General features: G+C 34.9%; 2 protein-coding genes and 1 long non-coding RNA gene across 6 annotated transcripts; 1 reads left to right on the forward strand and 2 right to left on the reverse strand.

Moving 5' to 3' along the window:
• Positions 1-5,429: 5,429 nt before the first annotated feature.
• LOC126969602 (actinia tenebrosa protease inhibitors-like) lies at positions 5,430-11,817 on the forward strand. The gene is made up of 5 exons (XM_050815146.1): positions 5,430-5,736; positions 6,227-6,311; positions 8,412-8,521; positions 10,220-10,310; positions 11,663-11,817. Exons 1-5 carry the CDS (start codon positions 5,466-5,468, stop codon positions 11,784-11,786), a joined length of 681 nt encoding a protein of 226 aa, XP_050671103.1. The 5' UTR covers positions 5,430-5,465; the 3' UTR covers positions 11,787-11,817.
• Positions 11,818-21,716: 9,899 nt separating this feature from the next.
• On the reverse strand, positions 21,717-35,710 carry LOC126969549 (ubiquitin carboxyl-terminal hydrolase 7-like). 4 transcript variants are annotated; one of them, XM_050815056.1, is made up of 12 exons: positions 35,607-35,710; positions 35,433-35,515; positions 34,158-34,477; positions 33,578-33,741; positions 32,234-32,493; positions 28,966-29,140; positions 26,969-27,161; positions 26,082-26,235; positions 25,057-25,190; positions 22,134-22,230; positions 22,033-22,048; positions 21,717-21,941 (listed from the first exon to the last, which is right to left on the reverse strand). In XM_050815056.1, exons 2-11 carry the CDS (start codon positions 35,487-35,489, stop codon positions 22,034-22,036), a joined length of 1,569 nt encoding a protein of 522 aa, XP_050671013.1. In that variant the 5' UTR covers positions 35,490-35,515; positions 35,607-35,710; the 3' UTR covers positions 21,717-21,941; position 22,033. The 4 variants fall into 4 exon arrangements, with proteins under 4 accessions (XP_050671013.1, XP_050671010.1, XP_050671011.1 ...); XM_050815053.1 differs by having other exon boundaries at positions 22,124-22,230; XM_050815054.1 differs by lacking the exon at positions 22,033-22,048.
• Positions 35,711-49,113: 13,403 nt separating this feature from the next.
• On the reverse strand, positions 49,114-57,221 carry LOC126969615 (uncharacterized). The gene is made up of 4 exons (XR_007730428.1): positions 57,038-57,221; positions 53,960-54,034; positions 52,230-52,386; positions 49,114-49,253 (listed from the first exon to the last, which is right to left on the reverse strand). It is a non-coding gene; the product is annotated as an uncharacterized LOC126969615 (long non-coding RNA).
• Between the last annotated feature and the right edge of the window lie 14,868 nt (positions 57,222-72,089).

Raw genomic sequence — 72,089 nt, forward strand, 5'->3', positions numbered from 1 at the left:
CTCATGGGTTTAATAGGTGTAAGATACGAATGAGAGTATATTTGAGTTGATTTTTATATAAATGTCGTATGAAATTGATAATAACAGAGATTTGGTCAAATCCCTAAGTGATTTGATCCAATGACGTTAGCATTAAAGACGGAACCAATCCTGGCATTTGATCAAATGACAGGGTTGGTTCCGTGAAATGACAATGAGTAACGGGACTAGAAGAACTTAGGTTGTAAAAGCGAGCGAAGCGAGCTTCAGACTTGAGTCATACCCCGACCCGGACAGGTTAGGTGGAATGGGATTTTTTAAAAATAATATGGGGGGTGAAGCGGGGCTTCCACTTGACCTTTAGCTAAAGTTTTATCTGTTTTGAGGTTAGGTTACATTAATTTGATTTCCAAGAGAATGGTGGTTTCCTTTTCATGGGAGTGGGGAAGAGAGCCAAGGCACAGAGGACATCTCCCTCCCTCCCCCTTCCCCTCTCACCCCCCTCCACCTGCGACACGTTACTAAATTCTTACCAAATTATGTCCAAGTCTGACCAAATAAATCTTTTAAATACCAAAGAAAAAACTTTTTGTTATTTTATGGAACGAACTCTGGCATTTGATCAAATCACTAGAATTGTTTCGAGAAATGATAAATCGTGTTGTTATTTTAACATCCTCCGAGATTTGACCAAATCACTGTTTTCTCATATCCCTGCGACACATACAAAGTAACATAGACCATACATCATCACATAGAACATAACCAGAACAGTCTGGTGCAGAAGGCAAACCACTGCAACTTATCTTTATCAAGAAAAAAATACGGGTTGCACTCCGGGAGTGCCAGCAGAAGTGAAAACTTGATCATTGCGTTGTGCATTTTTGAATATTTTGGAATGGTTAGGGTATAATTTTGAAGGAAATTCTTTACTTACCAGTTTAAGAGAACTAGCATTTATGTGGATAAATACAATACTCTTTTATTGCGCTATCGTTACACAAAAATGTCAATTTATATCACATAAAACTTTTAACACTTCAGACACAGTAGGAATATGTACATATACTTATTAAACATTTCTACTGTGCTTCAGATATATTACAATTCTTTTACATTAAAAAGTTTATCTCTCAGAAAACTTTTATCTATTATTTCAACGACTGTCTTACGAATTTTCGATCAGTCGCGAGTTTAATAATTTATAACCATCCCAAGAAAAGTGTTCAACGCCGCTACAGAAGTTTTCAGTTCAAAAATTAAATGCAAGCTATCACAGTGAAATGAAACTTCATAATACCACGACAATTTCTAGAGCGTATTGTTTTTTCTCAAACGCGAGTAATTAAGGTCTTTGTGAAAAGCGACTTAATATATAATTTACAACAAATCCTATTAAGAGTCCAGTTAGTCTCTCAAAAGTAGTTATCTTTCTTATTGGATTTTCATTTTAATGAAGAGAGCGGAGACTTAAAGCGACGAGATAATTTGTCCGGAGCCGCAGAGAAGATTAATTATTAACCGTCGCCGGTCTTGTCTTTTATTTGGTTTCAGTTTTATTTAATACATCTTTCATTCTGAATATTTTAGGGTTCCTTAATACTGAAACTAAGAGACGCTTGGAAGTATCAAGTTGACATTTACATCAAATATCATCCTCCCTGGAGGTCTATTACCAAAATAGAAAGCCGAAGTTTCGGATCGAAACGAAATAACGACGAACTTTGAATTAAATCCTATTACCAAAGTATCGGATCCGAATAGTGCGGACGGATTTCATTTCGGAACCATAGACAACCATAAAAAGTGAAGTTTAGTTACGATCATAATAATATCAAGCAACGAAAAAGTAAATGTCAAGTGAATTTGGGAACAATGTAAACGAAAGACAAAATGTCTAATCGCGAACTTTGTATCGATATATCGCTGATATATCAAGTTTTTTTTTTATAAACGCAATCAGAGTAATGCAATAAGAAAAAACAAAAAACAACAGACGATCAATTATACATCTCCTGCCAATTTGACATTAATTACACGGAGTTTTTCCAAATAGATACGTCTTAGGGACCTTCAAGCTTAAAGCATACTTCCTTCCTTAAAGGCCTCTTGAGCTCTGATGTCACAGATCCATGAGCGGTTACCTCACCCCATCTTATCTTAAAGAAAGGAAGAGATACAAGTAAAGATTTTTTATTTAAAGTTTCAAATTATACCGAATTTTGCGCTTAATCACAGGTATGCATTTTTTCCTAAATTTACTGTAAAAGTAAAGGAAGGCCTTATGAGGAAATTCATTGTCGCTCAGAGGACAATGGAGAGGGCTATTGCTCGGAGTTTCACTGTGAGATCGAATCAGAAATAAGGAGGTCCGTAGGAGACTGAAGTGGCAGTGGGCAGGGCATATAGTTTGACGGACAGATGGCCGGTGGGGCCAAAAAGTCCTCAAATGTCGACCACGTACTGGAAGACGCAGTGTTTGTAGTTGGACGAGGGCAGCGCAGGACTGCTCATCGTGGTGATCTTTGGGGGAGGCCTTTGTCCAGCAGTGAACGTCTTTCGGCTGATGATAACCGTAAAAGTGGTGGAAAAGACGTGTTTATAATTTTGTCTAAATCTTGTGATACTTTTCCCAATATAAAGTCAAGCATTTGTTCAAGAAGCCTAGGCTCAACACGCATTCGATATATATATAAATAAACTCAACTACGAGTCGTAGCGAGAGTTCGTTTAAAGCTTTGTTACGTTTGTCGGGAATGTGCCCCAGAGCCCCACTGCACTAGAATCTACGTTGAATGGCGCGTCGTTAGCTATAATCGGATTCGGGCATCGGGGCGTTCGTCTATCGCTGTATTCGGACTATTCTGCCGATGCATTTATCCGGTTAGGGCTGTCAATGAATGAATAATCCATAGTACCGTGAACTAACTCATATGTGATAATAATAATAATGCTTTAATTATTCCCAAGTGTGTTAGAATAAATAAGGTTTTAAGGACAAAAAAAAAGAATGCTGGGAGAGTTTCTTGTGCCGTATCGTCTCTATCAGAGCGTCATTTATTTTCGAAGCGGTAGTGTATTAGAAATGACATCAAAAAGAATCTAAAGGAATCAATTTTGAGAAAATAAATACCTTTAATGAAATTAAAGGTGCTAATAACTAATTTAAGTATAGTTAATTCTTATGGATTAAATACAGTAACCTTTCGAGTAAAAATCCGCTCAATCTTTCTCTAGGCTGGCCTGCTTGCAACGGAGTATTCCTGCTATCGCTAAAGTGCTAATTAGGAATATAATATAAATTTTTGACATAACTAAAAGTGATAATACGTATTCTGAAAATAATCACTTAAATGGCGCCCCCATTTCTTTTATCTGCAGCCTAAATGAGAATAAATCTTCTTAGAATTACACATAAGCATATTGCATGTGTACATACTCAATACCTCAATTAATACCGTTTGGCGACGATGCAGCTCCATGTGTACAAGAAGCTGAAGGACGAAATATCTATTTCTGATGATGTTTCTTATGAGAAGAATATACTAGAAAGACGTAAGTAAGGTAAGTGATACACCTCGCCCATTAAATGCAGTGCCGCTCAAGATTTTTTTAATACCCTAGAGGCGTCGTAATTTTGCTCATTACACATGCGGAAGGAACACTTCATATCGTCTTGTATTTCAGTGTAACTAAGTACGGAAACTCTTTCACAATCTATTACAACTCTACCAACCAAAATATTACAACTACTTAGTAACACTCCTTTTTACACGCTTTTTATTAGCTTCACCTGTATGTATATTTGTTTGTAACCGACTCATTTGGGCGCGATTTTGACCCACTTTAAACGGCCAGATTTCGTTCAAACTTCGTAGATTTATCGAGGACTGATGATAATACATTAATTTGATAAAATTATTCCATTTATCAATTTGCAAAATAAGATTTTTGTTAATTTATTTAAAGGCAGGAATTGATGTTAATTTTAAATTTCAACCATTACCTTTAACTGATTTATCTATAGGATATTTTCTAATACCAAAGTGATTTTTTTTCTCTTTAGCGTGTTTTTTAGTTGTTTCAAACTATTATATAATATTATTATTACTAAATTATATACGGCAATAATTTTTCACTATTACATGTTTAATTTAATCGTATTGCCGTCATTTTGCCGCACCAGAAACTTAATATCCGAAACGTTGCAAGCTTCCTGCGAGACATTATCATTTTAAACCTTTTTTTTCTTATTATATTTCTGTGGTGAAGCCCTATTTGTGTCCGACAGTACACCGCGGAATGCAAGCTCAGGAATTTGAATACAAATTGAAAATGCCATTAGACCAGCAAACATCTGCTCTCCGATCAAACGCGGCTATTCTAATCTCTTCATTGGGAAATTATTGGCAACATTAGCGAAGCACAATATAGTAATAATAGTTTCGATATAAACAGGTTGCACTTAAGGTTCAATTGTCCCGGTGTTATTGTTGTTATCAAACATCTCCTAAACGGCTAAGCCAATTTGTTTGAACCCATCATCTATTTTTCATACCCTTAAGTGATATGGGTCACCCTTAAATATTTTTTTTTATTTTTTTTACATTTTATTTCGCGCTTTTACGATCTACAACTATCTTTGTATCGCGATTTTTATATTATTCTGTTCCATCCACAAATCAATATATATACAATAATAATTGTAGTACGATATATTTGATAGGTCTGACAATCGGTTTCATCTGCTTGTTATACCCCAATGTTGGTCATAATTTTGGAATCAATTAAGAATTCTAAGCTACACTGCATTCTGATGGGCAGGGCGTATCAATTACCAAATGACGAACGTCTAGTAATTTTTTCTCTTAAATATTGTATCACGCTCAAAACTCTGCCGACGCGTCTATTAGGCAGAGTCTTCGTTCAGTTGTGTTTCGACCGCGCTTTGAATACAACGCCACGCAATGACAAAGTATTCATTGAAAAACTATCCAAATAACAGCATATCCAAACTCAAAAAGGATGGAGTGTCGTATTGCAGGTAAGTTCCCCTTTAAATTAACAATATCGTGTAAGTAATTTGAGGTTTTTAATGATTTTGCTAAAAAAATTAAAAATGTTCTTGCCTCGTGTTCGCGTCCAAGCTTCTCATGGGCGTACCCATACAATAAGAGTTTGAACATTACTGCGACGAAATAAGGTGTTAATTTGAATGAATGTTTTAATGTTAACGTATGCGTATATACAACGCCGCTCGGATATTTTTTGACGATCTTTTAATTGGCAATTGGGAATATAATTGTTTATTGTACGTCAATAATTCTAGTAAAACAACTTATTATAACAAAGTTGAAATCAAAATGCTTATAAATCATATAGCATGGCCTTAAGTATTTCAGCAATTCCGAACTTCTATACTTTATGATGTCATAAATATTTTATAGCGCACACCAGTCACACTTTCGCAATTTCTTAATACCGAGATGGAAATTCGAATTTATGTTAATGTACTTGAATTATTTATATTCTTTGTAACAAATGGATATTGTGTGTATCAAAGTGATGTACGCAGTACATCGACGGTTTCTGTTCGGTTGGTTACATTGACAACTGCTTCTATTCGGCAGAGTACATCTCCGAAGCCATCTACTATTTTCAGACGGATCAATATCGATCGTAGTATTTATTATAATCGGTCAACAGATATGGAATTGCTTCAGTTAGGAGATACTAGACGCCGCAACTCGAGAAGGCGTGAGTTATATATATATTTTATTTATAACCTCATTTCATATTAGGACCCCTTATTTCGTATACTTTGTGTTTAACATTGTTGATTTAAATTTTCAATTGATAAAATTAATTGACATACACAAAAATATAATTAAAAAGAAAAATAACAAGAAACATTACTTAACACTAAAAATATATAGTTTTCAGTTATGGAATTTTATAACGGTGACTTTTATTTGTTTTAAATCCAAGAAAATATAGTATATAATAGTAAACATTGTTTAGAAACGATTTTTTTGTTAAAATACCTATGTTATGTTTCAAATCAATTGTATAAAGAGGTTTCTTTGAATATTTAAGTATAAAATATGTTTCTATTTAAAGCAATCGAATAATAAATGATTTCTCCAATAATTTGAGTAAATTAGAGTCTTTATTTGCTTGTAACAGTTTAATAAAGGGGTTTCTAAAAAAATTTAGTTAATCAAAGTATGTTTATATTTGAAGATAGGATCACAAAATTCAGAAATTTGGAACTGGGAAAAATGGTGCCTCTTGCAGAAGCAGAAAGGCAAATGTGACGAGAAGCTGAAGAGGTAAGTGAACTTAATTTATTTAAATCAATTTATGAGCCACGGATACGGATGGACAGGTCGAGAATCATTGGAGAGCTTGCACGACTAGACTCCACTATCTAGTAGTGCCTGTACGTCACTACTTAATAAAGTAACGAAGAAAATGCGATCCTTTTATAATCAAAACAGCCTTGATTTTTTTATGAAAATAAGTGACGAGACGATCAGGATGTAAAGTTGTCGCTCAGGATTCTTGAAAAATCAATAAAATTTGAGTGGCACTACAATTGCGCTCGTCTCCTTCAGACATAAGATGTTAAGTCTCATTTGCCCAGTAATTTGACTATCTACGGCGCCCTACAGGCCGAAATACAATAATGCTTACACATTACTGCTTCACGGCTAAAATAGGTGCCAGAGCCTCCCATTGGTTAAATTGAAATACTAGAACCAAGTGTGTATTTTCAGGAGAGAATGAGTTGAATGAATGAGCCGGAAGACGTCCACTGCTGGACAAAGGCCTCCCCCAAAGATCTCCACTACGATCGGTCCTGCGCTCCCCTCATCCAACGTATTCCGGCGATCTTGACCAGATCGTCGGTCCATCTTGTGGGGGGCCTACCAACACTGCGTCTTTCGTTCGCCATTCGAGGCCCTTACTGCCCCAACGGTCATCTGTCCGTCGAACTATGTGCCCTGCCCACTGCCACTTCAGTTTCGCAACCAGCTGCATTATGTCGGTTACTTTGGTTCTCCTACGGATCTCCTCATTTCTGATTCGATCTCGAGAATCTGAAAAATAAAAGTATTTGTTTGTTGGTGATTATAACAGGAACCTTTATTTTTTACTTAGAAATACCTATTTTTCGCAATATAATTTTCAGTATAATTCAGTCAATGACATTTTTACAATATACTAGCTGACCCGGCAGACGTTCTTATAGTTTCGGAAAAAAGTGGCTGTGGCATACGGACGGACAGACAGACAGACATGACGAATCTATAAGAATTATTTTGGTTTTTTGCCATTTGGCTACGGAACCCTTAAAATAATGCTGGTGGAATTTCGTAAAATCCGTTCTTAATTGACCTTTATCCGGCGAAAGGATTCCTACCAAATTTCAAGTCTCTACGCAAGAGATATCGCGATGAGTCAAAATATAGGTGGAAATCTCTTATAAGTATATAGATTTAGATGATTCATATAATCAGCGAGCGCGGATACTTAATTTAAATGGCAAAACAACGTTTGCCGGATCAGCTTTTGTGTCGCCGATAGCGTGGATGATCAAATATTTTTGATACTTTAAATTGTCAGCATGGGAGTTATTTAATTGTAGGTGATCACTCACAACAATGAGACAAACAAAAGTAGGAACCCAGTTCAATGCTGGACGAATATTATGTAATAGCCGCTTAAATTTAATTTTACCTTATTTAATTTTGCCGATATATAAATTCTAACGGTCTTATTCATAAAGACTTTTCGGAGGTTTAAAACATTGCTTATAGACGCTAGTTAAAAAATGATATTCTTAATCGCATATTAGAGCTAAAACACTCATTACCCCTTCGATAAAGCTGACGTGACGTGGCTAGGACCCTTCTATAAACCTATTTTAAGCCCTCTTTAGCAAAAAACATGGCCGAATTCGATGAGCTGTCTCGTATTTGACGTTTGTTTTTCGATGTCAGTCAGTTCACAGCTGTTTTTTATTTAATTTATTAAGTGGCACGGGTTCATAGCTGTAATTAGTTATCACTACCAACCTACAACGCTACTCAAAACATAGATTTTTGAAGTTTGAACTTATTTCAACATCGATTTTTGACAACTGACAAGCCTTGACAAGCTGTTGACAACTGTTTCTATAGACAGTCCATCGTTACATCAGTTAAAATAAAGTTTTTTGTACGAAATGGCCACATTGCGTACTATAGAGACGTATTTGTTATCGGAGGTTTACCATACGATTATGAATAAGGAATTTTATCGAACGTTCGATAGTCTTAAAATACGTTCTAACTAATATACACCTTCGATAAGCGTTTTATTATGAATAAGGAGGTAAGTCTTTAATTACTCTCAATTCCAAAAATAATAGAGTTTATATTTTCCAGGTATTACTATGATGTGCGTCTAGGTGTATGTTTATCTTTTGACTACAGTGGTTGCAATCAAAACAAAAACAATTTCGAATCTAAACAAAAATGTGAACGCTTCTGTAAAGGTATGTGTACACTTACTAAACAATGTCAATGAATAGGATTGGTGAATATTATTGCTAACTTCGAGTCCGGAGTCAGTCAAGTGACATCACGTAAGCCAATACAGATCAGAACTCGGGCGGAACCTTTTGGGCTTACAAAAGTGGAGAGTAGGTACAGGAGGTTTTATTTTCCACTGTTTATTTGGTTGGACTTTTTCCGGGGCTAGTGACAGCCGAGGTCACAAGAGCTTAGTTGTCTTAAAAAGCGAAGAGAAGTTTGACTTGAGACATTGTTCATGCATTTCTCAACCTACTTTTCTCGAGTGGATCAGTGCCTTAGTACGCACGCAAATTCGTTACCTGAAAAATATAAGGCAATCCCTGTTTTCTGAAGCACAAGTGGCGCAATCTTCCATTAGGTGCTTAGATGTTACAGCGCGTTATGCCTGGAGGACACTTTCTGTTTTGTTTTAAGACAGTTTTCATCCACGTAAAACTGATCCAAGATTTAAGGGCCTCGGTTGGAATTTCCTTTACAACTTCCCCTAAAGAGGCATGGGTCAACCCATACCGAGGGCAAGGTCAATCGTTAGTTAATATTTAAAAAAAGATTTGCTCAAGTATGCTGCCTTGCGGAATTTTGTTCTTTGTGTCTATTTCGTAACCCCACAATTGTCGGTTGCTAAGTGAAAAGTAAAATAAGAAGTATTACTTCGAAAGTCTTGTACATCAATATCTCCTCATATTTCTTATCCTTAAACAATATTATGAGTAATAGATGGTAGAGAAGTAAAAAAAGCAACGACGATTCAAGGATTAGTTCATTTGTTCCATAAAAAGCAATAGATATGTGAACTGTTTCTTTTGATGTTTGGTGCAGTGCAACTAAAGAGGAAATCATTTTTGATTTCATAAATTCAGGGAAGCATCTTTACGCAGGATGCCAGCTTTTTGGGTTCCATAGCCTTTTTCTGCCAGAGCCTGTGTAATTACGGGGCTAATGAGACTTAGCATTTTATATCTCAAAAATATTATGAAGAGCGAAATTGTGATGTTGCTTAGAATTAAGTCATTTCAAGAATACTGAGCGACACCGCATTTTAACGGGCGGAGCGTATTGCCTGCTACCAGTTGAACATCTGTAATTTTGGGTTTAACTAAGAACCCTGATCGGCATTGCAAGGGAAATAGGCAGAGCAAATCATAAAAATAAAAGGCATAGAAAGGCAATTATTTTCTCAAAATTTATTCCTTTACAATTCTTTTTGATGTCATTTCTAGTATACTAGATACTACTACCGCGCTCTGAGAGAGAAGAAGCGGCGCAAGAAACTCTGCCAGCATTCTTTTTTGCGCACTTTTTAATAAAATATACAATTTTGTACGGTATAAAATAATCATAATCTAATCCCAGGCTGTCCGATCACTTAGATTCAGCTGTGGAGGAGTAGGATTTACAACAGAGCCATTTTTTAATAAAACATTTAAATTTATTTATAATGCTTAAATAGTGGCTGGGACTTTATTATAAAAGTGTATATTTACCTTTAAAGCTATTATGTATCTTATGAAGCCTACTAGAATTAGTTACAAGCAATCCCTTATTTCTATTGTTATAATAATGAAAATCACTATTAAGAGCAAAAAGGTGACGATATTTGTGAACGTATTAAAATACATATTAAAATTTATTAAAAATAATACTCGAGACATTTACAGGTATTAGGCATTCGACTAATCTAGAAATGGATCGAGAACTAAAGTGCACTTTGCAGCCAGATATTGGAAAATGTTTAGGTTTTCAAGAGAGGTGAGTTAATTGGCATTATTATAAAACCTTTAATTACATTGAATATAAATAAATTCAAGAATCAATTACATATTTACTAAGTACCCTGGTATGTGTTTAAAATAAAAAAATCAGTGGGAGGTGCCTTTGCACAGGATTCCGGCTAGATTATGTGTACTATTTCTGCCGTGAAGCAGTAATGTGTAAGTCTGAAGGGCGCCGTAGCTAGTGAAATTACTGGGCAAATGATACTTATCATCTTATGTCTCAAGGTGACGATTGCGATTGTACTTCCGCTCAGAATTTTTGGGTTTTTCAAGAAACCTGAGCGACACTGCATTGTAATGGGCGTATGGTGTATCAATTACCATCAGCTGAACGTCCTACTCATCTCGTCCCTTATTGTCATAGAAAAATTTTTGACTTTTCTAATCTATTGTTACAGACAGCTACAAAAGCATGAACCTTTGAACATTTTGATGCTGTTGTTTCGGCTAATTAAAGCTCTGTTCAAACTAAGGCGAATAACGCTCGCGCCGATTGTGTCAGCTAACTTGTATGGACGTGTTCAAATTGACGCGAGTAGTCGCTCAAGTTGAAGCGAAACAAGAGCGGGACGCCCGGCAGGATTGTTTAATCTCACAATGCATGATGTTTTTCCACTGAAGAACACCAAAATGACACGCGGGAATTCGCGTCAGTTTGAGAGGCTAAGCGAGCGAGTGAATTACGCTTAAGGCGACACTAAACGCCGGCGACCTTGAGCGATATGAGTTCACGGCTCCTATGTAACAAAACCAATATTTTCAAAATTCTTGCGTCGAAAATTTCACATTTTCACAGGCGCAAACAGTTTAATTGCTTACAATCCTCATTATTGATTACTAATCTTAATAAATGTACCAACACAAAAAAGTAAAAGATATAAGAACAACTTTTATGTGAGCAGTATACTAAACAAATGCATCATGCCGAGAAAAAACTTGTTTAACTGCTAACTAAACTGGTAATTCATAATGGCTCTGAAGTGTTAAGTTTAACTAACAGCAAGCATTAGCAACCTACAAGTAAGACTTAAGGGTATGTGTAACAGGATAAAGTAGTGTTTATAGCTCCAAATGCAATATTTTCACCACAAAACTTGTCTAAAAACACCTTGTTTGCAGCACGTTATTCTCCTCAGTTTGAACAGAGCTTGATTTGAGTAAATCTCAAATTAATAGTAATTTTGTATGTAAACGTTTGCCGATTTTCAGATATCTACTTTTACTATTACATATTTTTCGGATACAAATTAAAATGTTGGACTTACATAAAAATTTGTATAGTATTTATTATCTATTGTTTTTTTTATAATATGCATATTTTTGTAGGTATTACTATGATTTAAATAAAGATTACTGTCGAAAATTCATCTACGGTGGCTGTGGTACTGGAATCAACAGTTTCAAAACAAAATACAACTGTATGAAGACCTGTTCAAATGAGAGAGTGTAGTAAAGGGCTGCAATTATAAAATAATATAGAGCGTTATATTTTATTCTTTCAAATATTTTTAGTTTTGTATTGAGTGATTTCCAGTGGGAGGCTCCTTTGCACAGGAAGCCGGCTAGATTATGGGTACCACAACGGCGCCTATTTCTGCCATGAAGCAGTAATTTGTAAACATTACTGTGTTTCGGTCTGAAGGGCGCCATAGATAGTGAAATTACTGGGCAAAAGAGACGTAATATCTTATGTCTCAAGATGACGAGCGCAATTGTAGTGCCGCTCAGAATTTTTGGTTTTTTCAAGAATACTGAATGGCACTGCATTGTAATGGGTAGGGCGTATCAATTACCATCAGCTGAATGTCTCGTCCCATGTTTTCATTAAAAAAATATTTTGTTACTCAAGTGATTTCTGAGCATGAGAATTAAATATAAAAAATAATAGTACGTAAAAAATGCACATTGAATAATTTTCAAAAAAATACATGCTGTGCGTTCTACAAGTCTAGCAAAACTCTCTTAGAAAAAAGCGATTGTATGAAACGTGCAGTCATTGCTAGATTGACAGATGACGGCTATAATCTTGTGAAAAACACAGATAGCCCAAATCCACTTCGTTTTAAGCAACTGTTCGCTTCAAAACTTAGCCGGATTATACTTCGTCACCATAATATTGTAATTATTAATTCATGTCAAATCACTGCACGTTTCATACTAAATTTCAATTTTTACTTAGGCAGTCCCGCCTCTTATTACGTAGTGTTTACGTCCTCTTTGTGTATAATATATAATAATAAATAAAAAAAACACTATTCAAGGTCAAGAAAATGACATTAATGAATGTCAAAAGTTTTCTTTTCTTTTTATATCCACCGCCACTTTGGAAAAGGCTGAGCTATAATGAGAAGAAGTGGCAAGAGACCATAGCCACATCTTTTTACAAATCATTTCAATTGATAAAGTGTTGCCACAAATACACTCAAACGTCAAATACTTAATGCCTTTCCCGTGTAAGTTAAAAAAAGTAAATGTTAACTAATACGTAACAATTACGTTATAATTTCTTTTTCCGTTTTTCTGTATGTATATGTCCGCTGGCATGGTATTTTCGTTGCTTTATAGCGTCCACGCAAACGGCGTCACAGGCAGTACCTAGTACTACAATACCTATGCTTATGGATCTGGTCTGGTGAAAATGCCTAGTGGACATAATTCTTACAATTCTGTCCACATTTACCTTCTATATTTTGTGGAGTCAGCTTATTTCATCCATCCTTTATATACATCAATTATATATCTCGTGCATAAAAATAAGTTAGACCTACTAACATAGAATATAAACAAAATTTCACTCTCGCACAGACACAAAACACACGCGCAGGTCCGGCCACATATGGAGTATTGCTGTCATCTCTGGCCTGGTGCACCCCAGTATCAGCTCGATCCATTTGACCGCGGGAGATGCAAAGCAGCTCGAATTATCGGGGATCCAGTGCTCTGTGAACGGCTGGATCACTTGGCGTGACGTAGAGACGTCGCTTCGTTGTGCGTCTTCTACCGCATTTACCGCGGGGAGTGTTCAGAAGAGCTGTTACACCTGATTCCTGCCGCCGACTTCCACCTTCGCACGGAACGCCACAAACTAGGATATCATCCCCACCATCTGGATGCGTGGCGGTCCTCCACTATGCGTTTTTCAAGGAGCTTTCTTCCACGTTCCATTCTATTAAATTCCATTTCATTCATTCCACTACAAAGCTGTGGAATGAACTTCGTTGTGCCGTGTTTTTGGGACGAAACTACATCGGTACCAGATCGTCGGTCCATCTTGTGGGGGGCCTACCAACACTGCGCCTTCCGGTACGTGGTCGCTATGCAAGGACGTTTCTGCCCCACCGGCCATCTGTCCGTTGAACTACGTGCCTTGCGAATTGTCACTTCAGTTTCGCAATCATTGGGTTATGTCGGCCACTTTGGTTCTCAAGCGGATCTCCTAATTTCTGATTCAATCTCACAGGAAAACTCCGAGCATAGCTCTCTCCATTACCCTCTGAGCGACAAAGAGCTTCCTCATAAGGTCCATAGCGACCACGTCTGGTCACACTGGTTGAAAACCGTTGTCTTCAGACACTGCGGTATTTGGTACGAAAAGATTTTCCGAAGCTTCCCGAACGCTGCCATTCCGAGTTGGATTCGACGATTGACCTCTTTCGCGAAATTGGCCCTGCCTAACTGGATTGTTTGTACAAGGTAGACGTACTCGTCGACAATTTCGAGAGTACAGTTCCCAATTGTTACGGCAGCAGGTGCGACATGGACATTTGACATGATCCCCCTATCAATACAATAGGGTTACTATTTCTATCGTAAGGTATTGCGTTAGGAAGCGCAGAGTCTATCATGTTATCTATGAGATAATATAGTAACAAAAAGCAATTCAATCCATTGGTAATAATATAGCAGGCAACATTGAGTAATTAAAAGTATTTGATACTAATACATAATAATACAACAATCTATTGCTTAACAGCGTTGCAGTGTCCAGATTGCCAGCATACAGGAATCTGCCGGAAAAAAAGGGTGCTGTCTTATTTGGATTTTTTTTAAAGATTGCATCTTTAAGTTTCAGGGTGACGCGGACGGTCGCGTAACACGATTTGATCGGTTTTATATCTGGGTACAATACGCGGGTTGTTTTGAGTTTCGTGAAATTCAGATCATTTTGTCATTGCAATGCGAAGGTGTGTGAAATAACATAGTATAGGATTACTATCAAATACATCAAAAATTCAAGAAATGACTAACACAATCCAAACTCCTATTCAAGCTGGGAATTCAAAGATAAGAAAGATATTAGAATATGTAGACTAACTATATATAAAGGGAAATACATTTCATTTAGCAAATCCAAAAACAAAGGTGAAATTGACAGAATAAATCGTATCGATTCACATAATGTATCATATTACAATTTTTTTCTCCAAATCACCGTCAAAGTACTTAATAAGTTACTTCATTTTTAAACATTTAATATTCTTAAAGTGACACAATAGATATAAAAAGTAAAGCGATACGGTTATTACGAGGAGCTTGATATTTAAATCTTCGCAATTACTGGCAGCCTTCTAACTTTAAGAAAGTTGGTTAATTATGGATTCCTCAAACTAATTAGAGGGATATTCAGACAGCGATATCTTTTTGTACTGTCTAGGAATACGATATTTTGAATAGGTGCTTAGCTTTGTGTGCCTCTAAGAGTCTCCATTGCCTAGCCCTTGAGAGTATTTAATTGAATTCCAAGAAATGAAAGAAGCACTTGTAATATTAACTGCACCATCTCTTACCTAGTCTCATAAGGTTAAGAGGATAATTAGTTCATGCTTAAGAACATTTTTATATCCTTATTGTATTTTATACTTTATTCAACTAATTGAATAAGGCTACTGGAAACCCAAGCGCTGGCAGCTATCTCGGTCAACGGATCAGCCTAGCTATCCAACGCGGAAATGCTACCAGTATTCTTGGTACGAGTCCACGTAATGATAGTTTTAATTTTATGTAGTCACAGTATTGTAAATATAGTTATAAGATTTGTTTTGTTTGAATAAACGTATATTCAACTATAATGATTTAATATTTATTTATAAAACGAAATAAAAAACTTTCTAACTGCAAATAAACAAAGTAACCCCTCGTTTACACAATATAAAACTTATTAACACAATTGTCAAATCTGTATTAAAATTATTTTATACTAGCAATGCCCCGCGGTTTCACTCGCTTAAATACAGATCTCGTGGTAGTGGAAAGTCTACTAACGGCCGTTCCCAATATTCAGTCTATCTCCGGTTGTGGCCTACTCGAGATAAAAATCATAACTATCGTTGAATTTTCTGTCTCAATAAACTTATCGACGGTAACTCACCTTATCCGTACACGCTGTTTGTCAATGTGAGGACGTATAACTTACCAGCGATAGAAGTTTATATGAAAATTGCAATTCTCGCGTCCCAATATAAGGTGATAATAATGACTTATATACCCCATATTGGAACAGCTTCAGATTATTGACAGCTAATTACTGACAGTAGAAGGTAATAATTTATCTCTATCTGTAGATAGTATATTGGGAACGGCCGTAAGTCAGACTATAGATTTAGTTTTGTAAAAGTATTTTACCGGTATCAAAACGGCCTCTAATAAAATATCATTTAATAAGATAAGGATTAATAGAGAGGTATGAATAATATGGTTTTAGTAGTTGACCCAGCAAACGTTGTATTGCCGATATTAAAATCGCGATTCAAAAGTAACTGTTGATCGTAGATGGGTGAAAATTTGAAGTTGTATGTATTTTTTAATGCTGACTCATAATAAAACAAATTTAAAAAAAAATGTCAAAAAAAATTAAAAAAAAAATCGTGTGGAAACCACTCTTAAACATTTAGGGGTATGAAAATAGATGTTGGCCGATTCTCAGACCTACTAAATATGCTCACAAAATTTAATGAGAATCGGTCAAGCCGTTTCGGAGGAGTACGGGAACGAACATTGTGACACGAGAACTTTATATATAAGATTATTGTCGGCACTTATGAATTTCTGAAATGTAAAAAACTACTTATAGTGGCATAACTACAGTTGGACATATGGGACTTTTTTGTAGATATTTATATATATTTTTTGTTCTACCATCAATAGTTTCCTCAGCGCACGCGATGACAGATTATTTATGACATATTTTTTCACACCATATTGAATTTTTAATAGGGATTCTTATTTTTTTTTGAAAATGTTCTATGTCACTCAGAAAAGATGCAGCTTCTAATGGTGAAAGAATTTTTGAAATTGGTCCAGTAGTTTTACTTTGAAAACATTACAAACAAACATACAAAAACACAAATGTTTCCTCTTTATTTTATTAGTTTTGATTAGACCATTTCAGAAACTGCATTATTTTTTGTCGGTACGTTATATACGGCCTGAAAATCTAGTTCTAATAGGTTTTACAATTACATTACAATCACGCTACCATAATTATGTTCTCCTGGTGTCTATGTAGTAATACGTCGTGCGCATGACATCAGAATATATTAAGGTACTCTCGCGTCATACATAAGATAATCTCTTCTTCAACTGTGATCGCCTGGTACCAAAACTTTGTATTATTGCATCCTATCTCAAACTCTCCACGTTAAATCTTATGAAATTATGTGTCTGTCTCATTCTCTCGCCGGCTGAATTCTATACATTTACCTGTTTTTGTCCCTATCGTCTCGCTTTTTCGTTTCATTGAAAAACCGTAACATATTCATTTTCACTATTTCAAAATTGGTCTTAGCTATAAGAGTTCAAATAACATTTATAGATTAAGGATCTTCTTAAACAACTGTCTCCCGCTTTTTGAATGTGTAATTGAAGCATGGTCGTTTAACTTTCAAAGATGAAAATCCTCGTCCTCCATTGGCTGCTAGCATTACAAAAATTTTGAAAAATAAATCAGGCGGATTACATTCAGATAGATCAGATCAAAACAGCATCATTGCTGAATGATATGCTACAAGATGGCTTCCGTTTTCCCGAAGTTTCTACTACAATAAGCAACAAGTGAACAATATACGTGTAAGTGCAAGAAACGAGGGACTTCGTGGACACCACAATGGTCTAAGTCTTTGGTTACCCTCCCCAGTCCTGATTAGACAGCAAGTGACCTTTTATATTCTAATAAAAATCATTTAAGACTTACAGTTTTCATCGCCGCCCGTAAGATGCTCTAATAGCATTTAATAAAACGGTAGAAATGGCGGACTGAAAAAAGTGCTTCAAAAATTGGTTAAATTTTTTTTATAGACATCATATTTTATTGTGGCCAGTAGTAGTGTAGCAAGCGATTTAATAACAATATATTACATTATTAGTAGTTTAACAGTTATAAGAACATTGAGTTTGTCACGTAAAAGAAGTAGTCTAATAATATATTATATATATACTATATAAAATTCTTGTGTCACGGTGTACGTAATTGAACTCCTCCAAAACGGCTCGACCGATTTTCGTAAATCTTGTCGTGCATATCGGCTAGGGTATGGGACAGCATCTATTTTTCATCCCCCTAAATGTTAAGGATGGCCTCAAAAAAAATTTTTTTTTGACATTTTTTTTTAATTTGTTTAATTATGATTCAGCATTATAAAATACATACAACTTCAAATTTTCACCAATCTACGATCAACATTTACTTTTTAATCGCGATTTTAATATTATTCTAATCCATCCACAGATAAGCACTAGAGTTGCAATATGTGCAATCGAATATAATGATTATTGTAGTACGATAAATTTTATGTATGATATATTTGGTAGGTCTGAGAATCGGCCGTCATCAAAAAATTTTTATTATTGAATTTTTTTATTACTTTAATATGTCAATACAATATTTGCTGGGTCAGCTAGTATAAATATATATATCAGAACTCAAAATTAGCTGCCGGTTGGTCATTGAAATAAAAGCGCCTATAGATTTCTCACGTAAGTACAATTTTTCATTATTTGTCTCTTTTGCATTGATTACAATTTGTGAAATTGTATTACCAACAAAAAGCTTCAATATTAGCTCGGAAAAAGCAAAAGCTTTTAGCTAAGTTAAAAATGGGTTATATCCTCAACAATAAATCTATCCACCGCTAGCGATAAATAATTCTCCAATTACTGACGTTGCAAAATGTTCCACAGCTGCGAGAAAACTAACTCCGGGAGAGTCAAACCAGATTTACGGATAAATAGTAGAGCTTTACTCCGAAACGTTCAATATCTAGTATTCTGTTAAATAACTAGATTCTTTTGAAACTAAATAATTAATTTAGACTGATGTCACGGTAATTATATATACATTTTGTAACTTCAGTTCGAGCATAGAGCTCATAATGGAAGTTTAAATTTAAACAAAATGGTCAAATTGCAAGTAAAGGTATTTTAGTGAGTATCGTTATAATATTATGCAGATGAAAATTATCTTTTGTAATTTGGTAGAGCTTGACAGGCATCGTCATGCTCGCTTAATGCCACTGCTTGTGGCGGCGACGTGGTAGGGGTCGTTCCCTTCCCTAAAATATGGTCGAGGGAGGCGAAGGCCGGTCCATGCGTCATGCTTGTGAACGGGCGCTGCATGTGGTGGCTGTATGATCCTCTCCCCGGGAAATCTAATTTGTTTTTTCTTTTATTTTATTATTTTTTTTAATTTAAGTTATTATATATATTTTTTATATTATAGCTGATAAAATGCTCGCATAATGCCTTTGTTTTATTTACGGTATGTGTGGATTGATACATCTACTGTATTGTACTATATGTATGTAATCAATAGCTGTAACTATGGTTTTACTTATACATTTACATTTTTTTGACTTGCTCGTGTAAGGCAGTTAGTAATGGACGTTTGTGTATTTTGTTGCATCACTTTGCATATTATATTGTAATTGAAATTATTTGTAAAATTGAATTGAAAATAAGAACCTGTAATACCATTCTATTTTGAATACCAATCTTAAGAATTTCTTGCTCGTTCTACTCTAAGTAAATCTGCTGTATGAAAAATTTACATATTTCAAGTGTAGTGCAATTTACTTACAAAATAAAATATTTTTGTTTGTTTGTTTGAAGGAGACCATCCCCGACCGTGTAGCATTATATAAACTACTAGAGCGCTATTAATTTATATTTTCATATTTAATTTTCACTGATCGAATATTTACTAGATTAAGGCTTTAAAAACGGTAAAAGAAATAAACACATGGCCCTATTTATATTTTTAGTTTAAGGCTGGGGACCGAGTCAACGGCCTTGGGAAATCGAGCGGAGCTACTCTCGCACAAAATCGCCATTGTTATAATTCATAATTAGAAGCATTTTTAATTTATTACAAACATAATACAATTTTCATTAAATAAATAACTATGTCATCTTACATAGTATTGGTAAACAGTAATTTTTTTTTATACAATTTTTATCTAGATTGTATGATTAACATTGCTCCAACTGTAAAAGTAAGGGATACTTTCGTAATTTTTTCGCAATGACTATTAAAGATAGAAATGTAATGAAACAATGAATATTCTTCTAATATTCTGAAGACATATAATCTAATATATAAAATTCTCGTGTCATGGTGTTAAACTTTGAACTCCTCCGAAACGGCTTGACGGATTCTCATGAAATTTTGAGTGCATATTGGGTAGGTCTGAGAATCGGACAACATCTATTTTTCATCCCCCTAAATGTCAAGGGTGGTCCACACAAAATTATTTTTTTATTTTTTTTATTTGTTTGATTATGAGTCAGCATTAAAAATACATACAACTTCAAATTTTCACCCATCTACGATCAACAGTTACTTTTGTATCGCAATTTTAATATAGGCAATACAACGTTTGCTGGGTCAGCTAGTTATTTTATATAATTATATGAACTGTTAGGAAACGGTTTCAATTATGCGCTGTTTTGGCGATTTCATGGTATAACGGCCTTAATCACACCCAACGTGCAAATGTGCTAGCGTCCCATGATATATTTGAATTGGAATGAGTTTTTCAAAGGTCCTTAATATGTTATAATAATAATACGGCTGGATCACTTGGCGTTGCGTACAGACGTAGCTTCATTGTGTGTCTTCTACCGCATTTATCACGGGAAGTGTTCCTAAGAGCTGTTTAACCTGATTCCTGCCGCCGAATTCCACCTTCGCACGACACGCCACAAGTTACAATCACATCTCGACCATCTGGATGTGTGACTGACTCCTGCGGACCACTGGTTAGGACCTAACTGATTATTCTGACGAATATGGTCCGCGAACCGCGAACCAATTTTAAACGCGGGCGCTACTATCGTCCACGCTGCACGTTGTGAGTGGCGAGAGTGCGAATGACGCTAGGCGCTGGGGCCGCTGGAGGAAGGGAATAAAGCAGTAATGGCATTTTGTTTTCGTATTTTCACTTGCTAGTCGCTTGAGCCGGTCAGGACGTTGCTATACTACTCTGATATTTTTTAAGTTTGACAGTATCAGTGATTCTATTTAGTTAGCTGTACGTACAAAGAAGTGCATCAGTACCTACTATTACACTAAAATAAGTACCCTTAGTACCGATCTACGCATACTACTTACTATGCTATGATACACTCTTTCGGTATTACAATAAGAAATATAGGCACAAGTACGTACATAATATGTTGACTACGTTAGCATATTATATGGTTTGTAATAGTCATAGAATTTCAAAATGATAGGAACTGTAAGGATGCATTTGAAAGTAATTCACTTGAGAAGTTTTGGTGTAAAAATGCATTTTCTTACACCAAAATTCGTGAAATCGTAAAAACAAATTTCTTTCTTTCTTGGCTTTCAGTAATGATATTAGTCCTAGGATTACTGACCTGGTGCAGAAGATGCAATGTCAAATCTCATATTGATTTTAAAATTGATTTGATTTTGCACAAAATTATTCAACTATTATACGACTATTATTATAAACATTTTATTCTATTTTAAAATTCTAATTTTTGATTTAAGTTTATTTTCGGATTGATTCAGTTTATTTTTCTTGTATTGTTGTCCCTGCTAACAATAAAGAAATCGAAATGGTCCCTGGCTAGAAAAAGGTTGGGAACACCGAGTTAAGATATCATCCCCACCATCTGGATGTATGGCTGTCCACCACAGTGCGGTTTTCAAGGAGCTTTCTTCCACGTACTACAAAGCTGTGGAATGAGCTTACTTGTGCGGTGTTTCCGGGACGATACGAAATGGGTACATAAATTAATTTAGTACCAACGAAATTTTTTACATAAAATAAGATTTCTTAATAGATTGCAATATATATTATTTTGCTATTTCTTCTGCTATATTTACAGGGTTCGTTGAAAAGATATATTAAAACATATGTTATTTTAAAACAATTTTATTGATAGAGGTATATATAAATAATTACAACAAAAAATAATGTACACAATATCAATCAGAGTTTGAATAAGTCACAATAAAAATTTATTACCGTCGTGGCGAGCCATTGCACCGCAGCATTTATACAAAACAAGTAAATTTTTCAAAATATATGAACGCACCGTGTATGTCACACTATCTTCCTTTATATTTAGAGCCTGCAATCGCCTGCAACGTGAAGAACTGTTTTAGAGCACTGAATATCTTCGTATAATACTTCGCTGAACAAATTGACGTGTCAGATCTAAAGTTTCTGCACCTTATTTTTCTGCCGCCTGCAAATACCATACTATTCATATACGATACAAAAATAATGAATAAATAGCGCGCTGTGATTGGTGGATATTTACTTGTCCTTACCATCTCGTATCGCATCTCTTCGTTGATTCGCTCGCAGAGGTCCGTCGGCATGTCGCTCTCCGTTACGTCTTGTAGGACGTATTTCAGTTGGGACGTCCTGTGATTTAAGATTTAATTCAATTTCTTTAGGATTAAAAATTTCATTGCAGGAATTGGTCATTATTATAAATTTTTCGTCATTGCCTGACACTCGAAAACATTTTAAACTTATTGCAATGGGTGATAATAGAACTGAATCCTAAATTCCCTTTAGGGTCCTTATCTCGGGTAGGTGTGCTTTCATTTTCATTACGTCTTTTACGTAGTTAACAATAAAATCTCTACAAGGAACTTCATTTCTTAGTTTTAGTCTCATCATATTATTATTATTAGTGCCTTTCCCTATCAAAAATCTTAAACTACTACTCATATTGTGCATTATAATAGTCAGACATACACATTCTTGAACCGATACACGGGGAGTACTAATATCTTGAACACAGGGAAACTTAGGAGTTATAGCTCAGCCATGTACTAGTAGATTGTTGTCATAATGTAAACAACATACCTACTCTCCGACAAAATAGCTATTTTGTGGAATAAGGCACCAGCTTTTATGTCTGTTTCACATAAACCTACTGTCTGTATGTGCCTCATTTATTTAAGAAGTCCTAGCAATAACAACTTCATACCTACTTGTCTAGATGTATTAACCAAACTTATTTATGTAGACTTCTTCTAAAGTTTGTACCTAATGGTTGTGATGTATAATGTTGTGTAGTAGGTGTTATGAGTATGTAGTAACATGTACATGGTTTTTTGTACAATGCGTTTTCTTTTGAGACAAATAAAATATTTGTACTTGTGTTAATACTACTTTTGTTTATACCGACGATGTTATACTATACATTAATGTTATTTATTAAAGAGTTTTTAAGAATTCCACCATTATAGGAATTTGGCCATTCATAATAAGTGGAAGGCTACTTAGCACAGACTAGGCCTGAAATCAAGCAGTTGTGTGCAAGCACTGTTTCTATTGAAGGACTACATAAAGAAATAACAGGGCTACTGAGACTTTATATATTCTTTCTCAATGTGACAAGCACATTCCACCTTCGCACGACACGCCACAAGTTAGGATATCATCCCCACCTTCATTTCAAGGAGCTTTCTTCCACGTACTACAAAGTTGTGGAATGAGCTTCCTTGTGCGGTGTTTCCGGGACGATACGACATGGGTACCTTCAAGAAAAGCGCGTACACCTTCCTTAAAGGCCGGCAACGCTCTTGTGATTACTCTGGTGTTGCAAGAGAATGTGGTTGAAGAAGTGATCACCGCCGTGATCACTGAACACCACGTGACCCGTACGCTCGTTTGTCCTCCTATTCCATAAAAAAAATCCTGATGCCTCTCAGAATTTATAGGCGTTTCAAGAATCCTGACCAGCACTGCATTGTTACGGGGAACTTAAGGTGGAGGTTTCAGTTCTCTATCATCAAAAATACTAATTATAATAATAATAATCATATTATTGACCCACTTTTACACAAATTATCTTACCCCAAACTAGGCATAGCCTGTACAACGGATACAAGAAAACGATATATTTAACACAATATACTTACTTAAACATACATATGTTATCCATGACTCGGAAAAAAACATCGATATTCATCATACAAATAATTGTAGCTACCGGGATTCGAACCCGGGACCTCTAGCTTAGTAGTCAGGGTCAATAACAATTCGGCTATATGGGTCGTCAATTAAGCTTGGTGAATGATTACCATTTACGTTTTTTTTCTCCTCGTGAATAAAAACGTTGCCACAGTCACGTTTCGTAAACAGTAATATGCAGATAGCGCTGATAAAATAAAACCTCAACAAAGTTCTGGAAACAAGGCAGGCAAGGCATAAATCGCAGCTGCGAACAAATGCCCGCAACGATATTTTGTTCGGCCAAAATGAATGACCGGCAATTACCGTGTATGAGCCACGCTTTATATGAACTCTCTGCCCGCTGCCCACTGCACTGCAGAGATTGTCGAGTAATAACTTTGATAAACATTCCAAATTCATAACATTTGTCGGTGTTGGTGTTACAGTTATAATGTTTGTACTGAAAGAGAACAATTTATGCGTTCCCACGAACAATACTAGGACTCAGTGGGGAAACTATGAAAATTATTAAAATATAATTTGAAAGCGAATGCGCTGTGCTAAAGAAACATTTAACAAACTGAGTGATTAACTTATAGGTAATTAAATTTTCGAATTGATTTATAAATGGATTTGTGATGAGAATATTTAAGTAAACTAATCAACTAAATTAAAATTTAAATTGATTCCCTATATCTCTCATGCTATATTACCAAAGAAGAACAATGTGTAATTATCCTCTATATAATCTGCAATGCTATAGCAAGCCTTCTTTGTCATAGAAGCTTTAAAATATTTATTGAATTTGTGCTCAGTGAGGATACTACAATACTATATTTTTATAGGAGTATTGTAGATGCTATATATTCCACTGGCGCATTCCCTATTTGGGGTTGGCCCTCCTGATGCTAGATCGTCACTGTTTGCATCATCTTGGGTCATTGCTGGCGTTAGGCCTTTGCCATCGTCATGTCTTTGTTAACGGCTCTAGTCCAGTTAGTTGGTGGGCGGCCTCTGCCTCTCTTGGCCTCATCGATACCCATGATCGTCTGATGTGGTGTTCGTCCCTACGCATTACATGTCCATACCAGCCTAATAAGCATTCCTGAATTTCATGATGTATAGCTGTAAATATTGTAAATACTACACTTCAAAAATAAAATTGAATTTGTAATTCTAAATATGTATTAGTACCTTTATTTAGAATGTGTATGTTTTGTTTTGCAAAGGATGCATGATTTGTTTTCTAAATAGATACGAGGTTGTTGAAGATAAACTCACTGTATATAGATTAGCATGTAGGCACTAGTGGCCCTCCGGGCGAGATATGGGGCGTCCTCCTTACCGCCGAAGTTGTACTCAATGGCCTCTTGTTTACTGCACCGTGATACTACATCGTCGTCTAATTTGCACCACTGAAAAGAAACCAAATTAACATCATATAAAATTACTTATATTATATTATGCATGCATTTGTGATTTCCACGCAGATGCGCAAAAAAGCGATCTTCATGCTGCATCGTCTACATCTCAGCAGTAATAGCATCCTTAAGATGTTAACCCTGTCTACTGAGCTAGAGGTCCCGGGTTCGAATCCCGGTAGGTGCAATCATTTATATGATGAATTTGAATGTTTGTTTCCGAGTCATAGATGTTTATTTGTATTTATGTAGGTTTAAGTAAGTATATTGTATTAAATATATCGTTGTCTTGTACCCATAGTACAGGCTATACCTATTTTGGGGCAAGATTATTTGTGTAAAAGTGTGTCAATATTTTTATTACTTTTTATTAATACGGCTTTACCCACGTTTTATCGGTGTGGGTACCGACTACTTTCGGACCATTCGGAGGTCCGAAAGCCGCGTTAGTTAAAAGCATTTTAATGTCTCACGGAAATTTTAATAATTTAACCCTTAAGATGAGTAGCTGGAATCCAGACTTTCAAGCAACTATTTAAATCAAATTAACGTCACTTTATTCATTGAGGACAAAGAAATTACACTTATAAATGTAAAGTTATACTTTGAACCATTTCCTTAGCTAATTAATTACTTAACCAGACAAACCCTTTAGCGTTATTGTGGTATTTAAATATATGCTTTGTTTTGAACAATAAATGAAAAAAATAATGTAATTTAATGAGAACTTTGTAAGTGCTTTGAGTTTGTAAGTGCGTTGAGCTTTAATGAGTAAAAAGGGCAAGAACCTCATTATCGTTATCTTTTAAATCAAAATTTATTTATCATTTATTTGTGCCAGTTAAATCAGATAATCTTTCATTTCGCTACGATTAGCAGAATTACCTTTCCATCTCCCCTGGGGTTGATGAAGACAACGTAATGTCCGCCATGGTTGTCGCCAGAGTGGACGAGCACAGCATGCAGTGTGTAGTGAGCTGGTGTTGAGGGGATCTCTTGTAGGTACGCATCGAGGTTAACTGTTTCGTAAAACTCAAACCTGTGATAAAACGGTTCAATATTTTAATTTGACTCACACAATCAGATTACAACGAATAATTGAAATTATAATATCATCATCATCATCACCATCAGCCGTAAGATGTCCACTGCTGGACAAAGGCCTCCCCCAAAGATCTCCACGACTATCGGTCCTGCGCTGCCCTCATCCAACGTGTTCCTGTGATTTTGACCAGATCGTCGGTCCATCTTGTAGGGGGACCTACCAACACCACGTCTTCCGGTACGTGGTCGCCCTTCAAGGACTTTACTGCCCCAACGGCCGGTTGTCCGTCGAGCTATGTGCCCTGCCCATTGCCACTTCAGTTTCGCAACTATCTGGGAATTAAAATTAACTGAATAGGTGCTCCTGCGCTTTCGTCTAGCTACTGAAGTCTATTTATTACCTTTCAATATTGAAAGGGATACTTAAGCTTATTAAATACTTACCCAGATAAACCCTTTTGGGGTTACCGTGCTATTTAAATGTATGACTATTATTGTATGCTTTGTTTTGAACAATAAATAATAAAAATCATCGAATAAAGCTAGAATGAGAGCTAGAAGGCCTAAATCTAAAAAACTTTCAATAATAAAGTTTAAAAAAGAAAAAATCCACCAACGGACAAGTCATTTTGCATATTCTTGGTTTATTCTCAGTTATAACTTTATACCAAGTTTATTTGAAAGGCCGTTAAGCTTTAATTTGTATTCTGTTCTGGCATTTCACAAACCTGTCATTGAACTTAACAGAGGCGTCACTCTGCGGGTCGTACTGGAACCTCATGAGGTGTAGGTGCAGGACGGGAGGGAACACGTCAAACATCACGCCCTTCTCAGCCTCCTGGAGGCCGTGCTCCCCCGCATCATACTTGTTGTCGCCGTCAAGTAATTCTGTACTTATGTAGTCCTTGAAGGATTCGTATACTGTAATTACATCACAACTTATTTTATAATTAGATAATTTATAGTCAAGACAGAGTCTCTTCTAGACAACCGATGAGGTACTTTTGTTCTACATTAGTTTTTTTTTATGAAAATAAGGTACAAGACATGACAAGAAACCAAAACCGGATTAAATTACAAATGTTATATTTTCAGATTTTTCCCCATACTTGCAGTATAAGACGGTTTTATTTGCCAAATTTGATAGTTACCAGTGGGAGGCTCCTTTGCACAGGACGCCGGCTAGATTATGGGTACTACAACGGCGCCTATCTCTTCCGTGAAGCAAGAAATATATATAGTGTTTCGGTTTGAAGGGCGCCGTAGCTTACCGTAAATTACTGGGCAAATGAGACTTAATATCTTATGTCTCAAGGTGACGAGCGCAGTTGTAATGTAGCTCAGAGTTTTTGGGGTTTTTCAAGAATCCTGAGCGGCACTGAATTGTAATGGGCAATGCGTATCAATTACAGTTAGCTGAACGTCCTGCTAGTCTCGTCCCTTATTTTCATAAAAATCGGAAAATATTCTATTTTGATTCCCTTGCGAGTATCAAGGTTCATTTTCCATATTCCGAGACCGTCTCAAGTATACAGCATCTCCAGTACTGACATCCGCATACCAATGCAACGAAACAATGAAACAGTGTACCAGATAGCACACATCCTTGGGGAACTTTATACGCTTCGGTTTCGAGCAATTATAACCCTCGGTGTATGCAGCGCCCAGTGAGAAAGCTGATGAACTACTTGCATATCATAAGAAGCGATCGAAGGCCTTCGCTATAGCCATAACTAACTGCTAAGCCTTGCTTTCGATAGCCGCTGATCTATATGTTAGGTATACCAGAAAAACTGCCGTCGACCGACAAAGGCGAAAGCCGTACGGTTTATTATTGATCAACTAGGTAATAATATTATACAAAAATTAATATAAAATTGGGATTAAGCTTTTACTAGAGTAAGAGAAAACTCGCAAATAATTAACATAGTGATTATATATTCCTAATCAGTTTTAGGCGGACATCCTTGGGACAGAGTGAGACCTTGCGTGTCATTTCTAGGTGACTCCTGGCCAACACAATAAAGTGGAATAGACTATCTATCACTCCAAAAACGTAGAGTACATTCTGGTTACTCTGTACTGCGTCATTGAAGCCAGTTCGAACTTTATACATTGAACTATACTCAAATATTATCAAAGGTTATCAAAGATTTTTTTAGTTACAATTAGAAAGTCTTTTCTTTGATTATCGCGATTGTTACACATTTAAATAAAATACTCTTAAAACCAGTAATCTGCTTATAATTGTAATTGTATTTATTTATTTATTTATTTATTATTATTAGTATTCTAACAAAAGGGTTTTTTTTACGACAAAAAGGGACGAGACGAATAGGAAGTTCAGCTGATGGATATTGAAACTCCCTGCCCATTACAATGCAGTGCCGCTCAGGATTCTTGAAAAACACAAAAATTCTGAGCGGCACTACAATTGCGCTCGTCTCCTTGAGACATAAGATGTTAAGTCTCATTTTCACAGTAATTTCACTAGCAACGGCGGACTTCAGACCGAAACACAGTAATGTTTACACATTACTGTTTCACGACAGAAATAGGCGCCGTTGTGGTACCCATAATCTAGCCGGCATCCTGTGCAAAGGTGCCTCCCACTGGTAAACTTTAACTGTAACTTTCACACAAAACAGCCACACGCGTTACAGTTACACGTGATTTTATTCTTTTAAAAGTATTTAATTATCATTTAGATTTATAAAAAACTTACTGTCATTTTTTCCCTTAACGCTAAGTTGTATATCGTAAAACGTTTCGACGCGAGTGCTTGTACAATTAACATTCTTGCACTTGATAAACGACGTCATTTTGCCCTCGAATAATTTAGGAATGGTGCCTTCCACTGCGGTACCTTTCATTTTATTCTCTAATTTGTCCAGCAGTACCTGAATTAATATAAATTTGTATTACAGTCTGTATACAGCGAATTGTGTTGTGAAATGTTTATGTTATATTATCGAGGAACAAACAAACATGTCATGCCTACTACTCGGCTATGTCGAGTTAGAAATCTTTTGTGGGGCGATGTATATGCTTTTACAACAAGATCCCAGAAAATGTTCAAAACAAAAGTATTGCGATATTCAAAAGAATTGTTAAAAAACGTTTGTGTGATAGAGGTTACTATAACATAAATGATTTTCTTAATGTTCTGACCGCCCTCAGGCTATTAAATAATAAGTGTAATTGTACAATATTACGTTGTTAACATATTTTTTGATGAAAAAAAAGCCCGCTGAGTTTGTTCCGCCCATTCTTCTCAGGTCTGAGATATTCTTTTTGGAATGGGTGGTAGTTTTTGACCTCCAATATTCATAATAATGAATAAAAATATTTGAATTTGAAAAATAAAGGAGTCCGTTTACAATTACTTACGGCCGTTTCCAATATACTATCTACAGATAGAGATAAATTACTACCATCTACTGTCAGTGATTAGCTGTTAACAATCTGAAGCTGTCACAATATACCCGATAAGTCATTCTAATCGCCTTATATTGGGACGCGTGAATTCCAATTTCCATACAAACTTCTATCGCTGGTAAGCTATACGTCGTTCCATTCACAGCTAGTGAGTTACCGTCGATAAGTTTATTGTGACACAAAAGTCAACGATAGTTACGATTTTAATCTCAAGTAAGAGATAGGCTGAATATTGGGAACGGCCGTTAGTGAGTACATTTATCTTAGGTAATTTGTACGTCATTGAGCATCTCGCTGCAAGGCAACGAAAAAACAAAAAAGTGTACGATTTGGTGACAATTTATATAGACAGAAACCTTAGTAAGGTACAACAAGTAACATTATAATAGATAGCAAATAATTAATTAAATTAAAACTTTTTAACAAAGTCTAAATACGAGCCAATACATCAGATAAATGACAATTGAAAACAAATTTCAGTAATAATCATAGACTAACATTATAATAGCGTAAAGATAAACAAACCGTGCGGGAGAAAATAACCTCTGATATGGAGATACAACAAAATAGAAAACGAAAGTTAATCTATTTTTCTGTTAACGTTCGTTTAATTGACAAGTCGTAAACAGTCAACAACGCTTGGATTTACCTCCTTAGTATTTTGAATATTAAGCTAGCTACCTCCTAGCTTAAGCTTCTTCTTTGCCTGGTCCTTTCCTATTTTATTTGGGGTCGGCCCTCCGTATCATGTTTATCCAGGTTGCTCGTTCCTGAGTCGTCTGTATGTTTATTTGGGCTTCTTTAAGGTTCCTATTTACTTTAGACATCCATGTGATTCAGGGTCTTCCTCGTCCTCGGGGGTTTGGTTTCTATATCTAGCTCTTTTATGCTCAGGTGGTTGTATAGTCGCCTCAAAACCACCGCAGACGTCTCTCCTGCAGTTTATCTGGGGTAGGTCTCACTTTGAAGGTGCCTCCTATGTGTGTGTTTCTGACCTGATCCAGCATTGTTACACCACCTGCCCACCTGAGCATCTCCATCTCTGCGCAGTGTAATTGATTGTTGTGCTGCTTTTTGAGTGGCCAGCATCCGGCTCCGAATGTCGTGGCCGGTCGGATGGCTGTTCTGTATACAGAACTCCTTTATGCGCATGAGCATAATCACTAGCTAACGCACACATTTTTAAATTATAATTCACACACATTATTATTACACCAACTAGTGTAAAGACCACTTTTGCAATGCGACAGTTTATGAAACAATCTCTGATTGTTTCATAAACTGTCGCATTGTCGCATTGTCGAATACATGTTCTGTCATGTTTATAATCTTATTAATGAAAAACTCAAGATCTATACGCGTAACAAAATGGAATGTAGACGAAGTTTAACTACTTGGTTGAAATCCATGAATTATGAGGAAATGGAAGAGCTATTTAACTACACGGAGTAAATTTTAGTTATACCTTCTTGATAGTACAATAAGTCGTGTTTTACGAAAAGTAACAATGAAATACACCACACACATGCACACATGCTCGTACACACACATACACATACACACACACACACACACTCAGACATCCTGTTTGTATAATATTTTTTTTATATTTTTAGACCTAATTTGTGATCCCTAGTTTTTGGTACTGTTAATTTTAATTGATATGGAAGAGCGTGGCCTTCTGGTACAGGTGTTTCTCACTTAATAGAAGGTCAACAGTGCACATCCACTATTATGTTTGTACCATTTTTGTTACAGAAATAAATATTTTTTCATTTTTCATTTTTCATTTCATTATTACTGTCACCGACAGTAAAATAGATTCGCCGTCCTTTTCTATCTAGCTGTATCTCCGTTAGAGATGTGTTTCTCTCTCGCACGTTTTCATTGTCTATACGCTGGTATACTATAATTGCCTTATTCATAATAAAACGCTTTTCGAAGGTATAAAGCTATAATAGTTAAAACGTGTTTTAAGCCAATCGAACGTTCGATAAAATTCTTTATTTATATTCGTTAGATAAATCTCCCATAACTAATACGTCTGTATAGTACGCAATATTGCCATTTCGTACAAAAAAGCATGATTTCAACTAATATTATGAGGAACTGTCAATGGAAACAGACATCTTTTCAATGTCAATGGTTTGTCGGTTGTCAAAATAATTTCAAACTTCAAAAATCAAAGTTTAGAAGTCTGTCGGTTGTCAATCTATGACGGATATCCAACAACTTTGAGCGGGAAGCTATAAAACACATTATTTAACGAACAGCTGATCGATGTCGGCCATGTTTTTCTGCGTTAGAGTGCTTAAAATAGGTTTATAGAAGAGTCCTAGCTACTATAAGTCACGTCAGTTTTATCGAAGAGATAATGAGCATTTTAGGTCTAATATGCGATTATGAATAGCATTTTTTAACAAGCGTATATTAGCGATGTTTAAATCTCCGCTAAGCCTTTATGAATAAGACAGTTAGTCTATGGCTTAAAGTATATGTGATATTTGCAAAAGCTATCCGATGTTATATAAGGAATACAAAAGCTAAAAACTTACCCGTAGGAATTCTTGAACGTCATGTTGCATAAACGAGTCCAAAGTCTCCCAGCCAAAACTTTTCGTAAGTTTCTTGGTAGCGACTGGTTTGTCGGAAAATTGGAGGTCGTAAAAAACCCGTTGGAGCGCAAATGCGACAGACCGCGAACTGTCATCACCTACAGTGGGTATCTTATACACAGCTTTGCGGAGGACATTCGTGAAGAATAATGTTTGCAGCAGGGAATTCATGTAACAGGTTGCACCCTGATTTTTCAGACCTGTCGAATTACAATTTATTTAGTTAACGATAATCTTAAGTACAGCAATATTTTGATAGGCCGATCTCCTGGCGTCTCTACAGACGTCGCTTGATTGTATACTTCTACCGCATTTATCACGGGGAGTGTTCCGAAGAGGTATTTCACCTGAGTCCTGCCGATGAATTTCACCTTCGCACGGCACGCCACTAATTAGGATATCATCCCCACCATCTGGATGTGTGGTGTACTTCAACAGTGCTGTTTTCAATGAACTTTCTTCCACGTACAAAAAAGCTGCGAAATTAGCTTCGATACGACATGGGTACCTTCAAAAATGCGCGTACACCTTCCTTAAATGCCGGCAACGCCCCTGTAATTCGTCTGCTGTTGCAAGAGAATGTTGGCGGCGACCAGGTGACACGTACGCTCGTTTGTCCTCATTTTAGTCATAAAAAAAACTCCATCTACAAATAGTAAATATAAACTTATTTAAAACATTGTCTGGTGGTGAGTTGGCGCAGTTTTTGTAAAATATATAACATTTCTTTTGGATTTCCTACGAAAGAGGTAGACAACGTCATCTGACAGTGTGTGATCAACGCGGACCATAACTCTCTTATAACACCAGAGGAATCGCCGCCATATTGTGCTGGGTGGGGGTTTGGGCGGACACCGTGGTGACAGTATTTTATTTTGATGAAAATAAGTGACGAGACGGGTAGGACGTTCAGCTGATAGTAATTGATACGCCCTGCCCATTACAATGTTATGCCGCTTATTTCCGCAATATTCTTGAAAGACCCAAAAATTCTTTGCGACACTGCACCTGCGCTCGTCACCTTGAGACATGAGATGTTTAGTCTCACTTGCCCAGTAATTTCACTAGCTACGGCGCCCTTCAGACCGAAACACAATAATGCTTACACATTACTGCTTCACGGCAGAAATAGGCGCCATTGTGGTACCCATAATGTAGCCGGCATCCTGTGCAAAGGAGCCTCCCACTGGTAGTCTACGGTTCTACAGAGTATTAAAAAGGGTTCTCGATGGTTTCTCTTTAGTTACAGAACTCTTACTAATTAATAATTAGTGACATTCCAACCAATATAGCCTGTGTGCTTCTTAGAATCCCATGATACTCCATGAGGCGCTTCCGCAATGACGTGAGCCTCAATCGTGATAGAGTCGTCCTTTATGAATCCATTTTCTGCATCCATCAGGTCCATCCACGATATGAAATGGGCAAACCCCCAATCGTCCTCTTTGCTGAAAATATTTAAAATTATTCTCTCTAAAATCTAGTGATAATGGATAATCTGGAAAAAGACCTTCATCGGCAGAATAATAATTTAAGAAATAATTTGCACAAAATGTTTTCATTAAAATAATACCTGTTAATTACTGACTATTCTCTATATACTCGTTAGCTTTCGGGTAAGATTAAAATAAAAAGTATTTTTGCGAAAAGAAAAGATTGATTTGAAAATGATTTCTGCGATGATTAAAATAAGAAATGTTTGTTTCCTTACCTTATTTATGAATATCAATACTGTAAGGAATACGTTGGATGAGGGCAGCGCAGGACCCATCGTCATGGAAATCTTTGGGGGAGGCCTTTCACCAGCAGTGGACGTCTTCTGGCTGATGATGATGATGATGATACTGTAATGATACCAGCTTACCAATGATACATATGATGCAATTTCCGGCACAAATGTTCACCATCTGACTTGAACGAGAGTAATTTGAGTTCTCCAAGTCCATAGCAGGACCAACCGGGTGCATCGCACTCGCCGTTACACTGCAGGAAAATGCCGAGTGCTTTCTGCTGGGGTCTGTCCGGTGAGCTAGTGTTCCGGACCAGAACTAGAATCTTCCATGGAAGACATCGGACGTAGCACGGTGGAGAGAGGACCTGTTCCTTCAGTTGGCTCACATTTTGAACTGTGAATCGGAATGTTGCTTCCGATCTGGCAATGTCTACATCCTCAGCTGGAATTTCCTAAAAAGTGTAAAGCATTTTATTATGTCAGGTTTATATTGCTGGTGTAAATGTCAGGACATTGTGGAATGCCGTTCAGCACAAAACAATACAATTATCGTTATAAGAATGTTCTAAAACAAGCAAATAATAAAACAGATGAATTCCAACCAATCCAAAATGATAATACTCTGAATAGAACTTGATCCACAAAATACAGTTCATGAAAAATAAATCAAGAAGAAAATCTTATATCTCTCTCTCTCTCTCTATATATAGATACCTATATATTTATAATCTGAATCTCGAAAACGGCTTCAACGATTTTCATAATATTAAGTATACAGATAAATCAATCTAGGTTTCAATTTAAAAAAAATGTAGTTATATCCGACTGTAATAGCTCAGATGGGACACTGGGTGATCCGGAATGCAGAAGACTTCGGTTCGAATCCAGATGTCGTATTATTCCGTTTGTTCAAGTTTTGTACATTCTTAAAAATCCGAGCAAGGCTCGGTCGTCCGGATATTTATTTATAAACAAGATTTCACCTTAAACATTACACAAAAACAGCTTGAAAATAGGATAATATTTATAATATTAATACATCACATCCTAGACGAAACACTTTGAAGTTTCAAAGCTCATATTAATTTGAAGTAATTATTGATATCGTAACACATTAATTAAATCAGTTAATATCATCTTCATAAAATCAATTTGTAGCAGGCACATAGAGGAAAAACAGCAGAGTTGTATATTTACTTCAGAACCAATGGAAATAAGTTATTGATAGCAAATTAATAATGTTGTGGCAAAAAAGCTATTCATATTATCAACCTGGAGCATATAATTAATTCGGTAATAACTAATAAACTCTAGTGACATACAATAGAGTTCCCATATTAAATTTTGGTTACATAAACTTTGAGCGAACTGGGCTTATTAAAATTTTAATTAACTTGAATAGCTCACCCCGATAGCGTGCTCCGTAACAGGTGCTGTGGTGTCCGCGCATGCGTTCTCAATCATTTTACACGGCAAATTATTAATTAAAACTAAAATTGAACAGGTGCATTAGCCAAAATGGTGTCAAACTTTAAACACATTCGTGGAATTCCTTGTAATAATTTTAATAAAGAGTCTTACCTTATTTTACGGTGTACAACATAATGTTTAGTAACAAAATAAATATAAATGAATTTTTGTATATTTTTTGGCTGATGACGCCTTCTGTCAACGTTGGATTTCAGTTTGTCAAATGCGGTATTCCAATTTTAAAAATGTTTAATGTTTTGTGAAAGCAAATAGTTTTTATACTTTTCAAGGGAAACTGCCATAACTAAAAATATATCTTCCATTATGATGGTAATCTTTATAATTTTTTTGATTAAATAATATAATAATAACGGGTTACGATAGGTTACCTAGACAAAATTCGGGGTTTGTATATGCTACACTAACGCACACATCAATAATTTAACATTGCAATAGCACACTACATTACGATTACACGTCAAAGGAGGATAGCAAATGCAATAATCGCAAGCGAAAAAGAGATAAATCTAATTTGCTTCGTATTTGAACAGAAAAATATAGAATAATTCATCAGATATGATTTTTTACCGTACACCATGATTTATGCCTAAAATACGATTCATACATAAGTTCATGTAGTAAAGTTGTAAAATAGTAAAACTGCATTGAAATTAGGTAAATATAGTGACATTGGTTAATTTATAAAAAAATAATTAAATATTGATTATAATATAAAGCCATTAATGATATCAATTATTTGTACATAAAATAATAAAAAAACATACAGACATAACAAAACAAAACCGAAATGTACAGTAAGGGTCCCATTTTTACAATTTTACCAACGACGGGTCCCAAAAAGTTTTAAGTTAACAATTAATATTTTTTTTATCTTATATTATTTATGAATGTCTTTTTGTTGAGGGTTTATAACAATAAGATAATGTGAGAAGAAGAAAATGATCCATTGATTCTTCTACAGTTAGCAAGAGATATACCGAAAGGTAGTGTTACTGAAAAAACTCCTACGTACGCAAACAGCACTCACTGTTTACGTCCGCTACCTACCCTAAGACTTGTTTTTGTAGTTTGATAGTTCAGCTACCTATATACGCACTTGTTTATTAAAAATTATTACATTTCGTAGTACATTCACTGCATCAACGCCTTTTTTACATAATTTTCTAAAATATAGTACCTCGATCAACCCGCAACAGACAGCATCATTATCATCATATTTCGTCGTTTATGTACGTTAATCTATGTCCGCACTCGAGACTCGAGTCTCGTTGTCATGGCGACATATTTATTTAGTTAGAGAAATAATGAAATCAAATAAAATTTTATATTGCATGATTTCTTATCTGTGGTATGTAGTTCTATGATTTTTTTTACTTTCGAAATTAGTGCATCTTCCCATAACACAACATGGTATTTTAATGTTGTACCTATATCAAATTGTAAGCAATTCTGTCAATAACAAACCGTTTTCGTATCGAGAGAGCGACCAAAGAGCGACTACGACCAAAGGGACCAATTGTCTCTGTAAATGCGATTTATTTTCGGCGCGCTAGTGACATATCTACCTCTTTTAAACCTATAATACATGGGTCACACTGAAAATGTTTAGAACTGGCCAGTTAGAAACATTGCTCATGAAAACTTTTTTTGAATTTCAATTTTAGAACTCTTTGGTAACCTAATGTAGTATATTGTAGTCATTTGTTTTATTTTTGTGAATTGGTGGCAAATCTAAAACCCTTGTTACCCCTGAAAAGTAAGATAACGCGAGAAAATTTTCTCACAATGATTTATTATGACTTTCGTTTACCCAACAACAAAGCTATGATAGGCTGCGATTAGCATTACTTAATGAAGCCCCATCTCGTGCCACTATTTACAATTGGTTTTACGAGTTTTAGCGTGGACGTAGCAATCTCAATGATGATCCGCGTGTGGGACGTACTTTAACAGCAGCTACTGAAGATAACATTAGTGCTGTGCGACGCATGATAGAGGAAGATAAGAGAGTGACCTATCAGCAGATACGGGCAAGCCTGGGCATTGGTTTGAGTCAAGTACAAAAATATTACACGAACATTTAGGCGTCAGGAAGGAGACAGATGTATTCCCCATGCTTTAACCGACGACCAGAAACACCTTCTCATGGACTGGTGTCACCAATTGTTAGATAAGTTTAACGGCGGTGACTCAAATGCTGTATTTGACATCGTCACAGGTGATGAAAGCTGGATATATTGCTACGAACTCGAAACCAAAAGACAATCAGCTCAGTGGGTGTTTCCTTAAAGAAAGGAGGAAATCAAGGAAAAAAGATGATTTCCTCATTCTTTGGTCGGAAAGGTCATTTCGCGACAGTTGTGCTAGAAGATGGAAGGACAGTTAACGCAGACTGGTATGTCTATCGCTGTTTGCCTGTTGTCTTGGAAAAAATTCGACAGCAGTTCCCTCGAAGCAGGAACCTCCTTCACCTCGACAATGCTTTGACTATGTCAGGTGTCGAGATAATGAGTCATATGCCATACAGTACTGACCTGGCGCCCTGCGACTTGTATTTATTCCCAAGAACTAAAGATAAAATTCGAGGTACTTGCTTGAAGAGCCCTGAAGATGCGGTGAAAGCGAACGAAAATGCTATAGAAGAGACCCCAAGAAAGAATGGGCTCACTGCTTTTCTCAGTGGTTCCATCGAATGCGACGATGTGTAGAGAGGAACGGAGATTACTCCGAAAAACATTAAAAGTATTGGCAACTTTCTACATTGAGCCGTTTTTCATTTTCTAAACATTTTCAGTGTTCTTCTCTCATCTTATTAATCAACTGCAGATTATACTCTAAGCCTTAGATTAAGGATTGGCCTCCACTGCGCTCTAACTAGATACCGCAGGCGAAGTCAATTGACCAATTTTGATATGTCAGATTATGCATGACCAATTTTGATTTGTCACACTATGGGTGACCAATTTTGATATGTCAGATCATAGGTGACCAATTTTGATATGACAGATTATGGGTGATCAATTTTGATGTCAAATTATGGGTGACCAATTTTCATATGTCAGATTATGGGTGACCAATTTTAATTTGTCAATGTGTACGTTAGCTTGTGGCTATCTAGTTAAAATTCGAAATATTACGAGCCTAATTCCAAGCGTGACTGACTGTTTACGACATGTCAATGAAAATTGGTTACATTAAAAAGCTCCTACATTTTCTTTTTTGCTGTACCTCCGTTACAAATGTTCTTCACCCTCGCACGATTTGCTTATCTTTACGCCAGTATATTGTAAATCTAAGCTACATGATGCGGCAGCCTGAGATTGACAATATTATGATTGTCTCTAGCAATTACTTATGTATTGTAATGGTAATATTATTAATAGTGAGCTAAAAGCATCAGTTTCTTCTCTCCCAGAACGCCAATACCTGTGTACGGAGCTAAAGAAGTACTGATTTTTTTGACATCAAAATAATTTGCATGGAATAAATTTTGAAGAAAATAAATAGACTTTATGACAACGTAACACGTTCGCTACACAAAATCAATACAAGAAGAAGATTATACATTTAGCGCACTTGGTCGCAAGAGGTCGCGGGTTCGAGTCCCGCATCGTTCATAAAATTTTGTTTGTGTAATAAATCCCAGAAGTGAGGGTTATCACATTAAAACATAACAAATTGTTTTGATTTGCTAGAGCAACATCTCAAGTCAATATCCTAACATGCAAATATTGGGGTTGAGCAGGTTATCAACTGTAAAGTAGATCCTGTAGATGAAGCCACAACCTGAGAGTTGAACAAAGCATAGGTTCAAGATTTTATCAACGATACGTCACTTGAACAGTTGGAAGTGCGCTCGCACGGAACGCGAATGGCCGCGGGTTCGAGTCCCGCATCGTTCATAAAATATTGTTTGCAAATTTTATTTGTGTATTGGTGTGATTATACATTTATTCAGAACTGTCTAAACTATAAAAATATTATAATTTACGTTCCATCTTATTGAATCCAGAAGCTAATAAATGGGAGGATCTGTTTCCTTGATATTAATTAAATCTGGGAGTCATGTTGCGACGTCATTTTCCTCTGTTCCTCGAGATTGACAGATGCTTGTTATAAATTTTAACTAAGTGTCCTGTTATCCGACATTTCTTCGTCTGACAAACATTAAGCTTACACTTAATCAATTTCCACTTTACAAAAAGAAAACGCTCACTGAAAGATAAACTAATTATTCTCAAAAGAATCTTAGTTTCTCATTGATATGATCATGCTATTTTTGAATCTATGTGACGTATATTATGTTTCATATAGATATGTCATAATATGTATATACAGTGTGTGCCATTTTGAACGCAGACGTCGTCGCTAGCTTTGTACCATATGAGAAAGCTCATGGTCACTCACAGGGCAATGGAGAGGGCTATGCTCGGAGTTTCTTGTGAGCAATGAATCAGAAATGAGATCCATAGGAGAACTTAAGAACTTAAACTGTAAACGTAATTGATACGCCCTATCCATTAAAATGCAGTGCCTCAGGATTCTTGAAAAACCCCAAACTTCTGAGCGGCGCTACCTTGCTCGTCACCTTCTGACATAAGATGTCAAGTCTCATTTGCGCAGTAATTTCACTAGTTACGGCGTCCTTCAGACAGAAACACAGTAATGCTTACACATAACTGCTTCACGGCATAAATAGTCACCGTTGTGGTACACATAATCTAGCCGGCATCCTGTGCAGAGGAGCCTTCCACTGGTAAATTGCTGCGATGCTGGACATAGGAGGATTTGTGCCCGTTGCTCGACGACACTCATTCCGCATTCCATGTGCACGTGTCTTGGCGCTTCTTTCGTCTGTTACACCTATGATAGATAGATGCTTGTTCAAGGGACAGTGATCGGAGACCAAGAAGCATATCTGATAATTAAGTTATTTTAAAATTGCTATACTCAAACGTTTATCAAATCAAGTTACCATATTTAACAAACAGTTATAAAAAAATAGTAATTCACATATTGTACAGATTTTTGCAAATTAATTAGATCGAAAAATCTGCACCAACAATAACAACATACTCAATGCTAAAGTTATTTTAAACAAATTTTATAATAAAACATTCCACGATTCAAGTTATAAAATTTCAACAGTAATTCAAGTATAAAATATATTAAATTCGTGTACATTTCTGAATTGCTTTCAATTACGTGAGGCCTGTTTATACTTAATTATGGAAATATGAACGTATTGGTGAAGTGGTTCACTCGAGTTGTAAAGAGCTTAAACGATATTTGTTCGGAGATTTATTCTTAGTAATTTCTGTTATACATTCTCACTGTATTTGAATTCAGTGGCAAGAGTCGTTAGTTTATTGATAGTTATTTATGCAACTGTTGTGTAATAAAGGGTATTAAAACACAAATGTGGGTTTATCACACGAGGCGAAGTGTAGCTGCCATCACTCCAGGGAATAAACGATTAACCTTCAGAACTTTTGCCTTTGTCATGTGAAATCAGTTTCGTAATATATTCTACAATAGCCGATACGTTGATTGTAGCAAAGGCCTAGTGGCAAGAAGAGAAGCAGCAACATAGTAATTGAAAACATCAGCTAAGCATTGCTAAACTGGCAATCACTAACATGTTATACTAATACCATATAATGTTAAATAATTAAAAGAAATTTTCTATGCTGAAGTGATTAATCTATCGGTGACCTCTTTTATATTAGGCTTGGTTGAAATTGAGTGGCACTGCATTGTAATGGGCAGGGCGTATCAATCACCATCATCTGAACGTCCTGCTCGTCCCGTTTTCCCAATTTTTGGGATAATATTTACATTAAACACTGACAAAAACAAACAAAATAGCGTGGAGTACTGGCACAAATGAGTAATAGTCGCCGCCCGCCCGTCACACGACATGCAACACACAGACGAAAAAGTTTTGAGACGATATAATAAAAGTTTCACATTAAAAGTAAAGTAAAGCAGTAAAATCCTCGAATTGCAACCACGTATCGGAAGACACAGTGCTGGTAGGCCCCCACAAGATGGACCGAAGATCTGGTCAAGATCGCCGGAATACGTCGGATGAGGGCAGCGCAGGACCGATAGTCGTGGAAATCTTTGGTGGAGGCCTTTGTCAGCAGTTGACGTCTTCCGGCTGATGATGATGAAGATACGTAAAAATATTGGGTAGGGTTATATGGACTAAACATAAAATGTCTTATTCGAGTTGAATAAATAGCATATATATCTAAAAAAAAAAATATTGAAGTAGGCGTCACTTTGCGGAAATCTATAATTAACTAAATGATTTGAGTTCTTTTTAGTGTTATTTCCGCCAATATTTGTCCTTAAACAATTTGACACGTGTTTCGCCTCTACACGAGGCATCCTCAGGACGTGTTGACTCGCCAAAATCTGGCACGAGACTCTAAGCAAATATTGAATTAACACTAAAGAGAACTCAAATCATTTGGATGGCAAATATCGCCCAAAATCAACCTTGAACAATATTCATATTTTGAGTTTTTTCATTTATGTATCTATTTAGTATTTCCCGATCCCAACAAAGCTCATAATAGCTTAATGGCCGAAACGACTAATTCTCTATTTTTTGGGAACATTAGCGACGAACAATCTAATATCTTTGAATTATATTGTATATAATAGTTTAAACTTAGAACAAGAATTATCGAAGAAAATAGCAGGAAGAACAGAAACCCTGATTGAACGAACATCTCAATGCAAGATTAGAAATGCTGAGATTGCAACCTCAAACGAATGGCGCCTTACGTGTCTACTTCAAACACACATTGTTCCATTATAGTGTTTGCTCTAACGTTACGCTGTTACGTTACCGACACCTCTCTATATAAGTATGTACATATATTGTGTATGTATGTACATAGGTTAATGTATATGTTGGCATTTTTTGAGATGGGAAAAAATCTTCAAACTCGCAACAATGTTATACGCTTATACACATACATTCACACATATTTACAAACACACATACATATATCACCAACGAAGTCTCTTCAAACGTAGAGTCCATTGGACTAACAGATATATTAGATATCATCTCTCAATCCAGCCTAGTGAGCTGGCGCTCCGAGGTTCGAGTCTCCTTCCAAGACGCCCCGCGCCTGTGAGCTGTATTTTCGGCCTCCACGGCCCCCGCCCGGCTTCGCTGCGAAAGCCTTTAGGGCTATCAGCGTAGAGAATGATTTTTGTCGGTAGGGGGTGTTTACACCCGAACCCGAGATATTTTGGGCCCCGTTTGAAGGTCTTCAATACGTAAATGTATTTTCCTCTTCTCCAAAAAAAAACACTGCTACCATTACCGATGCCTCTATTTATAAGTATTTTGTCCTGTTTTCACCAGAGTTGAGTTTCTAAAATATTACCTGGCGGTTCAGTGATATATCAGTACTCTGTAAAAATATTGTTCGATCGAGTGCTGTGTAGTGAGTTAACTCCTTACTGGGTGTATGTGTGCGGTACGGGAGTGTGCAGTAGACCTTTTTGATAATCATTTTTTTATGAAAATTAGGGACGAGACGAGCAGTACATTCAGAGGATGGTAATTGATACGCCCTGCCCATTACAATGCAGTGACGCTCAAGATTATTGAAAAACCCAAAAATTCTGAGCGACTCTATAACTGCGCTCGTCACCTTGAGACATGAGATGTCAAGTCTCATTTGCCCAGTAATTTCACTAGCTACGGCGTCCTCAGACCGCAATGCACAATACACACTAGTTCACGGCAGAAAAAGGCGCCGTTGTGGCCCATAATCTAGCCGACATCCGGTACAAAGGAGCCTCCCACTGGTAATCTGGTTATATGGCGTTCTTAAGCTAAACCAAGTAATCAGCTTACACAGTGTTTTCAGGTTTTAATACGATAAGCTAATACTTGAAGCCCAGATTCTCGCTATCATCTCTGGTCCGGCCAATTGCAGCTCGAACCATTTGACAGCGTGCAACACAGAGCTGCTCGAATTGTCGGGATCCAGTGCTCTGTGAACGACTGTATCACTCGGCGTAGAACCAAGCTGCGGAATCAGCGTCCTTGTGCAGTGTTTCCGGGACGATACGTCATGGGTACCTTCAAAAAAACCGCGTACGCCTTTATAGCCGGCAACACACCTGTGATTTATCTGGTGTTGCAAGAGAATGTGGCGTCGGTGATCACTTGGGCAGACCACATAAAAGGTGGACCGATGAGATAAGAGAGACTGGCGGAACTAATTGGCTCGAAAAAGGAAAAAATAGAAAGGAATGGAAAGGAATGGAGGAGGCCTTTACCCTACTGGGATCCATTTGAATATAATCAAGAAAACTAACATAGTGCATGCATTATAACTTACTAACATAAAAGTTAATAATAAAATAATAATGTTTGTCGACTAACCGTACTAACATACTAACACTAAAATGTAGAAATCAAATGGAAAATCATTAATAAATTTGGAAAGGCTTTATTATTATTATTATTATTATTATTATTATTATTATTATTATTATTATTATTATTATTATTATTATTATTATTATTATTATTATTATTATTATTATTATTATTATTATTATTATTATTATTATTATTATTATTATTATTATTATTATTATTATTATTATTATTATTATTATTATTATTATTATTATTATTATTATTATTATTATTATTATTATTATTATTATTATTATTATTATTATTATTATTATTATTATTATTATTATTATTATTATTATTATTATTATTATTATTATTATTATTATTATTATTATTATTATTATTATTATTATTATTATTATTATTATTATTATTATTATTATTATTATTATTATTATTATTATTATTATTATTATTATTATTATTATTATTATTATTATTATTATTATTATTATTATTATTATTATTATTATTATTATTATTATTATTATTATTATTATTATTATTATTATTATTATTATTATTATTATTATTATTATTATTATTATTATTATTATTATTATTATTATTATTATTATTATTATTATTATTATTATTATTATTATTATTATTATTATTATTATTATTATTATTATTATTATTATTATTATTATTATTATTATTATTATCTATACTATTATTATTATTATTAATATTACAAAACTGCAGTGTTTGTTTGTTTGTTTGAACGCGCTAATCTCTGGTACTACTGGTCCGATTTGAATGATTCTTTCAGTGTTGAGTAGTCCATTTATCGAGGAAGGCTATAGGCTATGTTTTAGTTATTTTTTTTTTCAAAATTAGGGATCCGTAATAAAATTGCTATTTTGTAACACAAGGTGTAAAATCGAAAACCTATTTTTGCGTGCGCTGCAAAAACTATTGACAACAGAACAAAATGATGTACAGGCTATAATATAGGCAATATTTTATTACTTATAAAACTATCGCGTGAATTATACTTTATATGGCAATGCAACGTTTGCTGGTTCTCGCATACCTAACACTTATGTTTAAAAATTGGTATGTGTATGTACTATTTTTATACGCTTTATATTAGCTTCACTTGTATGTGTTTGTATGTATGTTTGTAACTGACTCCTATAGACGTGATTTTGACCCACTTTAAACGGCCTGATTTCATTTAAAATTTGTAGATTTATCGAGGACCGATGACAATACACTAATTCGATAAGATTATTCCATTATTCAATTTGCAAACTAAGATTTTTGTCAATTTATATCATTTTTATCTATAGTCGATAAGGCAGGATGATGTTAAAGCACTTAATAGTTTTAAAAATACGTTTTTTTTAGAAAATTTAACTTTAAATTTTTTTAAAGTTTTTAATTTAATTTAATTTTACTAGGTGCTGCCCGCGACGTTTTCCGTGTAGAGAGTACGGACATACAATCTGCGGTTCATTTCTCGTGAAGCAGACACGGTTGTAATTCGTTAGCCGAGGCGATGTCAAAACGCTTTCGCCAGGAGGGGAGAAAATAAGTTTTGTGTTCACGTGGCCGTGTAAAAGAGTTATGCAAATCCACTTATCTGTTTTCCAGTATCCACTTAATTCAGTTCTTTCCTCTTTACTTTACAGCACACGGCAATGGATGAATAGTGCTCTTTTGCATTTTAATGGAGAAAGACGCAATTTTTTCATCCAATAATGGGATCGCACTTTATCGAGCACCAATGAAACAACACGTAATCTCGACAAGATGTTATTGTGATTGGAGATTTTAAAATGTTTTTAGATTTAAATATATTGAAACACTAACGTGGCTGTTGTGGTCATCTTATAACAATAGCATAGTTATTTCTATATAGTAAATAGGTATCGTAATTTTAAATCAATATTCTTTCGTTGACAAACCTACATTAGTTCCAGATAGTAATGTATGTGTTGGAAGACTACGATATAGTCAAACCAACTTAGTATAGGAAAAAAATAGGTAGCTACGGTGAATGATAATTTAATTATAATAATAATCACTTTAAATGAGACTGTTTCAGCGTTTATAGCGAATATCAACTTAAAAAATTTTTTTCAGCTTCCCTCAATTAATATTCGCTGACTTCTTATAGCATATTAGAGAGTAATGGCTACAACTAACTTCCACCACCAGACATCACGTACAAAGTACCACCCGCATTACTTTGACGTCTGGCATTCCACAACCGCTCGTTTTGCAAGACATTTCTTGCCTCGCACAGCCACTTTGTGGAATTAATTACCGGCTGCGGTTTTCCCGAATCGATACGACTAACGGCCGTTCCCAATATACTAACTACAGATAGAGATACATTACTACTTCCTACTGTCAGTAATTAGCTGACACTAATCTGATGCTATTGATATTTCAATACAAACTTCTATCGCTGGTAAACTATACGTCGTCCCATTGACACACAGTGTGTACGGATAAGTTACCGTCGATAAGTGTATTGGGACAGAGAAATCGACGATGGTTACGATTTTTGTCTCAATAAAGAGATAGACTGAATATTGGGAACGGCCGTTAGGGAACTACAAGAAAAGAACATACTTCCACCTTAAGACACCTGATGTTGCGGATGTCCATCGGTGGTTGTCTCACCTCTCCCCATCCCGTGAGTCTCTTGCCCGTTTGCCTCCTCTTATATAGAAAAAAACAACTGCCGAAAGAGTTACCGACTGGCAAACACGACTAGCAAACAGCGACCTTGGCATATGGAGTGGGTCCTGGTATATCTCGACTACGAACTCACAATACTCACCCTGATGAAGAACCTCTGATTAGTCCGAAACTAATTGGAATCAACACTAATTAATAGTGACAGTTTACAGAACCATAAAACTGAACTGTTTTTTTTAAATAGAAATTACCTTTATTGGACATTCTTGTCGTATGTGATCCACTTTTCAATCAATAAGTTAAGTTTCAATCAAATATTAAATGAAGTACATGGTTCATAAGGTTTCTTTCAGTCATATGGGCGTGACACCCAAATATTGAGCTTTTTTGTGTACGTGTGTTTTTCAAATGGATCAAAATTGTTTTCAAAATGGCATCTATTTTATCCATAACTGAGCGACCAGAGCAAGATACATCTTTCAAATCAAAATTGGAAATGGATTGAAAATGCTTGAACCAATTTTGTCCTACTCACAGAACAGTTTTGTTCTGTGGTTCTACTTTTATTGACACTGTATTGGGTACATCAAAGTCACATTTTTTGCGCTGTGTGCGTTTTTTCCTTTATGCAATCCTTACTAATATTATAAATGTGAATGTAAGTTTGTTAGTTTCGCTTTCACGCCTAAGCAACTGAAACAATTTTGATGAAATTTAGTATCGAGAATGCTTAGAACTTGGAAAACGACTTTCATCGCTAAGAGGTTTGGAGGGGTTGAAACAGAGAGTGGAACTTATATGCACCATTAACCTATATTTAGATACTTGATAAGAAATAAATACATATTTCTTTTAGCGTTTTTTAAATATCGACCTGTGTGGGAATGAAAAAGGGGGACGAAAGTTCATATGAAGTTCAAACAAAGTTACGCTTTCCTGCCTAACTTTCGATTCGATTTTGATTATATTTGGTACAAAATTAGACTTGACCAAGTTGAAAAAGGACATAAGCTACCTATTGTTGTAAAAAGGGCATGAATGGGTAGAAAAAAGTGATGAAAGATTGCACGGGAATTCGTCATTCCGCGTGCTCATGATTATTAAAACCTGTAAAATCTTTATGTTTTAGCAAAGAATGTGAAAACACAAAACAAACGTAGCTTATAAAAGGGTATTAACCACAGCAGTGTATTATTCGTAAAGTAAGTAGGTACCTAAAAAATAAAAAATGCTGCACAAAGTACACGCGGACGAAGACGTGGCTAAAAGCTAATTAAATTATAAATATCATCAGATACTATCGAATTTCTTCATTGGATTCACTCATTGTGACACATTGAAGAAAAATAGTTGGACGCAACATTTTGAACTGTTTTTCTTGTATTTCTCTTCTTTTTTAGATTGATGGAATAGGACTCAGATGACATGGGCTGTATTTTAACTTTTTCACCTTGTTATACCGTCATTTTCAGATATTTACACTCCGGAGTTGTGAGTTCCTTGATGGTATTCAATGTAGGAACTAAACCAGATGTTGCTAGCTAATAGTTGAGTCTATTTTTTTTTGGTTACAAAGTAGTGCTTCTGGGCTTGAGAGATTTCTTTAGATTTTTCGATTGATAGGTCAATGGATGACGTGATTGGAATATTTGTTCCAAGATTCTATTCCCAACTATTCCTTAGTGTAATAGATATTGGGTTTGGATTTTTGAGTTAGTTTTAACTGACTTATTTTCTTTTTGGATCATTCATTCAGTTTCCATAAATATGGAAGATGAGGTAGGTAACTTGATGGTGACGCCTATTCCTACAAGAAAGTCGATACAAAAGGCTTTTGCCAGGTCTACTGATGTTGGCATTACTGGTTGGAGTCCAGTCAGACATTCACCCAATTACAAATTGGCTGACACTGAGAATTGTAACTCGTGGCCCTAGAAGAAGGTGAATTAGCTTACGGATAAATAGGTTTATTTTTTTTATACAACAAATGAAAAAAAACAGATGGTTTCATAATCTTCTTATTTTATTCTCTCTTAAAAAGGTGGAACATGACAAGATTTATTATTATATAATTAGAATATCCAAATAATTTGAGTTTTCAATAGTGTTAATTCCGCCAATATTTGTCTTTAAACAATTCGACGTGTTGACTCGCCAAACTCTGGACAAAAACTAACTAAAGAAAACTCAAACTATTTGGATAATTATGGATTTCCACAAACTAACGCCTACTACACTAAAAAATTTTTAATTACAATATGTTAGAACTTCGCACATTTTAATAAAATATCAAACATGAAAAGTGTTTAAAATAATAAAATACTTAGATTACTAAATTCACTGCCTATTATAATATGAAATGGAAACATTAAAACGTCTAATAACATCAATAGAACATAAATTACACTACTTATATAATTTACTGCTAATCATAATGGTTATTAATCAAACAATATTATTGAATTGTAATAAAATGATTGTGTAAGAGATTAGGAACATGATACACTTGGGTAAGAGAGTCATGTCGATGTGAATCAGACCGAAGGCATGGACACGAAGCCGACGTGAGGCGACAAGATGAAGCAGGTCCTTAGCAGGCTTGTGAGAAACATCCGCTGAAATAATAATAATAAAGATTTTTGATGTGGAAAATCGCCTTCTCTCATCCCTCAGTCTCCAATCAGCTCCGGGTGAGACCGAGTCTTATCGAATTTATTTTAAAAATCAAGAAAGAATAAACAATTTTCATTGCATCTAATATTTTTAAATCAGATATTGAGTAATTTTAATTTCATAACTATTGAAACTAAAATGATTGCTTGAAAAATTTAGTTAAATGAATGTTTTCTAATAAGTTTTTAATATGAACATCAAAAAAATAAATTTAATTCTCCATTCACGCTGGAATTTAATATATTTAAATTGAATTAATAGATATTAATAATTATTTATATTAATTTAATGAATAAATAGTAAAGAACATAATAATACACTGGCCTTCAAAAGTAAGTATCACACTTTTAAAATTGGGATAACGTTTTAAGTTCACAAGATATACTTTCGAAATAAAAAGGACTCCAAAGAGAATTTAATTTTGTAGATAAAAACTTTATAGTCGGTAACCTTTTTTTAAGAATTTGCTGAAAAAAAACTTCAAAAACAAAACCATTCCTTTTTCAAAAGGGACGTTTCCGAATTACAATTTTACCATTCACATTTTTCTTTCTGTTTTAAATTTTTTTCAAGATCGATGGGTCTTGTTTTAAAAATTTATGCTAAAAAGCACATAACATTTATTTATCATGCCTCTTTCAGTTGAAGAATGTGCTAGGATCATGGGTTTTCTGGAACTAGGCATCAGTATGCGTCGCACTGCAAGAATGGTGGGTGTGACGGTACGAACGGTCCAGAAGGTAAAGCGAAGGTACGAAGAGACTGGACACCATCTGAGGAGACCTTGTAATGGCAGGGCCAGGTGTACCAGTGCCCGAGAAGATCGTTATATTATTTCCACTGTGTTAAGAAATCGCCACCAAAATGCAGTTGAAGTCCAGCAACAGCTACTTCAGACCCGGAGGGACTACATTAGTGACAGTACAGGGAGAAGAAGACTTGCTGAAGCAAATTTGAAACCCCGAAGACCAGCAAGTGGCCCTAAACTCGAGAGACAGCATCGAATAGAGAGACTGCGATACGCCCGTGAACACATGCAGTGGGATGAAGAAGAATGGCCAAGAATTTTGTTTGCAGATGAGTCTCGATTCTCCCTCTACACTTCTGATGGAAGGCGAAGTGTTTACAGGCGACCTGGTGAGCGATACCTTCAAGCCTGCATCAAGCCTCAGAAAGAGTCCAATACGGTCGAGGCAGTGTACATGTATGGGCTGGCATATCTTCAGAAGGTCGCACAGAGCTAGTAGCCATAGAAAATGGCACCCTCACTGGGCAAAGATATGCTCAAGAGATTCTCAATGAGTATGCAGGGCCGTATTTAGCAAATATGAGTGATGGATCGATGCTGATCCATGATAATGCCCGGCCACACACGGCTCATATCGTACAAGAGTATATTCAGGAGGTCGGTAGCAGCGTGATGGCTTGGCCATCAAGAAGTCCTGATCTGAACCCGATTGAACACGCCTGGGATGAGCTTGGGAGGCTAGTCAGAAATCGCAGACCACCACCTACTACCCTCAGGGCACTAAAGCAGGCCCTGGTAGTAGAATGGGAGAATATTCCACAACATTGGCTCCGAAACCTAGTGTTCAGTATGCCAAACCGGCTCGAAGCTACACACTAAACTAAAAATGTCTATTTTCATAGTTTTATCTTTTTTAAGTTAAAAATGTTACTAATGTATAATTTTAGTTTTTAAGAATTAAAGCCTATAAAATTTGCAACAAAACGTTTTTAATCTTAAATCTCTACCTTCTATAGTTAAGAAAAAAATTTAATTTGAAAAGTGTAATACTTACCTTTGCAGGCCAGTGTAATATGACATAATTCATCAATTATATTACATAAATATAATTATAAATTATTTATATGATATATTCTTTATATTTAATCATTTATTATTGATATTTATAACTTTAGTAGTACTAGAAAACTATCCAGAACTTTTGAGGGTACTCGGGAGTTTTCGTCCGGGAAACTATGATCGTGCGGTATGACTATGATTATCGCGATTTCGGCGCTCGCACAGCTTTCTGTCAATGCATGTTATTTTACGTGTAGCAATAGATTGATTATAATAACGATGATTTGAGTAAATGTATTAGAAAGCAATTGAAACAAGCTATAAGACTATACAAAATAGACCATCTTATAAACACAATAGGCGTCAGAACTTGGTGAGGGAGTAGGGTGCCGTGCGGCACTTTCAGTTTTGGTGTATCTGGAAAATCCAGTGCCCTGGGACACTGCCGATTTCGGAAGGTTGAAATTACTTTTTTTTCCTGTATATTTTAATAACTTATTTTTTTTATACAAATATATACAATTCAGTACTCAACAATCGTCACAGGGTTCACAAAATATCATTATGGCCAGTCACATAGGATATCAGATCCTATATTCTACAGCACATAAGTGAATTTGCTAGAAACTGTCATAACCATAATGTTAAAACCTGGAACAGACATAAACTTGCCTACTACTCGGATCAAAGATCCCAGACAATGTTCAAAACAAAAGTATATTCAAAAGAATTGTTTAAAAAAACGTTTGTGTGGTAAAGGTTACTATAACATAAATCACTTCTTAATGATACCACAGATTGGAAGCGTACGCCCTGAGGCTATTAAATAATAACTTTTATTGTACTTTGTAAACATATTTTTTTGATGAAAAAAAAAAGGCCGCTGAGTTTTGGTTGAGGCTTTCGTTTTGGAATGGGTGGTAGTTTTTGACTTTCAATATGTGATGTCACATCCTATTTTGAATAAAAATATTTGAATTTGAATAAAGCAAATTATTCTTATGCATATTAGGTACCTGTACACAATAATTTCGTACGTATTTTTGTATTTTGTAATAAGCACTCAAGTACACTCTTTCGTGTAGTAAAAAAATCATAAGAGCAGTCATACTTCTCTGGCAGTAAATTAAAAGCTTGGCAAGACGTCTTCTCAACATGTCTGCAGAATTCTGGGCATTCTGTGCCATCCAGGATATCATAACCATAGCCATAGAGAAAATTATTAAGTCTATCGCATATAATACAAATTCTCTCGATATCTCTTCTCTCTGCAACAAAACATCGTTACAATTTCAGAGTGGAGTATCTTATCCGTATATGTAATTATAGAATATTGTACTAAAATTTTAACTTTAATTGGGTTTCTTCAAAAAAAAACTACAGTATTATTAATAATCTATTCTTAATGTGATATTATTAAATGTAAGCATTAATAATAATCTTAATTGCATTTTAATTAACAGACTATAAAAGTGAAAATGTTTAATTTTAAAACTTTATCTGTGTAAAATACGACAAGCCGTCAAAATGCGGTCTACCGTAAAAATTATCTATAGCAGTCGATTTAAAATTCTTTTTTGATTATCTATGATGTTTTAGTAACTATTCTATGACTAATTAGTAACTTTGAAGTATGTTTTAGTTATAAAAAATTACTACATTCATTAGTAATAGTCGAAATGTAATCTGTAGGTAAATCTAAAATAATTATAAAAATGCATGACAGCTATGCTGATGCCTACTTTAAACGAAATTTGTTTAAATTACGCAGTATCTATTGTTTACGTTATCTAACAAAGCGCTAGCTTGTTTAATAACAAAAGCATTGACCTTCGTTTTTATAAACAAGCCGAAACACTTCAAAAGCAATAAATTTTATTGTGTAACCCGAGCCCGTTGACATTGACGTCAGTAACGCGCGGCGGCTTAAGACTGGCCATGGCGCCACGCGTTTTGTGGCAGCTGACGGGTGCATTGAAATGAAAAGAACGATGAAACTAAAACTAAAAAAAACTTAAAATATGTAATATAATAACTAAAATATATTATTAAAAGGAGTCCCTTTAGGCAAGGTTCCGAAGGTACTGGCAACTTTCCCCCTTTGAATAGATAGACTAATGCTTTGTCCGAGGTAGCTGCCAGCTCTTTGATCTCATTACTATCTCATATTGCATTTATGTTGTACATAATAATGGAGGCATGTGAAGCTATCGTTTTCTTCAGAATAACTCAAACTTGTTTTTGTAAGTATTTGCCCTCGATTCTATAGTATATATTTCTGTTGTCTCTCGTACAGTTATTTTATGCATTTGCAGTTTTATTATACGGACCAAGACAAACCCCATCAAGACATTTTGTATTGCTTCTTGTGAAGAAAATTACTTGACTTTATTATTAAATTATTGGCGGAATTAACACTAAAGAAAACTCAAATCATTTGGATAATTATGAATTTCCGCAAATTAACGCCTACTTCAATATTTTTTTTATTATTATTAAAATTATCATTGAGGTAATTGAAAGTCAAACAATGCAATTTTGTTAATTTTGTGTGTATATAAGTGCATCGGTTCTCGATGAATCTATGAAGATTTGAACGAAATCTGGCCGTTTAAAGTGGGTCAAAATCTCGCCAAAATAAGACGGTTACAAACAAACATACATATGTATATAGCTCCATCTGTGTGAAGCTAATAAAAAGCGTGTAAAAAGCGAAAATAGTTTACCTATAGCACTTTATAATAATAATTTGAAATCTTTTAATTTTCAACCATGAAAATTGTTATTTTATACAAACAATAATAAAATTGACGACTCTGGGTGTAGTAATAAAAAACATACCAACACGCTTGAAGATATGACTTTGTATAAGAATAATATTATGTAGGACATAGCTGCGACAAGAGTAATTGTAACCTGGAACAAATTAATTAATAAGTTATCAATAAATATAAAAATAAGGGTTCTATAGAGCCCTCCATAACTAAATCATAGTTATTGGCATTTTGGAAAGAAAGTTCTGTAGTTGAAGAAAGAAAATCAAAGTTTATTGCAAACTGTTTTCACCAGCATTGTAATGCAACGTACAGTATCTACGTAATAAAGGCCAATCAGGGCACTTACAGAACTGTGACGTTTCTTATGCTGTTGCCTGTTGTGGAGAAATATATTTCTTTAGGCTCGGCGAAATTTTAGGGGAAGGACTTTATCAAGAACACAACCTTCTTATGAGTGCTACAAAGCAATCAGAGTCAAGGTATGCTAGAAGATTTGTCTCATCCTGGTAGGCCATCAACGTCTTCAGCTGAAGTTTACATTGCAAAAGTAAAGAAAATTGTGATTGAAAATACTCATTCAATTTTGGGAAAGATAGCCACTGAACTTTCTGTATCTCACGAGTCGATTGATATCATTCTAAATAATCACGTAGATATGTTGCCGTTCAGCTACTCCCAAAATACCAGAATTTACTCCTAAAACTCAATCACCTAAGAGTCGCTGAGGACATGCTAGTAAAAGTCAAAGTCAAATAAACTTTATTTAAATAGGCTTGGCTTATCTAAGCGTTTCTGAATCGTCACTATAAATATTTCTTATAGATTACTGAATTTACCATTATGTTCGTAAAAATGTGAGCCAAAAAGTTGTCAAGATTCCAAACATACAAGCATAGTAACAAATAGCCAATACACACTACATTATAAAGTTGCCGTAATAAAAAAAACTATTGTTCTTAGGCAGTACGGTATCTAGAAGAGAGACCAATCCTTAATCTAAAATACAAAATTAATACCTAAATACGTCAGGTTTTCAGAATAAATTTTACTCTTAACTATTAATCTTGCACTAATACCTCCACAGCGAAAATTTTGTTACATAAAATCAAGCTCTCCTTTACGTTGTTGTAAGCCGTTGTCCATTTATCAAATTTCTCCAGCATCTCCCTGGCGCTTCCCAATATACCCGGTGATACATTGTCAACAGAACCTGTCATTTTATCCACAATTCCTTCTATATTTTCTTCAATGGAACGACTTATGCATCTCACTTGCTCCACCATTAGAAATAGTATTAAATAAAAAAAGAGACTTTCGAAAATTTGTCTCATATTGCACATCACAATAATTATGTTACAAACAACATTAAGATGATAACTCTCGTAAAATTTAGTATCAGCACTAAATATTATCACCCCGCTATAGATTATATACAGACCCAAGATAGTTCTCGTATTTTTGTATTTTTTATCAATGATTTTGATGTACTTTTCATCGTTTATAAACTTTTGATGATTTTGTTTGAAATAGTTGATAATCATTTCATATACACTTCCATAGTAAACTGCCAATGTAATAGTAATGACTGAATGAGAACACGTTAACCCTATGATTGTGATGCTAATAATATGATTTGCTTCAATTAAAATATATATCTGACGACAAATAATTGAAGTAACGAACATTAATTCAACGAATATGCGAAATATAATCAAACATTTTTTCTCTTTAGAAAATGAACTATAGTTTCTATATATTGAAAGATAGTTTTCAAATTGTCTTATTAATGTGATAAGTTTTATTTGCATTTTTAGCTCGCGTGTCGGTGTGTAGAAACAGAAATGGAATCTAGTAATTTATGGCAGGACTTTTGTTAGGTCTGTAATTATTCGACTAAAACATCCATTATTTAAAGTGTGGCATCGACGTTGCACTCAAGTAATTAATGAGTTTTGACCATTAGTTGTTACTCATTTTTACCAACATTATCATTACCGATAGGAATGATAATTAAACCGCTCAATATGTTCAGTATTAATATAAGTAAAATAAAATAATAGCCGAGAAAATCTTTAATGTAGACGACGAAATTGTCAATAGTTTGAGAGAGGGGCTTGTCATATTTTCTCATTCGCTTCGCAAATCAGTGGTTTGGAAAATGCCTAATGAAATAAAGTGGTAGACACACTGGGGTTATTGTTTTTGAAGGTTTATATGAACGATTCTGTACACATATAATTAATATTTGAATTTTGTTTACGATAACGAACCCTATTGGTAAAAATTATAGAGATTTTACATATGTGTTACTAAATGTTTCCAAATATAAATAAATAATAAAAAATAAAATAAATGCCTTTTTTTCTTGCTTATATCTAGAACAATTTTTCAAAGAACAATGTGCATGCAAAGTTGTTTATAGATACAATTTTACTAAGCTTATTTTAATGCATTTAAAAAAGAGCGTTGAATAATTGTAAGGTTAAGGTCATGGTGTATAGTATGTATTAAAAAAATATTAGTAGAGAACCAACGTAACACAATGTGATATAAAATAATAATAATATTGACACTTTTACACAAATTATCTTGCCCCAAATTAGGCATACATAGTCTGTGTTATGGGTTGCAAGACAACGATATATTTAATACAATATATTTACTTAAACATACATATTATGTATTTACATATAAACATCCATGACTCGGAAACAAACATCCATATTAATCATATAAATGCTTGCACCTACCGGGATTCGAACCCGGGACCGTGATATATAGATATCCCCCCCTTTGCACAGGATGCCGGCTAGATTATGGGTACCACAACGGCGCCTATTTCTGCTGTGAAGCAGTAATGTGTAAACATTGCTGTGTTTCGGTCTGAAGGGCGCCGTAGCTAGTGAAATTACTGAGCAAATGAGACTTAACATCTTATGTCTTAAGGTGACGAGTGCAGTTATAGTGCTGCTCAGAATTTTTGGGGTTTTTCAAGACTCCTGAGCGGCACTGCATTGTAATGGGCAGGGCGCATCAATAACCATCAGCTGAACGTCCTGCTCTTCCCGTCCCTTATTTCAGTCAGGTTACTTAAGTCAGGTTTTCAGGATCATTTTTATAACTATTAATCTCGCACTAATACCTGCATAGCGAAAACTTGATTACATAAAATTAAGCTTTCCTTTACGTTGTTGTAAGCCGTTGTCCATTTATCAAATTTCTCCAGCGTCTCCCTGGCGCTGCCCAATATACCCGGTGATACATTGTCAACAGAACCTGTCATTTTATCCACAATTCCCTCTATATTTTCTTCAATGGAACGAATTATGCATCTCACTTGCTCCACCATCACAAATAGTATTAAGTAAAAAATTGTACTTTCAAAAAGTTGTCTCATTTTCCACATCGCAGGAATTATGTTCCAAACAATATCAAGATAACTCACGTATACTTTCAGATCAACGCAGATCACTGCCACGGCCCTATAAATTATATAAATAACAAGTATTATTTTAATTTGTTTATATTTTGTATCAATAATTTTGATATAATTTTCATCGTTCAAAAACTGTTGATGATTTTCTTTAAAATGATAAATGATTGAGATGATCATGATAAATTCACTTCCATAGTAAATTGCCAATGAAGTTGTAACGACTGGCTCAGAATATGTTAAGCCTATAAGCGCGGTATTAACGAAATTTGTTTTTATTATATACATTAACTGACGGCCAACCATGAACATAGTAAACATAATTTCAACGAAAATGCGAAACATTATCAAACATCTCTTCCTTTTTGATAATAAACTATAGTTTCTATATATTGAAAGAAAATTTTCAATTTGCATTATTAAAGTTAGAAGTTGTATTTTCATTTTGAGCTCCCGTGTCAGTGTGAATAGACAGAAATAAAATCTAGTTATGACAGCAGTTCGGTTAGGTCTGTAATTATTCTATTGAAGCATCCATTATTTAAAGTGTAGCATCGTCCTTGCACTCAGTTGATTAGATTCAGACTACTAGTAATTTCTTATTATCTCTAACAGCAATAATAATTAAATCCGTAAAGATTTGAAATTGACAAATGTCGACGACGAATACAATTTGCAATACCAGCTTAGCGAAACTCTCTAAGAAAAAAGCGATTCATTCTATTGTATGAAACGTGCAGTCAGTGATAGGTTGACAGGTGACGGTTATAATGTTGTAAAAAACGAAGATAGCCGAAAATCCACTACGTTTTAAGCAACTGTTCTCTTTCAAACTTAACCGGATAATACTTCGTCGCCAATGTAACTGTATATACTACTATTTCAAAACTTATGTCAAATCGCTGCAAGTTTCATACTAAACTAAATTTCAATTTTTACTTGGGCAATCCCGCCTCTTATTGCGTTGTATTTATAACCTCTCTGAGTAAAACTTTGAGAAAGAAGTTTTTTCCTTAGAATATTGACACATAATAATACTCTCAGGTCACAGGCTTAATGCCTGACGAAAGAATTACATGGAAGCGAATAAGATTAATTGATTTAAATTCGATTAAACTTATCGACTTCAGTCTATTTGTTTCCGCTTTAACTAAAATCGAACCATGTGAACCAAACGAATAGCATCTCAATAATAACATCGGCGATAATATGGCTCCCATGTGGCCCCCAAGTGGGATGAGCAATACAGAGTTGATATTTCCCGCCTAAATTTAATTTATTCGCTTTGCTTACATTTTTTACATTTTATCTCTTTGACTACAATGATATTAGCACTAGCACTAGCGCGCCGAAAATTAATCGCCTAAATTGAGTCAATTGGTTCCTTTTGTCGTAGTCGCTCTCTCGATACGAAAACGGTACACACGCGTTTATTGTTAACATAATTGCTTACAAATTGATATAGGTACAACATTAAAATGCCGTCTTGTGTTATAGGAAGATGCACTAATTACGAAAGTAAAAAAAATCATAGAATTACATACCACAGTTAAGAAATCATGAATTATAACATTTTATTTGATTTCATTATTTATCTAACAAAATAAATATGTTGCCATGACAACGCCGATCGCCGCCAAGCCGATCATAGATTAACGAACAGAAATGACAAAATATTGATGCTGTCTATTGCGGGATGATCGAGGTAGAATATTTTAGGAAATGATGTAAAAAAGTCATTGTTGCAGTGAATGTAATAATTTTTAATAAACAAGTGCGTATATAGGTAGCTGAACTATAAAACTACTAAAACAAGTTTTAGGGTAGGTAGCGGATGTAGACAGTGAGTGCTATTTGTTTACGTAGGAGTTTTTTAGTATATCCCTTGCTAACTGCAGAAGAATCAATGGATCATATTCTTCTTCTCCCATTACCTTATTGTAATAAACCCTCAACAAAAAGACATTCATAAATAATGTAAGCTACAAAAAATGATAATTGTAATCTTAAATCTTTTTGGGAGCCGTTGTTAGTAAAATTGTAAAAATGGGACCCTAACTGTAGATACATTTTGGTTTTGTTTTGGTGTCTGTATGTTTTTTTATTATTTTATATATAAATAATTAATGTCATCAATGTGGCTATTATGAATATTATAATCAATATTAAATTATTTTTTATAAAATCAATGACACATTATCTACCTAATTTCAATGCAGTTTTACTACTTTATAGCTTTTACTACATGAACTCATTTTATATTTATAATGATATCTGGGAGTTTTTTATGAAAATAAGGGACGAGACGAGCAGGACGTTAAGCTGATGGTAATTGATACGCCCCGCCCTTGCAATGCGACTTAGGATTCATGAAATGCCCAAAAATTCTGAGCGGCACTACAATAATTGCACTCATCACCTGAGACATATGATGTTGTCTCATTTGCCCAGTAATTTCACTCGCCCTTCAGACCAAAACACAATAATGTTTACACATTTCTGGTTCACGGCAGAAATCGGCGCCGTTGTGGTACCCATATTCTAGTCGGCATCCTGCGCAAAGTAGCCTCCCACTGGGTGTGCTTTGAGTTATTATGATAACTTGTCATGGTTCTTGCTTTTTTTATCTCCGAGGAATAACACTTTGATGTACCATCGTGTACTATTGCATAGCATACAGCACAGATGATAGAGGTATTCCCCATAGTATTACATATGTTCGTCAGCTGAAGTTTATAATAGTTTCGTAACGTAAACTTTTTTACTTAAAGCCACCTGGGTCAACTTCATCATCTCTACGTAGATATATTGACGTGATAGTTTGGCGTAGACTCGTCGCTTTAACTTAGCGGAAATTGCTTTAGTCAAGTCTGTTATCATGTTTAGGGGTGACGATGGGGGAGAAGATGGCGCCTGGTGTCAGCAACGTGGGTCCGAATGAATAAATGATTTTAAGCAATAATAGCATTCAGAATATGTTTTTGCATAAGTTGTTGTGCACTAAGCTATATGAGGTTTAACTATAGTATATAGGTATAACAAAAGTTTTTAACTATCTCACGGGAAAGCTTTCATTTTCCTGGAAGTTTAAATTATCTTAAACGTTGACTGGTAATAGAAAGTATCAACAAGCCAAATTTTATTAAATTATCTGCATTAATTGTTGTGCAATAAGCTATAGGAGTTACTATAGTTTTTTGACTGTCCCACAGGAACTCTTTGTATTATCTGTGTTTCGGTCTGAAGGGCGCCGTAGCTAGTGAAATTACTGGGCAAATGAGACTTAATATCTTGTCTCAAGGTGACAGGCGCAGTTGTAGTGCCGCTCAGAATTTTTGGGGGTTTCAAGAATCCTATGCGGCACTGCATTGTAATGGGCAGGGCGTATCAATTACCATCAGCTGAACGTCCTGCTCGTCTTGTCCCTTATTTTCATAAAAAAAAAATATTGGGATGAAAATTATCTAAGACGTTGACTGGCAATGTAAGGTATCAAGATGCCAAATTTTACTAAATTAGGTGCAGTAAGTTGTTGTGTACAGAGCTGTATAATTAGTATTGGTTTTTAATACCATCAAATATGGTCTGGTTTGCCCGTACCGTATAAGGCACACACCCGCTCGTATCATAACATCGCCGTGTTACATTTCCAGTGCGTGGTGGGCTGGGACACGATTATAACAATTCCACTGCAATATTGGAGATATAATAAATAGTAGAATGTACTCATTTTGCTTATAACAGCCCACTCCACCCAAATGCAGAGCCGTAGAATGGCTATTGCTGCACAGGATGTCGAACATAAAATGAGGTTGACCGTTTAGGATATCCAGACATATAAAGCTAGATAAACGAAAATACATTGTCCCACGCACACACAATACAAGCCGATCCGCCGCCATTATGAGATTTGCCATCGTCTGACAGATCAGTTTGCGTCGCAATAAAATATTTTAAAAATGCCGTCGTGCGTTGTGAATGAGTATAAAAACGATAATATAAAAGTATTTGTGGCCATATATGATTATTTAAGGGAGAAAAAGTTGTGTAAATGGTATCCCCCGTAACCGCACACACACTAGCATAACAGTGCTTCACTTGCTAATATCACGGCGCGGAGTCCTACTTTTTTTACACGTACGTGTTAATTGGCACAAAAATATATTTTGACTGTCAATATTAAAGATTTTGGCAATGATCTTAATCCTATTATCGGATTCACTAATATGCTGTTATGATTTTAAATTGATTTTATGTGATCATTTGACATTTATGATCCGGGCGAGCTCCTATCATTATATATATAAAAAGTTTGGAAAATGGCTGTTTAAATAACACATATTTGTAAAAAATAAACATATTAAAAGACCACTTACGGACAAGTCTTTTCGAACATTTTTGTGAAAACCTATGAAATTAATTAATATGTTACATGACTCCAAATTCAAAAATCGCAAATTATATGAAAAATACATTATTCTACAGCATCTGAGAGACATATAATAAAACATGTAAAGTAAAACCAATAAAAGTACAAACAAGATTGAATTTAGTGCTTGGGCAACACCAAAATATCCAATTTTTGAAGAAGCAAAGCAAATTAGTCATTGATGGAAATTTATATTTGGTTCTATAATAAACTAGTTTCCCCACGATCATAACAGAATTGCCTAAAGAAGCATAAAACATGTTTTATCTACACCCATGCTTTAAATCCTCTGTTAATGATTCTAAAACAGTTAGCTTATTGCCAACATTAAAACACCCAATGTCCTTATAACCATTACATCATCCAAACGAGTGTTGAATGAAATCCATTACAACGTTACAACATCCATTTACATAACAACACTCCTTTGGATGATATTATGGTTACTAGGACTGGCTTTTTTAATGTTACCAGTAAGGTAACTGTTTCAGAATCTTTTATAGAGGATTCATATTATGGGTGTAGATAGTCCTGTATGCAACTGTTGATAATTAGGTACCATATTAAGCTTCGACAATATATATCTATAAATTGCTGCATTTTCTCCAGTTGTTTAAAATATTCTTGGTGAATAAGCAGCAATGTAAAACATTTATTCGGTGCAGGTTTGATTCGGACAGTGACAGTTGACACCCGACTAAGGAGAAGAGTATGCTTACAATGTCTTTAAGCAAACTATTGCCGTTCCGCTATCAAACTGCGAATGATATAATGTAATGAATGTGTTTAGAACGTCCTTGTGTACCTTACTACTATAAATATTTTCAAGTTACATATTTGATAGCTGAAACTTTGTTTAGTATCTAAAATATGCCAGGGCCATGGCGAATCCAATAAATAGAAGAAGAAGAAGAAATCAAGGAAGTGCTCAGAAGAGTTGTTTGTTTTATGGAAAAGGAGGACAAACGAGCGTACGGATCACCTGGTGTTAAGTGATCACCGCTGCCCACATTCTCTTGCAACACTAGAGGAATCACAGGAATACTTCCACCATTGGACATTACGTCAAAAATCGAAATTCCACCCACATCATCTTGACGTCTCGCATTTTACAAGCGCTCAATTCGCGAAATGTGTCTAACCCATAAACTTTGTATACTAGCGTTATAGACGAAACCAGAGTGTGAGTGAGATAACTATAATTACACTAAAACCTAGGTGTGAGAAAGCGACGGAATAGATGGACCGTGAAACCGTTTTAAAAAAAAATTGTGGCCATTAGTCTCCTGTAAAATTGGACCGCGTTTAACTTAAGTGTTTTTATCGTAATTATATTTTGTTTTAACGGATATTAATCAAAAAATATAATGGTGTCGTATTCTGTATTAGATTATGTTGTATACAGCAATAATCCAAATAAAGAAACATTTCACAGGTAAATGCTCATTCTTCAATACCACTTTCGTGATGTTTATTTTAGTACAACATATTCTCTTAAATATTTGGAATTACATTTTAAATACGCAGTAAACACGGTATTTTGTAAATATAATTTAGTATATATAGTATCTAACTATCTAGATATTAAAATATTGTATACGTGAACCGTGTACACAAATTTTATGGTCTAACCTTCTCTCTTCTTTCGTTCAGCCACTTTCTGGAATTAATTATCGGCTACAGTTTCTCTTGTTTTCAATTCTATATAACACTCTAGGAGAAAGACATCACTGTATATGTATTGGCAAAGTAATGCCAGTATTTATAATTTGTATGTGGAAACAATCATATCTGTTATTAAGTTTTAAAAATAAATAATTGAATTCAAATTTATGATATGAATGCTTACATATTTTAGGCTTAGATATTAAATACAGCCTCGTAGACCAGCACTTGACGTAGAGGCTTTTCATATTTGATGTGTGAGTTGCGGCCGAAAGCTTGCGTCTATCAACGTTGCGTTACTGCAAAAGGGTATGCATTTTTAATTTACATAAACGATAAATTCATGTTTCCACGGACTAGTAAAAAATAAGGACTCCGTGTCACCTTACACAACAGAGTAGCACTAAAACAAGCCGACTACGTGTAAATACATAGCCCCACGCACACACTTACAAATAATACAGGCCGATAGGCGGCCATTATGAAAATTGTCATCGTCTGTGACAGATCAGTTTGCGTCAATAAAATATTTTAAAAATGCCGTCGTGCGTTGTGATAAAGTGTAAAAACGATACTTTATAAGTATTTGTGGCCATATATGATTATTTAAGGGAGAAAAAATTGTGTAACTAGTATCCCTCGTAACCGCACACACACTAACATAACGGTGCTTCACTTGTATATTCTGTATTTGCAAAGTACTGCCAGGATTTATATTTTTGTAAAAATAAATAATTGAATTCAAATTTATGATATGATCGCTTACATATTTTAGGCTTTGATATGAAATACAGCCTCGTAGACCAGCACTTAGAGGCTTTTCATATTTGATGGTCGAAAGCTTGCGTCTATTCAACGCTGCGTTATTGCAAAACGGTATGCATTTTTAATTTACATATACGATAAATTCATGTTACATTTATCTATGTACCTATACTATGACTCTTCATACAGTTACATGTTATATTTTAGCAAATATGTTAATATTGGTGTTTTGTTAGCGTGACCAACATAATACTCTTAATTATAATGCATTTGAAGGATATCCGAATGTCCGAAACTAGTCGGTACCCATAACGTGAGTAGAGCCGTATTAATCAATGAGTAAATAATGTCTTACGAGTTTTAATAATTTCATTAATTCATTTAAATTGTAATATTTGGTTGATTTTATTTAATTAGCACGATTTATTTATTTATCAGTTTTATTGTTAAATTGTAATAATCTATTAAAATGTCAAATGTCAGTCAACTGACAACCCCAATATCACGTTGTCAGTTGACCACGAATACAGGTATTGAAGTTGTAACACCGCTACAGAGCGACATCTTAAGTCAATTTCCTAATTTGCAAATATTGGGGTTCTATTAACTGTAAAGTAGATCCTGTAGATGAAGCCACAACCTGAGAGTTGAACAAGACAAACAGGATTTATGTTTAGGTCATTCGAACGGTTGGCTCAGTGGGAAGAGCATTCGCATGGAACGTGAGAGGTCTCGGCTTCGAGTCCCGTAATGTTTATAAATTTTGTTTTTAAAGATAATATTTATTTTATTAAATAAATATCTATGGTTAAGAATCAAGGGAAACAGTCGAAACCGTTTGTATGGAAAAATGTCATTAATATTTAGTCTCACACGCAGAAACCGCCATAACTTTATATGTATTCAAACATTCTCGAAACTGGTTGCCGAGCTATCAAGTGATTTAAACGATATTCTAGATATTCAGGTCGAAGTGAATCGCTTCAGTGAACTGTTTTAAACAATTCCTGCGTTAATATTCGTCTATTTATCAAATCGATAGACTTATAAACCGATTAAAAGGAGTTATTTGCCAAAACAAATTTATAACACAGAATTTTAAAATAACTAATAACCCGAAAATCGTATTTCTAAGGCATTCTATTGTTGTACAACTACCTAAAGTGGTTTTTTGAACAGAAATGCTCGATGTATTAGAGAATATTGTACCTACTGATGAATATGAAGTAAAACAATCAACATAAGTAACAAGTAGTAATATGAGTAATATCAAAGTAAAAGATCAAAATAAGGGCATACAAATTGTATGAAGCTATTCTTGTATTAAATTAAATGAAGTTTTACACGCAGACGTTACGTGTTGATAAAGTCATAGATTGTCGAGGAGCAAGAATTATGTTATACATTTAAAATAATCTTCTGTAAAACTGCATGGTCTTGTGGTTTTTTTTATGATGATTGAAATAATAATATAATACTGTTTCCTGTAAAAATAATGACAGAATTTTGTATTGTACTTAGAAAGGCAACAGAAAATGATTTCGGTTTTAAGAATTTTATGAACGATGCGGGACTCGAACCCTTGTCAACTAAGTAGTAAAGTAGATCCTATAGATGAAGCCACAACCTGAGAGTTGAAACAAAGCATACAAGATTTTATGACGATACGTTATTTATTACTCGAACGGTTAACTCAGTTGGCAGAGCACTGGCACGGAACGCCAGAGGTCGTGGGTTCGAGTCCCGCATCGTTCATAAAATTTTATTAGTGTATAAATGAGGGTTATCACTTTAAAAAACATAAATTGTTTAGATTTACAAGTCACATCTCAAGCAACATTTCTAGTCAATTTCCTAATATGCAAATATTGAGGTTGAGCAGGTTATCAACTGTAAAGTAGATCCTGTAGATGAAGTCACAACTTGAGAGCTGTTGAACAAAGCATACAAGAGACGATACGTCACTCGAACGGTTAACTCAGTTGGCAGAGCACTGGCACGGAACGCCAGAGGTCGTGGGTTCAAGTCCCGCATCGTTCATAAAATTTTGTTTTCAAATTTTATTTGTGATCGCGATAGCTGTGGTGGATTACAATAAGACAAGATAGACATACATCCAAAAATAGAACATGCATTTTATTATGTATTCTATTTTTTTTTAACTCTTATCATCGCGGAACTTACTCAAGATACTCACGATATATTTTCTTTACTTGAAGCCGATATTTCGATCCAATTGCCATGAAACGTGCTCATGGCGGAACTGTAGAGGCGGCGAAAAACTCTTGACACATCGATCAATATCCAAGTGGTGTCTAATTCGTTCATACCATACCACTTAGTCCATACATGCGGGTCTTAATTGTACTGTAGATTGAGGCCACAGGATACCATGCTAGTCTAAAACCATTAAATATCTTAGCTTTCCTTAAAAAAATACGGTTTATGCTGAATTCTAATTATTGGTTAAGATTTTTTACGATAGCTTTTGAGAAATTTATTAAAACTGAACTTTTTTATAATGGACACAATAACCTCCATCCTGTCAGGTAGTCATTTATGATATTAGTGGCTATTCCATATGTTTGACAGAAAATTTTTGCGTCCAGAGAACTAATTTTGACGTATAATACAAATGGATGCGAAGGAAGATACAATATGCTGAAGTATTTTTACATTTTGAATTAATTGCGTTCGTTTTCCGTGTTATTTAATATTGACATATTATATAATATTGACACACACACAAATTATTTTGCCCCAAACTTGGCATAGCCTGTACTATGGGTCTTGTACCCATACACAACGATATATTTAATACAATATACTTACATAAACACAATGATATTTAAAAGTATAGATAGGTTAAGTAGACAACATTCGGTGTTTGAAAATGATACACTAACGCACACATGAATAATTTAACACACCACACACCACATTACAATTACACGTCAAAGAAGGATAGTAAATGCAATTATCGCAAGCGAAAAAGAGATAACTCTAATTTGCTAATTTCTTCGTATTTGTATAGAGAAAATACAGTTAATTCATCAGATATGATTTTTTACCGTACACCGTGATTTATGCCTAAATTACGATTCATTCATGAGTTCATGTAGTAAAAGCTATAAAGTTGTAAAACTGCTATTGATTTTATAAAAAAATAAATTAATATTGATTATAATATATAGCCACATTATATTAAATATGATATTAATTATTTATATATAAAATAATAAAAAAACATTCAGACACCAAAACAAAACCGAAAGGTATCTACATTTTTAAAATTTTACTAACAACGGCTCCCAAAAAGTTTTAAGATTACAATTATTATTTTTTGCATCTTATATTATTTTTTGTATATTATTACAATAAGGTAATGGGAGAAGAAGAAAATGATCCATTGATTCTTCTGCAGTTAGCAAGGGATATACTGAAAAAACTCCTACGTAAACAAATAGCACTCACTGTCTACATCCGCTACCTACCCTAAAACTAGTTTTAGTAGTTTGATAGTTCAGCTACCTATATACGCACTTGTTTATTAAAAATTATTACATTCAATACAACAATGACTTTTTTACGTCATTTCCTAAAATATTCTACCTCGATCATCCCGCACGAGACAGCATCAATATTTTGTCATTTATGTACATTAATCTATGATCGGCTTGGCGGCCATCGGCGTTGTCATGGCAATTGTTATTTTGTTAGATAAATAATGAAATCAAATAAAATCTTATAATTCATGATTTCTTAACTGTGGTATGTAATTCTATGATTTTTTTTACTTTTGTAATTAGTGCATCTTACCATAACACAAGACGACATTTTAATGTTGTACCTATATCAATTTGTAAGCAATTCTGTCAACAACAAACGCGTGTGTACCGTTTTCGTATCGAGAGAGCGACTACGACAAAAGGAACCAATTGACTCAATTTGGGCGATTGATTTTCGGCGCGCTCGTGACATATCTACCTCTTTTAATACTATAATATCATTGCATAAACAAACATAAATACACATAAACATTCATGACTCGTAAACAAACATCCATATTCATCACATAAATGATTGCACCTACCGGGATTCGAACCCGGGACCTCTACCTTAGTAGTCAGGGTCACTAACAATTCGGCTATATCGGTCTTCGTATTTATCCTTCAAGAATCAACGTTATAAAATTCACAATCTTTTTTTGTAAATAGTTTCCCACCGTCTATTAATATTTGCTGAGGTTGTCATAATTAGTTTTATTACTGCAGTCTCTCGCTACATGGCCAACAGCGCCAAAATGGCGAATACCAAACAGGCACAAAAGCACTTTGACAGCCGCCAGTCCATTTGTATATAGTAGAGGTCGAGTATAAACCTATCTACGTGGAATACTTAAATGGAACATGATAACACTAATCAAATTAGTGAGGTTATGTTGGTACACAGTAATAATAATTTATGATCCATTCTAATAATTGCTTGAACGGTCGTTAGAACTGCTCCATTTGTCGAGCTGAACCTCTTGTCTGTACACCTCTCTAAACGTAATAATGAAAATAAAAACCCTGAAATTTTTGATTAAAACGGAAAATGTTCTATCAATATATAGAAATTATAGCTCTTTTTCAACAGTGAAAAAACGTTTGACAATTTTACGCATCATCTTTGATTTCTTATTTATAATTTTCAATATAAATAATCAGATATTTGTTTTTGAAAAATATGGCGTTTTGGATTTATTGCGTTCCCAAATAGCCATTGCGAATTCAGTTTTTGTTTTTATATTAGCATTATACAATGCCAAAAACTTTAAATATTTAATGAGGGGTTTTGAAGAAACTCATCGAATTTTTCAAAACGATGAAGTATATATAAAAAATATAGAAGTGAATTACAAACAAATTAAAATATTATTTCTTATATATTTTATATTTAGTTGTGCCGGATTGATTTCAACAGATCTTGAGATGAATAATTTTCCGTTCAACTTTGCATTCTATATAAACCTATTCCTATGTCATTTGAGATATATTTTTGAATTTCTTGTGTTATATGTAACACTTTTTCAAATAACTCAGGAAGTGAAATGTTTAACTCGCAGCATTGAAGAGTATCTTCAATGTAATATGAGCATTAAAAGGGAGGGTACTGAAACAACGTATGCATCTGAAAGTGCCAGAGAGACTTTAGATAGATTTAATGAATGGACTAAAATTTATACTAAAGTGAAGGAGACTTCCAATTTATTTAATAAAATATTTGGATTACAGGTATGTCATACTCCGTTAATTATTTTGAGTACTTATCTTTGAGCCTTTAGTTAATTTATTTTTGAAACAGCTTGAGTAAAGTTATCAAACGATTTGTTAAGTTTTTAAAGTGATAACCCTCACTTAGATTTACAAGAGCGACATCTCAACTCAATTTCCTATGCAAATATTGGGGTTGAGTAGGTTATCAACTGTAAAGTAGATCCTGTAGATGAAGCCACAACCTGAGAGTTGAACAAAGCATACAAGATTTTATGACGATACGTCACTCGAACGGTTAGCTGAGTTGGCAGAGCACTGGCACGGAACGCCAGAGGTCGTGGGTTCGAATCCCGCATCGTTCATTAAATGTTTTCCGATTTTAAGTTATCTAACGCTCGCTAAAAAGCTATTAGTAAGTTGGGTTCATAACTTCCAGCCAACTAATAGAAGTGCGACAAAGCGTGCAAGAGATATAGTGTAACCTTTATTTTATTTATTTACCTTATATATTCTGTAACCGATTTCGATTGTGAAGTCGTAAACAGTCAGCCACGCTTAGTATTAGCTCCTTAGTATTTTGAATATTTAACAACTAGCTAACACACATACTGACAAATAAAAATTGGTCACGCATAATCGGAGTGTCACGTCTATACGCTATTATATTCTGATCTATGGTTGGGATTCATCATCATCAGCCGGAAGACGTCCACTGCTGTACAAAAGCCTTCCCCAAAGACTTCCACGACGATCGGTCCTACGCTGCCCTCATCCAACGTATTCCGTCGATCTTGACCTGATCGTCGGTCCATCATGTGGGGGGCCTACCAACACTGCGTCTTCCGGTACGTGGTCACCATTCGAGGACATTACTGCCCCAACAGCCATCTGTCCGTCGAACGATTTTGGTTGGGATTATAGAAATGTAAATAAGGAAACCACGTAATTAAAATGTTTTAGTGCTGATATCTTGCGGAACTTCTGTAACCTATATAATATATACATCCATTAAACTGCAATGTTCGCTTGCACCGCTCCGGGTATTGAAGGACTTGTACAGCTATGCTGTGCAAAACTACAGTAAAACGAAAAAATTTATATAATATTGATATAATATTTACAACTTGTACACAAATTTTCTTGCCCCAAACTAGGCATAGCCTGTACTATGGGTACAAGACATCGATATATTTAATACAATATACTTACTTAAACATACATAAATACATATATAATCCATGACTCGGAAACACAACATCCATATTCATCGAATAAATGATTGCACCTACCGGGATTCGAACCCGGGGACCGCTAGCTTATTAGTCAGGATCACTAACCATTCAGCTATGTGGGTCGTCACATTTCGAATTTAATAGTAAAAATAATTATCATATGTTTGAAAAAATAAACAGAAATTATGTTAACAGACTTACGTATGAAATTGAATATTTTATCGGTATAGTTGTGAGGTCCTAAGTCTATTATCAAAATATATTGAAATACACCATTTTTTTTACGAATTTTTAATTTTATGTAGTATAGTAAATATAGTTATAAGATTTGTTTTGTTTAAAATTAATTAGTATATTTATAGTTAAAAATATAGCGAAGCACGGGCGAGTAAAATAAGAAGGACTCCGTGGCACCTCACACATCAGTGAGACACCAAAACAAGCCGGTAAACGTGTAAATACATAGCCTCACGCATACACTTACACTAATACAAGCCGATCGGCCACCATTATGTGATTTGCCATCGTCTGTGACAGATCAGTTTCCGTCGCAATAAAATATTTTAAAAATGTCGTCGTGCGTTGTGAAAAAGTGTAAAAACAATAGTATAAAAGTATTTGTGGATATATGAGTATTTAAGGGAGAAAAAATTGTGTATCTGTTATACCCCGTAACCGCACACACACTAGCATAAAGGTGCTTCACTTGCTAATATCACGGCGCGGAGTCCTTCTCTTTTTACTAGTCCGTGACAGCGAAGAAGATCAAAATACCTGGTGATTTGATATTTTTTGTTTCAGATAACTGTTACTATCTCCATAGCAATAATCTATGTTATCACTTTCTCGTACGCAGTTATTTATATATCTGTCAAGGTACGTAGATATATCCAAAACGTACAGTAGAAATTAAGTTCGGTACGATTATGTTGGGATAATAGTTTCTTTATATGAAAGCTCATGACATTGTTTTTTGCAAATTTATTTACATTTAATAACAGTGTTTAGGTATAATATGTTCTATTATATTCGATGACTTTTTTTTGGCGCTGTAGATAGTGAAATTACTGGGCAAATGAGACTTCACATCTTATGTCTCAAGGTGACGAGCGCAGTTGTAGTGCCACCTAGAATTATTGGGGTTTTTCAAGAATCCTGAGCGGCACTGCATTGTAATGGGCAGGGCGTATCAATTACCATCATCTGAAAGTCCTGCTCGTCTCGTCCCTTATTTTCATAAAAAAAAATCTGATGTTAAGGATAATATCTGAATATCGTATCGACCTGGATACACTTCGCAAAGAAGCTAACATAATGTGATGGTTCGAGGCGCCAGTTCAGTAAGAAGCGAAAAAGTAAGAAATAAATTGGATATAACAGCAAAGTAATATAGATACGTACGTTTTGATCTT

The sequence above is a fragment of the Leptidea sinapis genome, chromosome 18, assembly GCF_905404315.1.
Source record: "Leptidea sinapis chromosome 18, ilLepSina1.1, whole genome shotgun sequence".
In the NCBI taxonomy this organism is placed as follows: domain Eukaryota; kingdom Metazoa; phylum Arthropoda; class Insecta; order Lepidoptera; family Pieridae; genus Leptidea; species Leptidea sinapis.

Bases quoted from the DNA above. Each gene is read 5' to 3' on its own strand.
- LOC126969602 (XM_050815146.1), top strand. From the start codon at position 5,466: ATGGAAATTCGAATTTATGTTAATGTACTTGAATTATTTATATTCTTT. The intron at 6,312-8,411 runs GTAAGTGAACTT...TATATTTTCCAG, and splicing joins TGTGACGAGAAGCTGAAGAG to GTATTACTATGATGTGCGTC. The intron at 8,522-10,219 runs GTATGTGTACAC...AGACATTTACAG, and splicing joins ATGTGAACGCTTCTGTAAAG to GTATTAGGCATTCGACTAAT.
- LOC126969549 (XM_050815053.1), bottom strand. From the start codon at position 35,489: ATGATTGAGAACGCATGCGCGGACACCACAGCACCTGTTACGGAGCAC. The intron at 32,494-33,577 runs GTTGGAATGTCA...GTAATTCGACAG, and splicing joins GAAGCACACAGGCTATATTG to GTCTGAAAAATCAGGGTGCA. The intron at 27,162-28,965 runs GTAAGTTTTTTA...ATGTAATTACAG, and splicing joins CGTTAAGGGAAAAAATGACA to TATACGAATCCTTCAAGGAC.